Consider the following 60948-nt stretch of genomic DNA (forward strand, 5'->3'; position numbering starts at 1 on the left):
CCCTCACCAAATTTTGCCATGTCTCCTTGAGGGCGTGGGCCTTCTGCAAACTACATCAACAGTAGAAATCTGCCTGACACACAGCAGCTGAGGAAGGGTCTCCCTTGCCCAAGCCTTCCTGCTGACAACAGAGGGCCAAGATCACAAGCATTGACGTGACAAATTATGGCTACAGCAACTATTAGGGATTTGCCCTTCCATGCACACAGTGATGAAGGACCCTGATCTGTCCCAGAACACACTTTTCAGTATAAATGTCCGATTAGTAAAATATGACACCACCCAACAAGCCTGCTGACACTCAAGGGATCTTAAGAAGGTAGCCTGCTGGGTTCCCTGAGCTGCTTGAATACACAGCTCCAAGAAGACTGATTTAGCTCACAGGTTTTATGTTTTCTATTTCTGTGAAGAATGTCACTGGTATTTTGATGCGGATTGCATTGAATCTGTAGATCGCTTTGGGTAGTATGGACATTTTCACAATGTTAACTCTACCAATCCGTGAACACGGAATGTCTTTCCATCTTTTGATGTCCTCTTTAATTTCTTTCAGCAATGATTTACAGTTCTCACTGTAGAGCTCTTTCACCTCTTCGGTTAAATTTGTTCCTAGGTATTTTATTCTTTTGGTAGCTGTTGTAAATGGGCTTGCTTTCTTGATTGATTTCTTTTTCTGCTTGTTCCTTGTTGGTGTATAAGAATGCTACTGATTTTTATGTATTGATTTTGTATCCTGAAACTTTACTGAATTTTTTTAATAAGCTCTAGGAGTATTTTGGTAGAGGTTATGGGTTTTTCATGTCTTCTGCCAACAGTGACAATTTGACTTCATTTTTTCCAATTTGGATGCCTTTTATTTCTTTCTCTTGCCTGATTGTTCTGGCTAGCACTTCCAATAGTATGTTGAATAGGAGTGGTGAGAGTGGGCATCCTTGTCTTGTTCCTGTTCTTAGCAGATTTTCTTCTTCAAGTGTGTAGAGGCATGGTCCAGGTGCAAAAGACTCAACTTCATATTTTCCCTGTACACTTTGCCTTCTCTTCAAGGGTGAAATTAGAGGAAAGAATAAAAAATTTGTGCATATCAAAAAAGTGATTTCTAAGCACAAAACCTAAATATTGATCATAAAGGAGGAAAGTAGATAAAGAGGCACTTTATGTACCACTTTAGGCCATTGTGTATAAAATAATGAAACACTGAAGGTAAGATTCCATGGAAACAGCCACATCACCACCTCCCTCCGAGAGCATTCCACTGACCTACTTTAAACAGAAATCCCATTCAGATTAGCTATGAACTTGCATCTCCTTAGACACTTTGAAGCCTCTGTTTTTATGAAGCTCATCTCGCTCCTAACATTCTACTTCCAAGATTTTAAATCTCAGCCTTATTAAAATGCATAGTAAACTTCAGAAGTTACTGGAGTATGACTATAAGAGAAAACAAAGTCATCTGGATTTTTTTCCACTAAAAATACTCAAAAAAGAGTAAAGAAAGTCACGATGGAGTAATTCTGGCTGTTTCCCAAGAAAAGATACTGCAAATTCTCTCATTTCAAATGACCTGTTTTGAGGACATCTTTTCAATTAGGCATAGACATGCTGTCATATCTCTGCTATAGATAGGAAACCCAATCTGCATTAATCCACAGACCATCTTAAGAGAAGTGGCACCGAAGAAAGATGACCCCCAAACATTTCCTTGCCAATACATTCTGTAATAAGGCACATGCCACCTTCACTCTGGGGACTCCCTCTGTCCCTCCCCCAGTGAAAGAGCACAGTAATACAGAAAGGCTACTATCCACTATAAAATTCATTTAAATCTAAAAAGCTGTAATTTTTAATTCTAAAAATTGAATTAATCAATAGCTCAAAAAGAAGGGAATCGTCAGAAACAAAGAGGCGATTTAAAATAAGAACGGTGTATCTGAACTGCCACCATGCCTACGACAAGTGGACAGAGACATGGACATGGGCCTTAGGAGCCAAGGACTTGGGTTTTAATGGACTTGAAGGGCTTCCATGTTCACAAAGAATAAATTAGAAAAGCCCCATACACCAGTGCTGGGAAAAAGAGAAACAAATTGCCTGATTCCTACTGCAGGGTAGATAAAAATCTGTCATACACAATACACAGAAACCTCGAGCCACCATAATGCAGGGAAGTGCCATTTAAACTTAAACTATTCCTGTAGAGCAGAAATGCACAACCAAGAAGCTAATATAAAAAGTAGCAGAAGATGACAAAACTTCCTTGCCCAAGTAAATGCGAAAACAGACTTTGGGAACACTTCCACCTCAGAATATATTCATCTCCTACAGAAAAAAAATAGCCTCCCACTGAAGATCAGTCCAAAATAAACATTTAAAACTATACCGGGAAATGACCAAATGAAAAAACAGTAGATGCAACACCCAGGATAACTAGCATCCCGTGAATTCGAGGTAATACAAAAAATATGAAAGAGTCTAAATAAATGATTTAAAAGCTTACAGGAAAAAACAACAATAAAAGAGTAGCATAATGTGAAAAATGAACAAACAGAATTGATAACAAGTTGCCAATTTTGGAAGTGGGAAAAAAAGTCATTGAAATGAAACCCCTAGGGGATGGTTAAAAAGCAGATAAATTACAGCAAAACAGAAAATCAGAGAAATGGAAAATGTGAGTAAAATACCTAGAACACAGCACAGAACAGTAAAAATATTTTTAAAAATGAGAGGTTAAGAAAGATAGAATAAGGAGATGTACATCCAACTGGAGTTCCAGGAGGACAGTCTAGAGAGAAAGGGAAGAGGAAATGTTTAAAGAGTAATGGCTGAGAATTATCCAGAATTGAGGGAAGGAAAGTGTCCTTGGATTGAAAAAGCATATTAAGTCCTGTGCAGGATAAATAAAAAGAATCCACACATTACTGCACATGATAGTGAAAAGTATAACATTAAAGTTAAAGAGAAAAAAATCTTCCCTACAGACCACCTACAAAAGAATTGCTGACAAACGGCTGACTTCTTTTTAGCAAAAATACATGCTGGAAGAAATATATGTTTTTAAGAAATGTTTTAAGAAATAATGTTTTTAAGGTGTTAAGAAAAAAAATACCTATCAAGTTAGAGTTTTGTATACAACTGTAGTATTATTTAATTTTGAGATGGAAATAAAGACCTTTGTAGACAAAGACTGAAAAAATGTACTACTTATAGAACTTGGCAGAAAAAAAAGTTGAAGCTGTAGTTTACCTACAGCAAGAAGGAAATTTACCCCAAAGGAAGAAATGACATGCAAGAACAATGGTGAGAAAAGCAACTGCTAAAATGTTAGGATAGCAATATGAGGATTGTTGTAAAAATAATCATAAAGATAATGACTTGTTTGAAGGTGAGATCAAGTACTAGATATATCAAATATTTAAGATGTGAGGGTGGATTTGGAGTTAAAGTATAAATTCCTTGTATTGTTTGAGAGGAGGAAAAATATTTTAATTAATTTCATGTGCTGATCAAGTATGCTTCTTAATAATTTAAGAGTAACCACTAAACCACGGAAGTTGTCAAACTTTAATGTGCATCAGAATCACCTGGAGGGCCTGTAAAACAAAGAAGCTGCTTCCCACTTGCAGAGCTTCTGACTCAGGAGGTCTGGGATGAAGGTCCAAAATTTGCATTCCTGTGACTTTCCAGGTGATGCTGATGCTGCTGGTCTGGGGACCGCACCTTGGGAATCATTGCACCAAGTGACCAAAACTCAATATTCAATTCCCAAAGCACTAGAGAGGGGGGAGAAAAGGATCAAAAAGAGTCCATTTCATTCAATAAAAGGCAAAAAAGAAAGGATGGAGGAATAAAGAAAAATCATCATAAATATAAAGAGAAAAAAGATTTCATGGTAGTAAAAAGTCCAAACATATCAGTAATCACAGTAAATGTAAATGGATAAAATTTGTCTATCAAAACACAGAGATTTTCATCTACATTAAATAGAAAAATCTTGCTAGATGCTTTTATATGAAATATTAAAATAACCTAGAAAGTTTTAGGTAAAAAAATGGGGGGAAATATACCAGGTAACTTCTAACCAAAAGAAAGCCAGCTTACCTATATTAATATTGGAAAAATAAGCCTTTACTCTAAAAAAGAATAAATAACAGTACACAGTGATGAAAGGAAAGAGTCACCAGGGAGAAATATAATAATTGAAATATATATCCCTAACCATGTAGTCTCAAAATATCTGAAGTAAAAATGGATAGAATTATAAGGTAAGATTAACAAATTTACAATCGTAGGGGAAGATTTTAAGTCACCTATTTTAGAAAATAATGTTCAATTCAACAATAAATAAATAAGCATCTACAATATTAGACCAACAGAATTAACAAGCTTCATCTGAAAGATCTGTGTATTAGAACTCTGCAGGCAATCAAAAGTGAAATACTTTTCAGGCATGCGTACATCTACAAGAAGTGGAGACTTACTAAAGTACAGAAGAAATCTGAATCAGTGCAGATATTTTATATCATGCACAGTGCTTTGCAATTAAATTAGAAGTCAATAACCCAAAGGTGGCAAAATAACAAGAGTAAGAACAACCACAAACCTCTGCCTTTGAATATAATAGCAACAAAATAACAATAAATGTAATGCAAATTAGAGAATATTTTAGAATGGATGACAATGAAAGGAACAGACTGATCAGAACTTGTGGAACTCAGCTAACGCAGTCCATAGAGAAAAAGATATAGTCTTACCAAACAGATGTTAGGAAAACTTAGTTTACATTGAGTAGCTTTTTTTAATACAAAAATTGGACAAGAATATTATGAGAAAGTAAAATAACATGTTATCCATAAATGTAAATGCAAAAATCCTTAATAAAATATTTACCAAATGAACCTCTACATGTATAAAAACACATCGTGAGCAAATTGGGGTTCATCCTCATAGTGGTTTGATATTTTAAAAATGTCAATGTAATTCAAAAAGACGAGAAAGTCAGAAAGAAGAACCATATATTGCTCAACTGGTGCAGGAAGGATGTTGATGAATAAATTCAACACCCACTCCTAAAAATCCCTTGCAACCTAGCAATGAAAGAGTTCTTCTTAAACCTGGTAGGGGATATCAGTGCTGTATTGCAGCAAACACCACATTTAACAGTAAAATCCCAGGATTATTCAGGCAAGAGGAATCAAGCAGATGAATCTGATTAGCCTAAAACAGGAAAGCAAAAGGAAAACTACTGAGGGAGTCTAAAAGCGAAGGAAGGAGGAAAGAAGCTGGGTCACAGTGTACCACCTGCAAGGTGCAGTTTGGAAAACTACAAAAAGAAAGAGGGACGATGCAGGGTGAGCGGGCCCACGGGTGGGCCACTTGGGCCAGTGAGTACGGTGGTGACGGAAGGAAGGGGAACAAGCCCAAGGCTGATAAGCTGACTCCATACAGCCAGACAGATGCAGACCCCTGAGAGAATGCAGCAGACAGACAACATCAGTTAGGGTCCTATTTCATCACTGCTAATTAGTGTATCCATAAATGCAAATGAAGTCACACTGCACACTGAAATTTTATCATCTGCTGAGAGGTAGAGACGCACAAATCCGGAAAGGTCTTGTCTAGACCCCTGAGGATGAGGAATGAAATGCACTCCTGGGCCTGCGTGCGTGTTTCTGCTCGTGGTGCAGGTTCAGGGTGTCTGGGGAGGTGGGCCATTGAGGAAGGAGGCTGGGGGGACTTTGATAAGGAAGAAACGGGAGACAATGACCGTAACCCGTGAGGGAGAGAAAGCTTTGTTCTTTAAGCATCACGCCCAGTTGTACCTCGGAGTGGAGGGGTGGAAATAATATTGTTTATTTCCCATATTCTGCCTTCCCGTTCAGTTTACTCTTTAAATTCCACACGTTAGTCTTCATCCAGCTGTTTCCACGGGGCACAGTTTCTCCATCTTTGTTTTGGATTTTATTTAGCCTTTTCTTCCCTGTGGAGAAGAGGAAGGTTTCTGGATTCTGTTTTGGGGGGCTTGCTCCCTATGAAAGGTCTGTTATGATGCTGTAGGTGGCAAATGCTGCCCCTGGGAAGGTGTATGAGAGCCAAGGTTGTACTGCTTGTTTTACCCACGTAGGATTTTAGCAAGAGAAACAATCCATTCACGTAGGGGGCAGCTTTTCCTCCACCTCTTGTTAATGCCCTCCTGTCCCCTCGTCCCCCATGTACCTCCTGGAGATCTAACTTACACACTGTCCTGAGGTTTTTCTACTTGTAACAACATTTCATCAGTCAAGTACATTTGGGAGTGAGGTGATTCATACGGTGATTTTTCCATGTAACTGAAACATTCTTCTTTAAGCACCTAAACTTTCAACATTGACTTTTTTAAAAAATAAAATATAATAATATAGGCTTCTTTTAAAAATATCAAATAGTGCAGAATTGCATAAAGTGTAAAGTGAAAGTTTCTGTTTCTCACTTTATTCTAACCTAACTTCCAGTACTAGTCACAGTTAATGACTGGTTAAAGAGTTCTTGTACCTGGCATTCTTTTTATTTAAATCAGATTAACAATATACAGTGTTCTGAAACTTGATTTTTCTACAGGAATCTTTTAACGTTGGCACAAATTATTCTACCTCTCATAAAATTAGCTGCATGATACCCTACTGCTTAAACAATCTATTGAATCATTATAATACTGACAGACACTCAGGTTGCAAAAGTTAATTTAATGCCATAGTTGAAGAATGTTTTGCATGCTTATCTAAGAGATTATACAAAGCCAGTGCAGTGGCTGTTAATATGGTGTCTTCCCCCGCCTTGGCCAGTGGGGTGGGCACGTGGTCTATGCTGGGCTGATCAGTCTGACATCCTTTTCCGTACACTGTAACTCATACAAGGGTTGCCATGTGGCCCCCAAACAGGACCAGAGTCCGAGATACAGACAACAGGTACAGAATGTTATTTCCACCAGCTGCTGTATGAAGTTGGAGCTCCGGGTACCGTCTTGCTCCTTGTTTGGAGAAAAGGTGCATGAAGAATGAAGCCGAGCAGAAAGAAGCAAAGACAAGCAGGAAAGAGGAAGCATAAAAAGACACACTTCTGCAAGTGAAACCATATGAAACTAGTTGAAAACTGATTAAGCTAGCTTAAAATAGGTCTATTCCTCTATTTTAAGTTGCTTTACAAGTTATCTTGCAGAATGTAAGCTGAGCATGTGCAGAGATATGGGCCTTGCCCTCCAGATGACCTTGGGTACCATGGAACCTCAAAATCCTCCACCTACAGAACTGAAGGACTGGATTTGGCCCAACCAATCAGCCCTTTTCCGGGTCATATGACCTGTCTGAGGCCCAACCAATCATCTCTTGACTCAGCTGATTGGCCCCTGCCTGAGTCACAGGGCCTGACTCAGGTCCAGCCAATCACCGTTTTCCTTGTCATGTGGTCTATACAGGCCCAGCCAATCGCCAGTCCCTGATCCTTTAAAAACCCGTCCAGCCCTTGGTTCAAGGACAGCATTGCCTCCCGTCCCCCTGCTGGTTGAGCTCACTTTAAAGCCTTTTATTTTCTCGAAAACTGGTGCCACAGTATTGACTTCTGTGTGCATCTCGCAGTGAGTCCCTGCTCAGTTAACAGCAGCACTGGTCATCCTGGGGAAGGCTACACCGCAAGTGAGGTCCACACTTGGGCGTCCCAGTTAAGTCGAGCAATATTTTCCCAATTTTGAATTGGGTTTTTGTCACTTGCCCTCAAAAAGTTCTCACTTAATGTACCAAATTTATCCAAATTTCATGTAAAATCAAAAAGTAGTTCAAAGGGCTTCTGGTCTCTTCTCTGGGATACAGAAAGTTGGTAAGAGCATTCTTCCCACCCTTACAGTGAAAAAAGAAAAAGCCAGATCAACTTCAAATTCATGACTTGTTTTGTTTCTCATTGTAAACCGGGTTGGGGAGCAGACATGGGGTCCAAAATCTCAGGGGAGACAGCCACCTTCAGGGAGAGAGGAGATGGGTGCTCGCTGGCTGGGGGCAGGTGCCAGCAGAAGCTGGCAGGCAGAGTGTGGGCAGAAGAGGTGAAGAGTCAGAGCAGGCCACGTGCGGGCTGGTGGGACAGTGAGAAACCCTAAAAATCATGGTGTCTTCCTGCACGACCTCCACTGGGGCTCACAGAAGAGACTGCGGGGAACCTAAAAAAGAGTCTGCGTGGCCCAGACCTGCAGGAAGGAGATGCACACAGCTCTGCCGGGCCCTTTATCTCCACCTCTCCTATGGAACCAACGTTTCAATCTGGGGAGAAAATGTCAACAAGCGCTGTTGTCCTTGCACTGGGCTCCGGCGAAAACCCACTGCAGCTGGGGGAAGGAGACAATAAGAAAAACCAAAACCTACTCCTGAGACGGGGCAGGAGCACCTGCTGGGCGACCCCCACAATTGGGGCAGGGACAGGAGAACTGTGGGCAGCACATCCCTGAGACCAAGGACACCACGCAGGACTAAGCCTGAGGTTTAATTAGGAAATGAGTACTGTCCTTCCCGCCCCAGCCCCCACCACCAAGCGAACAAGTTTCAAGCAAGAGGTAAAGGCACACACCAACAGGAGAGGGACAGAAAAGGCACCAGAGCTTGCAGAGACACGAGGAGTGGGGCACACATGCTTGCAGCTGAGGACTGAGTGGACAGTGCTCTGGCAAACCAACCCCCACCTGAGCACAAGGCATCCCTCCAGGTGTCCCTGCTGTGCCCTGAGGGTAACCATAGCGACAGCAGAGCTCAAGCCTGGTCCACCCCCAACTAGATTAACTCAAACCCTCCATTGGGGCTCTAGCAAAGGGAGGGCATGCTCATTTCCAGGCATATGACTATTTATCTCCATGTCTGTGGTCCTGCAGAAGAGGTCCAGCCTTCAACAACAAAATTATGAGGCAAACACAAGGGCAAGGAAAAAAAAATCAGTCCTAGAGGGCAAAGATAACAGAGCAAGACTCAGATATGACACACGCATGCTGTTAGAACTATCTGACGGGGAGTTTACGAGAATTGTGACACACGAGTTAAGGACTCGCATGCAAAAGGTATGTGAGATGGGAGCACACGTCTCCCTGAGATGGAGACTATAAAATAAAGACACATGGAAATGACAGAAATAAAGAACATGGTAACAGGTAGAGAATGCTTTCAACAGGCTCACAGCCCTGGATGCTGTAGAGGAAGGAATCAGTGAACCTGCAGGCAGGTCAATAGAAATGACCTAAACTGAAACACAAAAATATAACTGGGTGAATTTTTTTTTTTTGTCTTTTTGTGACCGGTAAGGGGATCGCAACCCTTGGCGTGGTTTCACCCACACCGTGCTCAGCCAGTGAGCACACCGGCCATCCCTATATAGGATCCGAACCCGCGGCGGGAGTGCCGCTGCACTCCTAAGCGCTGCACTCTCCTGAGTGCGCCACGGGGCCGGCCCTAACTGGGTGAATTTTAAAAAGAAAACATTACCAAGTATCCAAGACCTGCAGGTCCATATCAAATTATCTAACATATGCGTGTTTGGGGCCTCAGGACGAGAAGGGAAGGGGAACAGGACAAAGAAGTATTTGGGGAAATAATACCTGAGAAATTTCCAAAATAATGACAGACACCAAACCACAGATTTAAGAAGACTGGCTAACACCACGGAGCATAAATACACAAACAAATGCACAAACAAACAACACAACAGAAACCACACACAACCACTGAAAACAAAAGACAAACTCTTGACGGCAGCCAGAAGGACACGGGCCACGTCTAAAGTGCTAAGAGCATGGGCAGGTGCAGTTGTCAACGCAGAATTCTACACTCAGGGAAAATCTCTCTCAAATGAAAGAGACACAGACTGTCTCATGCAGACAAAGCCGACAGACTTCCTTGCCAATAGACCCACATGCAAGAGCTGCTTAAGAAAGTTCTTCAGGCAGAAGAAATATGTCAGAAATTTAAATCTACACAAAGAAATAGAGCATCAGAAATGAAATAAATGACAGTAAAGTAAAGCATGTTTTTTTCTTATGTGTAATTTCTCTAAAGCAAAAATAGGAGCGATGTGTTATGCATTTATGGCACATGTAACAATAAAATGTGACAAAAATAGCACAAAGGATACGGGGCAGGAATACTGGTGAGGGTCCTCACACTACACATAAAGCAGCATAAGGCCACTTGAAGGCAGATTCTGGTGAATTAAATATTCTCAGTGTAAGAGCAGTGACTGAAAAAGGAGGCATACACAGTAAGTCATTAGAGGAAATAAAGTGGAATGAAAAAGTAGTTCCGAGTGACGTCCCCTCTGAAGTTCTTCCTGCTGTCCCCCCCCCACGTCCTTGTCAGCTGCTGCCTTCTGGGGACACTTTCAGTATTCGGCATACAACCCCATGCCACATGGAAGGTGGGACAGAACGTCAGTGGTGAGAATGGACGTTGGGTCAGACAGACGTGGGTTCTTACCCCAGCTCTGCCCTAAGTCTTTAGCTCAGGACCTGGAATATAATGAGTACCCAACACATATAGGTTATTTATTGCTCTTATGACATTGTGTCAAATTTATTTTTTGTCTGTCTGTCTCTCCCGCATCCCCTTAGAACGTTCACTCATTGGCAGCAGACTCTGGTAATATTTATAATTTTATCCTTCTCTTCTAAAAGATAAGTAATAGTGTATCTGGAAGATAAGTAATGCTGTTATCTAGAAGGTAAATAGTACTACATGTAGAAAATAAGTAACAGTGTATCTAGAAGATAAAACTGTACCTAGAAGGTAAGTAGTTCTGTAGTCAGCTCATAGCAGGTGCTCTCCCAGTTTGTCACATGCATGGGCTGTAGAGGGATGGGTCCAGTGGACTTTTTCCTGTGACTTCATGATTCTCATTTATATGCCAGAGCTTTGCAATTGCCACTGATTTTCCTAAAAGAGGCATTCATCCTCTTTTCCTCCCTGGATGTTTCAAACTTATATAGTAACCATCTCAGTGTCATGAATAGCCTCCCTTCAACTAAGGTAGAAGCCCCGTGGTTTGGACGATTGCAAGGACTTCCAGAGCTGGTAACTCAGGGAACGGAAGAACGGGAAAATCTGTGACCTCAAGTATCTTGTCCTAAATACGAGCGCCTGGTAAAGGCGCTATCTGAAATCTAAGGCTCACATGTGCACATTCTACAGAACCAGAAGCTGCCAGTCGGTAAAGGGTGGCAAGTACCAAGTGTCGGCCTGCAGGGACAGTGCCACCCTGGCTAACAGCCTGGTTCTCTGTGCACGAAGCATCTAAGTTGTGCATTAACAAGGGCACTCCTGGGGCCGAGTAAGGAAGGTTTTCAGCATCCTCTCAGTGAGGTGAGTCCAGAGTTGCCACCTCTCCCGAATTCCCTGTAGACACTCGAGTAGCTGTTGTGCCTTAAGCACGCCTCATGTCCCTGTTCCCATGCAGTTCCATCAGAGGTGGCCCTTCGGTTCTCTGTGTGAATGAAGGTTTATCCTGCTGTCCTGGTGGGAGGGACTGCAATCTGTAACCAGGGAGCAGCCTCCTGCAGGAGAGGACGCCGTGGATTTATAAAAAAGTGGGTGTTCATAATACTTCTTTGATATTAGCAGGGACGAATTTCACTATGTAGATCTTTGAACAACAGGACTGAATCCATATATTTATTATAGTACAATTTGGCATGAGAATAAAGGAAAAATAAAGAAAAACAGGTATAACACTTGCGTGCTAGGCTTGATGTCCCAAATGGGGAGGAAAACCTGACCCTTACTGGGAAGGCTGAGGTGCAGAGGAGGTGCTAGCATCCATTTCAGCCCTACCTCCCCACCTGGAGATGGATCGCCGTGATTTGCAAGGCTTGACTTAAGAGAAATCCATCTTCCTGGCGCATGGGTGCTGTACTGAGGAATGGAAGACAAAAACGTGGATATGTTAGGCTCCAGATCTTTGACTAAACGATGTGTGGGGGCTGCGCAGGCACTACCCAGCAATTACACAACACTGTTAGGGACGCAGACGTGGTTGTAACCTCAATGCCATGAGCTGGGTGACACCAGCTCATCACCACTGGGGTAGATTACAGCCAGGAGCAGATGGCAGTCTACCCCTCTTGGTCTTGCAAGAGGGCTCAGCTGACTACCAAGCACCGAGCAACACACACCCAGCGGAGCAGCAGCTCTGCTGGTCCTGTGCTAGCTTCTCTGCTTGGAACAGGACAGGTGGCAGCAGCAAGGCAGCTAAACAAGATTCATGAGAAGCCAGGAAAAGCCAGTGGAGGAACTCTACGTGACCCACATGCTCAATCTAAAACCTTCCCTCCTCCCAAGACTCCCCTTGCCCCTCCACTGTGAATTATCACCTCTCTAGAATAATAAAACATCACCCAACCACAACATCCAAGCTAAGACTATTTTCTCAAAGGTCAGCTCTCCACGTCTGAAAGCTCTCCACCGAATTCAACCAATAGGTACCGAGTAACTACTATGACCCTGCATTTTGCTTGATGTTATGGGAGACAGGAGATAAATAAAGACATCAGTGGTCTCACCATTGGAGGCATTTCCAATCTGCTTGGGACCACGAGTGCATTGGACTACGTTCTGTTTCTGGACACAGTGCAGAGCATGTGAAATTCTCCTGAACCATTCGGGGTGGCAACTGAGACAGCACACGTCTCCCTGAAAGCTTAGAAATTTGCTACGTTCATGCAGCAGCTTCATGAAACATCTGCAAGGTGTTCTTTGCTCTTTGCGTGGACTGGAAATAGGACCGAGCTCAAGTCTGGCTCTGTGAGTAAGTGACTTAGGGTAAGTTACCGAATATTCGGTGTAAGAGAACAACGTTCAACATTCCAGAAGTGTGTTACATACCCACTGTGTGTCTGTGTTCTGCAAATTGGGGTGTACCAGTAAACAAAAGAGATGAGATCTTTGCCCTCATGGAACTCACATTATAGTAGGAGAGAGAACGGCATCATAAGGTCAACCACAGAGTACATTAGAAGGTAATGAATGCGATGACGAAAAAGTAAGAAGAGTAAGCGCTCTGCTCAAAAAGGTAAAAGGAATCTGGGGTGGAGGGGGGACCAGGGTCGAATTACAATACGAAACTGGGTGATCAGGGTAGGTCCTCATCCAGTAGATTCCTACTCAAAGAGAGCCTACGCCTCCATCAAAAGACTGGCAATGGGAGTTAAGTTTTAAGTTATTATAAAACTATAATGTTAGGTATGTAGTTATCATTTATTATTATTTCTTGCTTGATTTTTAAAAATTAACCAACCACCCATCTGCCAAATTCAGTTGAATATAAAGTTTCTAGTGCTCTGGTCCGTCTTCCCCTCATGCCCGTTCTCTCTTTTCTTTCTATTTCTGTCCCATCTGTCCTTTCAGATGACAACCAAGCTGCCAGTATGTAATCCAGACAAATTTCCTACAGCAAGTTGCAGACAATTTAGGTTTTATCAGAGCAGATGTTATTCATTTCCTTAAGGATAGGACACCATAGGGTATAAAGAACACTCTAGTCCTTGTGAATTGATGTTATTATCGGGGTTAGTCTTATCCAGGAGAGAGCAAACTGTGGGATGACCTCACTGAAGATTCCAGAATTATGAAAAGATCAATAAATCTGACAAGCCCATTCTTCCATGCGGTGAGAGAAAGCAAGATAAAATGAAACCGAAAGTTGGAAAAAGCAGCATCAGTCAAAACTGTTTCATCAAAAAGGTAACACTATGACCATCACCTTATCTTAGAATAATGAGAACCAGTCAGCCACACAGTGACCTTATGCAGGAGGCAGGTGCACCTGTCACCATCCAGAACCTCAGGGGCACCCAAGGAAAGGACGTTTGCTGCTCACAATTCCCTGGCTGGGATGTCTGAGAACTCAATAATCGTATGAAAAATGTCAATGCCTGTATTTTAAATCTAGAGATGGTGTCACCAAGCAAACCCTGCAGACCAGCCCTCATATCATACGTGTTTAGCGTGTCTATTCCCAGCCGATCACTGGACTAAACCTTTCATATGTAACAAGAACATCATGTTTAAAGCCGTTCACCTCTTCTAAGCCAATAAAGAACCAACAGCCCTAAAATGGTGGTGACTGTGGAGTTTGCTCTTAAAAACGGTTTCACCAAATAGTGCACTACAACTGCCCCGAACACCCACATTTAAACACCCCGAGCTGTTTAAAACACACTCGGTCATTTACAAGCTCTCCACAGCGAGGGTGCTGCTGGAGGCACAGAGGATGCAAAGCCAGGACAGCCAGGGTCCCAACCCTGAGGACCCGACTTGAACAGTGTCAGCCCCACTGTGCCATCGATCTCGCCAAGGACTCCTCTGCTGCCAATGCAGTGGTGACATTTCAGCCTCGGCTTTGACCTCTGTGAAGCCACTGACATTGCTGACCACAGCTTCCTCCTTCTTCAGACTCTTGCCTTTTACCCAGTTGCTTGAGGACCCTGACAGCTCTCCCGGGTGCGGCACATCTGGCTTCCGGATGTGGCTTTCTCCCCTGGTCCACTCTCCCCAGCATGCACACGGTCACTGAGTGGTGTCAGCTCTCCCTCTCAAACACCTCCCGAATCTGTCCCCTTCTCCCCACTCTGCCCCCTCCTGAGCTGCCTAGATTGCTGCAATGATTTCCTGTCTAGTTCCAGGACTCCACTCTTTGTCACTTCCACAAAGACATATTCCTAAAATGCAACACTGACCCTGTCACTCCTCTGCGTAACAACCTCAGCCGGTGTAGAAGTAAAGTCCAAACTGTAGCAGGACATGCTCAGTCCTCCCTGACCTAGCCCGTAAGGACCCTCTGGGGCCACCTCTCACGATCCGACCACCCTCTCCTCCCACGTCTCCACACTTCCCAAATACTTTGCACACCCTGGAATACGCCAAATGCTCCTCGCTTCTGGGCCTTTACGCAGGCAGTACTCTCTGCGTGGCTCAATGTTCCTGCCTTCCCTGCCCAATTCGCTCCAGGTTCTTCCCGTCTCAAGGGAAGCATCATTGTTTCTGACCCTCCCAGGATGGACTGGCTGCCGTCTTCCTGAGTGCTCTTGGAACTCCCAGCCACGGTCACCTCCCTTATCACCATTTATTGCTATGATCTCGTCCCGTCTGCCTCCTTTCCCAGCCTCCCCAAGCAGGAGAGGCAGCGTCACAAAATACACACACAGAGCCAGACTGCCTGGCTTTGAATCCTGTCCTCCCATCTTACATCTGTGAGACCTTCCAGCCATTCACTTCAACTCTGTGCCTCTGTTTCCCTGTTCGCAAGACGAGGAGCACCCACCCACAAAGCTGCTGTGAAGTTGGTATGAACCAAGTGTTCTGAACTGTGCCGGCTCCAGAAAGTGCCAACAAGGGCCTGTGCCATCCCAACCGCTGGTCATCTGTGCACCTGGTGCAATACCCGGCACCTACTGGACGGACACCCAGTGAGGAAACAGTGGCTTTCCTGAGCAAAGTGTTTTGAACAAACGCTTCTGCAATGCAGGCATTCGAAAAAGTGGTTCCACATTCCTCCCCTGCACTCTCCACTGGAGCTCACAGAACAACTCCAGTTCCGAGTAACTTGAACACTACCTGCGTTCATTTGCAGCACGGCCCTCACCATGGCTCTGGCGCAATGACTTGTAGAGCTCAATCGTTAAAACCACCTCACCCTCTAGTTTTAATTTCCTGAGTGGCAAAAGTGCCAGCCCCGTGCTGAACTACTGGCCCACAGAATTGCGTGCCCAGTGTGTTCTGGAAATGCTGGCAGGGTTACCCGATGGCGGGACTTTTTCAAGTCCTGCCTCTGCATCCTTGTGCAATGAAGAGTCACTGAGGACAGAGTGATCTGTGAGAACCTTTCCAGGGCCAGTGCGAAAGAGGTATGTCGCCTTTGCTCCTGTGCAAGCAGATATCCTCACTTACACCTACCTTGCTGCCCGAAGACCCAGATGTGCCAGATGCATCACCAGTGAATATGTGAGTTCTTCAAAGAAAAGAGTGACTAAATGAGTAGGAGAGAGAAAGAGAGGAATGTGATCGAGGGACTGAGAGTGAAACAGGAGGATGGGCTGACTTCTCTAAGGTGATGACCCTCATGGGGTGTGTGGCTGGAGGGTCACACATCTCAGGATGGGACAGGCAGTTCCCACACACACACTCAGGCATGTGCACACACTCAGACATGCACACATGTGTGCACACACACCCATACATGCACACATGTGTGCACACACACATGCACACACCTGTGTGCACACACTCATACATGCACACATGTGTGCACACACACCCAAACACGCACACGTGTGCACACACACCCATACACGCACACATGTGTGTACACTCACACATGCACACACGTGTACACACATGTGCACACACATACATGCATACACATGTGCACACACACTCATACATGCATACACATGAGCCAGGGTGCCATGCACATGAGGTTCCATTCTCCATGTCAGGGCTTGGGCTACACTAAATCTGTACCAGGGGACTCTGGCCCTGCAGACTGGGCATCGTTCATCGTCCCACCCTTAGGGGAACTTGGGGACTTGGGAACTCAGGGAGGCAGGCCCAGGCTCTGGAAGCCCTCTCCTTACCTCCCTGGTCTCCCGGGGCTTCGATCTCACTCTGAAGATCCTCTATCACTTCTCCCCTTTCTACCCATAAAGCTGAAGGATTGAGACATGTACTATATTTGAGCAGCTCCTTTCTTGCAAGGAAACTGGATGCCCACCAGATGTCTGCTCACTAATCTCGTAGCCCTCTGAGGGGCAGGACACCAGGACAGCACAGCCTCCACTTAGCAGCACAGGAGCAGGGCCAGGCAGGGTGTAGAGATGACTGCAAGGTGGCATGACAGGACGGGTCTAGCAGGACCCGGATGCGTCCACTAGGCAAATAAGCTTTCACGTGTGCCATGAATAACTGTGGGGAGCAGTGTTGCCTGCGAACACAATACTGGAGATTTCTAGAAAGCCTCTAGGAAATACATTAAAAGAGACCATTACAAAAATATTCAATTAGGAGAATAAAAAGGAGGCATCACTTGGATTTGCCGCAGAGCCTTCACAGGGGACCCAGCTGGGGGCTTCCCGCTGCCACCAGTCTTCTGTCCCCGGTGTCCATTGGCTTCTTCTCCAGGAAGATCACAAACACTCTCTCTCTTTAACTACAGTTTTGGGTCAGGGAATAAGATCCTGTTTCTCATTCCAAAAAACCCACCGTCACCGACTCTCAGGACAAAGAATGAGCAGGCATCGGGGGCGGTTCGACACGGGCTGGGACTCAGAGTTCCCGCACAGGAGGCCTGGTTTTCTAGCTTTCGTCTCAGTTGTTTTCCTTTATTTTTTTTTTTCCTTTCTTTTAGACTCAGCCATTATCCTAGCTTAAGTGTATTATTTACGTTATATGTGCTGTAATGCTCCTGCTATTGAGAAAACAAGAAAGCGACTGCCGTGGTTCTGTCTGAGATGATTAGTATTTTAACTGGTCCTTCGAAAGACTCCAGGAAAGTGCAGGTGACCGCCGGCAGCCGCTGTCTGTGGGTTGAGCTTTAGACGGTGATCTGCGGGGCCCCACGCTCCTAGTTCTGCACGGGATGGCCCTGCTGTCCTCATGGACAAAAAGGACAAGTCATAGTCACGCATGAGTCCTTGCTTCTCCCCAGTGTGGCCTGCCCTCGCCGACCAGCAGCAGGAAGGGAGAAGGCTGCCTGTGCCCAGCACACGAAAGTCACTGCTCGTGTCAGGTATGGCAGCATGGAGAAGCCACAATCCTAGGCTTCCACACGACATGGCCCGCTCCTCTGCCACCCCATCCACTTGCCAGGGCCACCCTCTCACTCGGGCCGCTCTTAAACTGGCAGCTCCATGTGGGAACCTGGCCACCCTCCTTCACAGACACAGTGGGACGTCCCTTCTCCTACTCACATATGGCTATAAAAACTCCACCTTGTATGAGGGGTCTTCACATGTTCATAGGAAGATTCGTGTTCTCTTTTAATTCCATTTTTCTACAAACTTTTAAAAGTTCCCTCGCATTTGCAGGGGACGTTCTACTTAAAAAACCCTTTTACAGTTATATGAATGAATTATCTCAACAACCAGGTGGCACTGGCCTCATCACGTTCTATTTTATAGAAAAACTGAGGTTCAGACAGTATACAAATGTCACCATGTCAAAATGTAAATAATGCTCGCATCAGGAATTAAACTCATTCTGGTACATCTTATATCTGATAAGCTCTTGCCCCGCGAGCAGTAAAATTGTTTCTAATAACTTCATAAACACTTTAAAGATCATAGGATATAATTCTGCATTTATTACATGATATATAGTGCGGGAGAACAGAATATAAAAGCCTGTGATTGAAATTTTACCTTAAGAGGTATAATAAGCAAACACATAAATGAACAAATAAAGTCTGGTTGCTAACCTTTAACTCAGAGCATTTTAAAATCTAGGGAACTTCTATAATGAGGTTGTTCACAAAGATCATAAAATTTCAAGCCACATTAAATGTTTAATTCGTTTTAATTAGGGATTTTCAGCAAATAACATGGTATACTTATATTTCATGGGGTTTAAGTATAAGGATAGGAGTGTAATGTATGTTGCACTCCTACGTATTGCATGTAACACACATAGAATTCAATTTCACTTCCTTCTATGATTTTGTTACAAAGAAAAAGTTTTAAGCTCTTAAAACATTCGATGAGAAATGCCCCTCAAGTGCTGAAATGAAGAAAATAGCCCATGGACTTGCCTTGCTAAATAAAATGGACACCATGAAGAAATCCAGCAGGAAACTCTCGGAAATATCCTTGTAGTCAAAGTGGAAAAAGATGACGGTGAAGCTCAGGTTGACGAACTGGTGAAGCGGGTTGCAGAAGGAGGTCCGTAGCAGCTTCATGCCGGCGCTGATCATCAGGAAGATGTCCCAGCTGTCGGAAAGCAGAGAAAAGGAACCATCAAGCAGGGTGTGCGAGCTGCCCGGTGCGTTACAACAGCTAACGTTTCTTGAGCATTGACCGTCCGCTATGCACTTTACTGGAGCAAAAAGCCAATCTGGTGGGCCCTGTGATTGTCTGCATTTTACATAGGGGTAAACTGAGTCTGGGAGCATTTGAGGAACTCATCTAAGGCCTCACAGGGGCAGAACCAGGCTGGAAACTCGGTTCTCAGCCACTCTCCAGCAAGTACGTGGTCTCTGCCACTAAGGGCATCTCCTCTCCACCAGTGCTCAACACGGTCCCTGGGTTCTCAGCAAGGACACAGAGCTCCTTTGGAAATTGTCCGCAGTAACTCCTGCAGTGATGAGAAAAAGTTCCCCAGCAAGCTTGATGCCGAGCGAGGAAACAGACAACATGCTGCCCGCTGGGGTCTGTTCAGTGTCTGCCTTCGCATCGGGAAAGAATCTGATTGACACTGCAACAGACGACAGCTAATATGAACCTCTGCAGATGGGGAAAGCCCGGTGTGTTAATAAAGCCATTTTTATTTTTACATATTTACTTTCAATGTGTTTCAGCATATGTGTCATCCTGGTAAACATAAGCTTTCTGGCCTCCTATTATTATTTTTTTTTTTGCTTAAAATTATATGACCCCCATTTTTTCACATGGCACAGGCCTTTGCAGTTTAGGAGCTCAGCCAAGCAGAACCAGGCAAAGAAATGCTCTTCCAGGACTTTGCTTTGAGGACTGAACTCCGGAATGCTGGCGTCTAGGGAGTTGGATACTGGCCCGTGTAGAGAGGGTGTGCTCTGTGTGTGATTCCCCAGACCGCAAGGTGGACCACGCGCCATCTAGCTGTCCTGAGTTTGGAAGGCAGATGGTAACAGCTCAGTGCTCCCTAACAGAGTAAGCAGCAGCCTCTCAGAGGGGCCTGTCCTTCTGACCAGAGTCCCCTCCGATTCTAACGGGCTATTTGGGAACTCAAAGACAGAGGTGGCGATATCTCTAGAGAACGGCTGCACTTGGAAGAGAAGGGTTTTCTTTCTCTGGCTAAGTACAGAAAACTGGGGCTGGAACTCGATTTCCCTAAGTCTGGAAGAACCCTGGACCTTAGACTCTCATCGGTGTTATCATCTTGTCCCAGGAAGAGGACATTTAGGAAGTGCCTTCACAGTCTCTGCACTTGTCAGGTACAAAATTGGCAATTTTGTCATCAAGATCTAATGTTTCCAGTTCCATATGCTTCAATCTGCATTTTACATGCTCTCAGGCCTAGGACTGCGAGGGTTTCCACTCTGTCCCGGGACACGGGAGGTGGGGTTTGCCCAAGGCCCTGCGTGGCAGGTCCAGATTTGGATTCTGAGGAAAACCAGCACTTGACCACATGCAGATTTGGGGAGAGTGGGGAAGTCTTCTGTAACCTCAACACAGAGCCCTCAGTGTCCCTGCAGCAAGGCTGAACCCTGCTCCATGTTCAGCCTTCCCTTTCCAGGGGACGACCAACGCCCACGAGGAAAATACAGTGTTAAAACATGACCTAGGGGACAGTGACCTTTGACAACAGCCCAGGGTATATGAAAATCCCTGAGGGACAGCCAAAGCCCTCTGGAGGGACCCCAATGACCAGGCATCTCAAGACTAGGGATATTTTGGTTTTCAGGGGAGACTGATGATTTTCTGGGTTATTCAGGCAAAATTTAGATGTGGGCCATATCTAACTTTCTGTTTTCTGTGACCATGATTCAATGGACTATATACATTTTATGTTTATTAATGGTGGCTGGTTAAAACTACAGGAGATCTTAAGGACTGATGTCCATGGCTTTTATAGCACTGCGATGGTAATGGCTACCATTAGTGGCCATAGACTGTTGTACACTTAGCTGATGGCTTCGGGAAGGCTTAGCCTGGGACAGATACAGAGCACCCATTAAGATCAGGGTGGGAAATATAAATACCTAACAAGACACCACTATTCACCCTCTGACCTATTTACCATCCCCCTACCCGACCACCCACCCACCCACCCTTCTAACATTTACGAGGGGTTTGGTATTGAAAGGTGGATAAGAAACAGGGCCTGCTGTTGAAAAGTTCCTTGTCTGACTGTCTAGTACAGAGGGGCTCAAAAAAGACAGGGTGGGCTAGGCTTGCACAGTTTGGGAAAGGTCTTGAGGCGATACTGACGTACGGCCTCCTGCTGTCCTGTTTGAGAACAGCTGGTCTAGCGGGTGCCTGAAGTCTTGAGATATTTACAGAAAAAATTCTGCAGGTGGATGCCTCAGGAACAGAAAGGAATTGTCATCATTGGGTTCTGGGCAAAGTAATTCCGATGGTATCACCTGGCCGTTGAGACTATTCGGAGGTCTATAGGTAAGACGCTCCTTTTTGACTTGAGTATCTGAAAAAAAAATTGCAGGGGACAGAGAGTAATATGATGTGCAACTGGACTGTCGGCTCTGCTGGAGTCTCCACCCCTGCATCTGTCTTCTCCAACAGCCTGGCCTCAGCCTGCAGGCTCAGCTCAAGGTCCTTGTCCTAAAATGGGATAGGGAGGACTTTATGTCCTTGAGTCCTACACCCCAGGGTGGCTCTGGTGCCTTCTTTGCTACTCTGGCTTTGATGTCCTTGAGTGCTACACCCCAGGGTGGCTCTGGTGCCTTCTTTGCTACTCTGGCTACCTACCCTGTCGGGGGGTAGTCCTGGGATGGCCAGGATTGTGCCATACTGGGAATCCCTGCCACGGGTAGAAGTACACGATGTTCCAGGTGGAGAACCACCTGCTGGGTTGGGCCCCATCTAAACTATCTAACGGGTCTGTAGTTCCACTGTCTGCTTTCTTTCTTTCTTTCTTTTTTTTTAATCCAGTGAGACTAATTTTTATCCCTGGATCTGAAGTCTAGGATTTTAAGAACCAAAGGGCATAGAATTCTTGCCCTGGCCTAACTGAAACAGGTCTGGACTGGAAGGAAGACAGAGTCCAATAAAGACAGAAAGGTTACAGGATCATGTTATCTAGCGCCTGCTTTGTGTGACTATGCATCTACTCGAGGTCCAATAGAGTATTAAAATGACTTTTCTCTCAGCTTGCTCAATCTTCAATCTTCGGCAAGCAGTAATTAATTTGTCCTCACCACATCCTGAAAGGAAGAGCGGGTTTGAATTAGCATGCTTGGGATTATGCATCCGGTGGACTTGGACACATAGCGTTTAAGCACTGTGACTCATAAGCAAGTCTGACCACGGATTTCTTTTGCATCCTCTTTCTCTAACAATGCATTTAACCGTCAACGTTTACCTTTTGTCACAATGACAAATCCACAAATTATCAAGTAGATTTCCATTTGTAAATTCAGAATCAATTTTAATATATGAAACCCATGACTCAACCGTACATTGTCACGTTTTGCAAAAGCATGAGCATCCTGACGGTATGAAGTCTCTGTGCTCCAGTTTTTAAATGATGAGGCTTCTCTGGATGAATGCAGACAGAGCAGGGACAGTGATTAACCTCCCCCTCCCCCCGCACAAAATGACAGAGTATTTGCTAAATGAAATGACACAGGGCAGTGGATGAAGCTCTAACGTGGCGATAAGAGCTCCTGCAATCCCGGATTCACACTGAGCTTCTGGCATCTTATTGAGGCTCACTGACCAAGCCTTTGCAGGATGACCTTCAGATCTACTGACACTTATCACAGCATCACTTCAAGCAGATTTAACTCCATTTGTGCCCAGTCACTTACAGCCACTGCCCAGCTTTAATGGGCTTCAGTAAAAGACCGCCACGGCTTTCTTTTACATGGCCAATAACTAGTAGGTATAAGTTGGCTCCTTCTGCAGCCTGTGCAGAGAAAACACACTAGATTTTGAAAACACTGTGATCCACATCGTTATGAGAATAAACCATTGCCCACTTACTGGGTACCGAGTCTCCGGTAATTGCTTATCAGAAAGGCATCAATCGTGAGGGCGTTCAGAATTATTGCTGGGTACAAGATATATTTTTCAAAACACTGAAGCCAAACATAGAGTCTTTCAAACCACATTAAATGGGCGACATCTGAAAGAAAAACAAAAATCACTTAGAACAGCCACGATCAAAGTATTTCTCTTTAAGCACAAGTAATTGTAAGTAATATTCCCCCTCCTTTGATCCAAAAGCTGTTGATTAAAAACTCAGATACTAAACATGATATACCAGTTTCCTACATAGTTTATAAATAATAATATATAGCAATATAAGTCAGCACCCAATTTTTCAAGTCAATTGATTTCTTCATATACTATTTACTGGGACCAATGAAATGATCTGTCACATGACATCAAGTCATCTCAGAGCAAGTAAGCGTGGAGAATGGAAGAGAAAGAGTTGGAAAAAACCCCATGGGCTCATCTCCTTCTAAGCTTGTCGTCACTTCTAAGCCTGGCGCTAGTTTCTGGGATTTCCTCTCTGTCTTTTTAATCTTTAAATCCACAATCAGATCCTAGGGCGACATATACGAATAAAAGAAAGCTGATCCCCAAACCCGATCACTATGAGTCTCTTACATTTTTCTAAGCCTTCACGACAAAAGACGTAACACAGAGAGTGAGGTCTCGTCCTATCAGGGGCTAAGGCTCAAAGTCAGACCTCCCTGGGTATGCATTCGGTCTCCACCAACCACTAGTACGTGCCCTTGAACTACTAACTTCGTCTTTCTGAGCCTGTTTTCCCCGTCCCGTCCGTCCACTGAGTCTGCTACTGGGCACGCCCTGTCTGCAAGGGACCAGGAGGCTTCGGTGGCCCAGTCCTCCAGCAGAGAGCCGGGCAAGTGAACCCAGGCTGCCGTGGGTTCCAGTCTCTCCAGGCAAGTCTCAAAGTCTAAATCTGCAAAGGGGGAGGCGACTTCACTGCACTTCTGGAATAACATTCTCCAACAATTGATAGTAAAAAAAACGATACTGCAATAATCGATAGTATAATAATAATAATAGGGCTACGCAGTTTTTACACTGTTTGGGTGGGGCAAGGACATTTCACAAAGGGGAACCGGTTCACACTCATCAGTGGGCTGTCCCCTGCGGGTCTCTTATACAGGATTGGAAGATAAATGAACTGTTTCCAAGCGATGTCACTGGGACGTCACCTAAAGGATCTCAGGAAGCACACAAACAGACACGCACACACACACAATTGGAAACTGATATTTTACGGTCTTCTTTATATGGCTATAATTCCACATAAAGATGTATTATTACTTTTGTAACTCAAAAAACACAAAAACTACCCTCATTTGATTAAAACTATGAAGAGAGTTTTGGCATGCGGAAATTTTAAAAAGAATTCATTTGAATGGAATAAAAATGGTGACTTTGGATAGAGTGAAAGTTCCTCATGACATGGGAAATAAGGTATCATAAGAACAAACACCCTGACAACGAACTTAATAAACAGAAGAGGGAGACAATGAGAAATTATTAAGATAAAAATAAAAGGAAATTTTAGTGATGGATGAAACAGGAAGGAAGAGTCGAGAGAAAATTAAGTCCAAGGAGGAAGGACGTTGATAGGAATTTGACTTTGGATATTTTCAGCAGACAATGTGTAAGGTTTTCTGGAGTAGATTTGGAAATGTGTTATTTCATAATGACTGAATTCTTATACATAATTAATAAACTCTAGGTATATTATGCAGCTTTATATAAAGTGTTTTAATATTTTGTGGAAGTATGCAAAAACTAAAAATACAAGTCTTCAAGACCCCTCACCCATTCCTCAAAGCAAATGACTTTGACTCCTGCTTCCTAGAGAAAATTGGGTCTGCGAGGCACAGACTCCCCCACCTTCCCGTCCCCTCAACTGCAAACTCATCTGCGTCCACATCCACCTTCCTGCTCCTCAGAGGCCGAGCTCCCTCCAGTGGTCACCCCTTGTCCCACCTCTAGCTGTTCCCCAGGGCAAGCAGCAAGACTCCCGTCTTTCCACGTGGAAAACTCACCTTCCACCTTGCCTCTCTGTCTTGCTCACACTGTCCTTTTTGGCACAGCCAAGCTTCTTGAAAAGCTTGTCAACATCTAATGATCCCACTTCTGAGTCTCCTACTTACCGCAGAACCTTCTCTAGGGGTGTGTGCAACCACCCCAACCTGAACCGCATAGGACAAGTCCCCTCAGGACCTCCTCACTGTCACATACCTGGTACTTCTCAGCCTATCTCACTGGACCGTTCCATCTTCAATGCTCAGACCCTTCATCGAAGGTCCTATGTGCCTCTCTCTGTGCTGGCTACTTTCCTGGAACGTCCTTCGGTCTTTCCTGTTTAAGAAACTCATCTTTTTACAGGACCTGGCATCTTGCCTTCTGGAGATTTTGGGACCCCTCGGGCCTCCTGTCCCCATTGCAGTCATTGCCAGTGGCTGCCAGGGTTGGGGCATCTGAAGCATCCATTCTGAAGTGGGATGAGGATTTGCCACTGACACTGTTTAGAATTGTCAGCACATGGTGATAGTAAAAAGGAGTAACTTTTAATGGGCTTTATTATTGTTTATAAATTCTTTATAAACAGTACACCCCCTTTCTGCCTGTTCCCAAGCAGACCCCCCACACTGTCACCTTTGGTGCCCCTGGCACTGCCATGTATCGAGTACCTACGAGGCATCTGCAGGACACAGACCCCTGCATTCTGTATGTGTCACTGCTAGCTTCAAGGCAAGGTATGTTATTCTTTCACGCCATCACTGTGTACTGTGAATTCTACAATTTTAGTATCTGACACAGCAGAGAGTAATTACTTATTTAAATATTAATCTTCCCATTAGATTTTGAGTCTGTCAAGGGTAGGTACTATGTCTTATTCGGTTTAGTGTTTCACGTACCTAGCAGAATGCTTGGGATTGAGTTGGGGTTCAGTAAATGTTTATTTATTATCTTATTTTTAGTGGTTGGGGGAATTGCAAATAATTAAATTGAACAAAGAGGGACTAAAAAAATGTAACCCATTTTTGGAATTAGTTTTTTGATTATAAAACAAGAAGCCTTCTAACTATAGCATATTGAACAACATTTCCTATTTTAATCTCTCATAGAGTGCAGTCAGTTACAGCTAAGTATCTTTCTATACAAAATGTTTTTTTCTGATTTCTCAATTTATAAGAGATCAACAGTGTCAGATTGAGGACATCACATCAAATGCAATTCAGACTGCTTATAAAAATACATTTACAGAGTTCTACCAACATTTGTCACCAATTCAGAGAAACATGTCAACCTTAGCTAGATTTCTGCAAAAAAAGTAAATAAATCAAGAGAAATATAAGCCAACCTTATCTGCAGTGCTGTTAGAAAATATATGAGTTAGAAGAAACATTTGCGGGCTCATCACTGTAGAATAACTTGGGCACCATTTGGATGGGGACTGCAGGTCAGAGTTTCAAAAGCTTGTTACAATACTTTTAGGAAACGATATTTTCCAGTGTGTTGAGATGAGACTAACTTGAGTAGAGGGGCATAATCTGCAGTCTTCAAGAATTTACTGCAGATCATGATAAGAAAAATAGGTTTTTCATAAGAATTTCAGTTTACCAATCCCAGAAACACATAAGGATGGTTCCACATATGCAAGTCAATAAATGTGATACATCACATCAACAAAATAAAGGAGAAAATCCTATGATTATCTCAATAGCTGCAGAGAAAGCATCTGACAAAATTCAACATTGCATCATGGTAAAGATGCTCAACAAATTAGGTACAGAAGGAAAGAATCTCAACACAATAAGAGCCATATACAAAAAACCCACTTCCAATATCATCCTGAATGGGAAAAAGCTTTCAGCTTTTCCCTTAAGAACAGGAATAAGACAAGGACACCCATTAACATCACTCCTATTTAACATAGTATAGGAAGTACTAGCTAGAGAAATCAGACAAGAGAAAGAAATAAAGGGCATCCAGATTGGAAAAGATGAAGTCGAATTGTCCCTGTTTGCAAATGGCATGATCCTATATATAGAAAAGCCTAAAGACTCTACAAAAAACTCTTAGAGTTGATAAATGATTTCAGTAGAGTTGCAGGATACAAAATCAACATACAAAAATCAGTAGTGTTTTTACACTCCAACAATGAACTAGCAGAAAGAGAAATCAAGAAAGCTAGCCCATTTACAATAGTCACCAAAAAACAAACAAATAAATAAATAAATAAAATACCTAGGAATCAATTTAACCAAGGAGGTGAAAGATTACTACAACAACAACTACAAATCACTGCTGAAAGAAATTAAGGAGGACACAAAAAGATGGAGAGACATTCCATGCTCTTGGATTGGAAGAATTAACACTGAAAATGTTCATACTACCCAAAGAATCTACAGATTCCACACAATTCCCATCAAAATACCAGTGACATTCTTTACAGAGATAGAAAAAGCAATTCTAACATTCATATGGAGCAACAAAAAACCTTGAGTAGCCAAAGGAATCCTGAGTTAAATAAATAAATAAATAAAGCCAAAGGCATTACACTACCTGACTTCGAATTATACTACAAAGCTATAGTAACCAAAACAGCATGGTTCTGGCCTAAAAACAGGCACACAGACTGATGGAACAGAACAGAGAACCAAGAAATCAACTCACATACTTACAGCCAACTGATCTTCCTCAAAGGCACCAAGAGCATACACTGGGGAGAAGACTGCCTCTTCAATAAATGGTGCTGGAAAAACTGGACATCCATATGTAGATGAATAAAACTAGACCTGTACCTCTCGCTATACACTAAAATCAACTCAAAATGGATTAAAAACTTAAATATAAGACCTGATACTATAAAATTATAAAAGAAAACATAGAGGAAACACTTCAGGCAGTAGGACTGGGCAATGACTTTATGAATAAGACCCCAAAGCATAGGCAACAAAAGAAAAAATAAACAAATGGGATTATATAAAAGTAAAAAGTTTCAGCACAGCAAAAGAAACAGCAGAGCAAAAAGAAAACTGACAGAGTGGGAGAAAATGTTTGCAAACTATGCATCTGACAAAAGATTAACATCCAGAATATACAAGGAGTTCAGAATATACAAGGAGTTAAAAAACAAATAACCCAATTTAAAAATGGGCAAAGGAGCTGCATAAGCATTTCTCAAAGGAAGATATACAAATGGCCAACAGACACATGAAAAAAAATGCTCAACATCATTCAGCATCAGGGAAATGCAAATCAAAACCACACTGAGGTATCTCACCCCAGTTAGACTGGCCACCATCAAAAAGACAGAATAACAAACACTGGTGAGTGTGCAGAGAAAAGGGAACCCTCCTACACTGTTGGTGGGTCTGTAAATTAGTGCAGCCATTATGGAAATGGTATGGAGGTTCTTCAAACAACTACAGATTGAACTACCATATGATCCAGCAATCCCACTGCTGGGACATACCCAAAGGAATGGAAATCATCGTGTCAAGGGGACACCTGCACTCCCATGTTTATCACAGCTCTATTTACAACAGCCAAGAGTTGGAACCAACCTAAATGTCCATCATCAGATGACTAGATAAGGAAACTGTGGTATATCTACACAATGGAATATTACTCTGCCATAAAAAAGAATGAAATACAACAATCACAATAATACGTTGAACTTTCAAAAGGACAAAACAGAACTGAGGACACCAGAGGTGATGAAGGGAGAGGAAAAGAGAGGGGCAAGGGAGGAATTCGTAGAGGCCTGTGAAAAACAATTACATGGTATGATGTTGAATATACTAATTATCCTGATGTGAGCATCACATATTGCACACAGGTATCCAAATTCAATGCTGTACCCCACAGATATGTACACTCAACTATGTTTCAATAAAAAGAAAGGGGGAAAAAAAGTTAAAAAAGAAGAAAAAAATTCAAATAAAATAGAAACCACTAACACACTCTGAGTTCACCATCTGTGCCTTTGTAAGTATTTGAAAGTGAAATCACTGACTCAGTGATTTTAACTGTGCGAGCTACCCTGGGGGCGGGGATGGGGGTGTACAGGTGTGTGAAGCTATGTCACAGCACAACTTCAAGGCATGTGATTAAGACGTTTAGGCTTTAGGAAGTCTTGGCTTGTGAGCTCTGTTCTACTCTCAAGCAGTGTATCTGCTGGAGCTGCATCCACTACGGCCACAACAGCACACTCGTTTGTGGAGAATGCCGGGGCCTGGGATCTTTAACAGATGGTGACCGAATTCTAGGGGAAGCAAAGCAAGCTGACAGCTACAAAGGAGCTCCGTGTCAGACTCTGAAGGAAAAAAGAACTTCAGAGAACTAGAAGCCAGCTCATTCAAAGCTCACAAAAACCTTTACTATTTTTAAAAATAGAACCATGAGAGTCACCGAAAAAGTTGAGCTAGAAAACAGGTTGGCCTGCATAATTCAGCTCTAGTTTACTACCTGAGGTGCCACAAGGGAGATGAAACTGACAGCCACTTGACATCACGTCTAATAGAAGCCCGCTTGTGCCCTCTGCTGATGGACTCTGAGTCTTTAGGTACAGAGACAGCACAGCCGGCATGTGGCACTGGGCACATACACCTGCAGGCACAGGCAGACATGCCACCTGCTAAGGGACAAAACTAGGTGAAGGTTTATCCCAGGCACAGTTTCCCTGGTGGGCATTCAGTAGCACATCTAGCCAAAGCAGGGGTGGAGAAGGGTTTGGAAAAGGAGGTAAAATGGATATCTAGGACAACAGAGCAGAGAGCAGATCCCAGAGATCACCAGCTCGAAACCTCTGACTTCAGGTCCTGTTAACCCTGCATAGAGACAGAAAATCGTTTTCACTTACATCACACGCAGTAACTTACTGCAATGAAATTCTTTGATCTCTAGATAAGGAAAACATTTAACAGATAAACGGAACTCATACTGAATAGTTATAGTTACAGGCAGAGGAGGACAGATCGAAAGCTGAATAATAATGTAGGAGAAAACCAAAACAAAAAAGTCCAGAATTCTGTATTCTCAAAGATTAAACTTAATCCTTTATTATGGGCCAACGATGAAAAGCTAATTAAAAAGAAAGCTTATAAATGCAATAAATACGTTTCCTAAGTCCCTAAATCGTCTACACATTCTTACAAAGTAAAGATAACAAAAAATCTTTCCAATGATATTTTGTAACTGCCTTTATTATTTCTCTTTCTTTTTCTCAAGGGCCTGGAATATTAGGCCCTTGAGAAAAAGAATGCAAATAAACTGTGCCATTTGTAAGTTTATATATGACTCATTATCATTGAAAGCTTTACATTTTCTCAAAGGGTTTTCAGGTTGCATTTTATTTAGATGTATATTTGCTACTAAAATAAGTCCTCAGTAGCTGAAAGTTCATTAGAAATTCTCAGGATGTTTAGCTTTAGGAAGACGATCTTCTCCAATTCAAACCCTGAATTACAATTTAAGCTGCAGGGATACAGGGCTCCCTGCTTGTTAGGGACCAGATGCATTTGAATGTATGTGCAGCCCAGCTCTGGTCACACCAGAGGCATCTAAGGCAAAGAGACCCCACGAAGGGAAATGAACACATCCGGGCTGTTGGCGTCCCCTTACTACAGACAGCTGATTTTTTTCCCATGAGCATTTCTCACTCTCTTTGCTGCTGGGCCAAATCTCAGATTGTGAAGTCCTTAGCACTAACATGTCGTTTTTTATTCTCCATCAATAGGCTTCACTTCTTAAACCAGTAGCATGAACTGAGGGCAGTGATTCTCACATGTGAAGGAAACCACATCCCCTGATACTCAAAGCCCTGAACTCTCCCCACGGCCTTTCCCTTGCCCAATAAGCTAATTTAGGGCTGCCCGTGGCTTCCTCCAACGCCTGGAATCCTTTTCCTCCACTGAGGGGAGGGTTACCCTTTCTTTCCCTACTCACCCTTCAGGCCTCAATTTAAATGTCACTTCCTTAAGAAAGCCTTTCCTTTTCCCTTAAGTCTAAATTAGGACTTTCTCTCCATCATACTTTAAACACTTTGCACATGTGTAGTCATCTGTGTGATGAACATCCGTCTCTCCCAGAGGGTGGCAGCTGCAGCCAGCAGGGCCAGGGCCGTTCTTCTCTGTCATATCCAGCATTTAGCACTGTACCTTGTCTATAGTGGCCACTCAGTAAATGGCAGGCAACACACCTGATTAATTGACTAATAACTTGACCAAAGAAGACACCTAACAGAGCCAAGTCTGAGGAGAAGCTGGGGCTTGCCCACGCTGGGTACTGCCTGTGTTTTAGGAATAAGGGATTTACTCCTGTATTCTCAGAAGGTGCACCTGCCCCCAGCATCCTGCACAGTCCCTGGCACATGATACTAGTCTATAAATATTTTTCAATGAATTAATAAACATTATCAGGTTCAACATCATGGCAAACTTCTCAAAGAAATACAAGATAGTTAACAGCAATTTTGGGAAATCGGAATATTAAAGTTTATATTTTCCATGGAATAAAAATTTTTCCCGTTTCTTTAGTGGTTCTTCAACTTGGACTTATGCTTGGAAAATTATTTTCCTCTTCTATGGCCAAGACTATATAATCCGACCTATATTGTCTTGCTGTGCTATTCTGGTTTCCTCCTTTCTTCCTTTTTAAAAAACATTTTAAATCTTTAAACCATCTGAAATTTCATTTGCTACAAAGTCTAACTCAATTTTTCAAAATGTTTAGCTCATTTCCCCAAAACCATCCTACTGATTTTTCATTAGTTCAGCGGGAACAAAATCCATCCTTCACATTTCCTCAAAGGGACAGAGAAACTCTCCGTGGAATCAACGTAATAATGTGCCTCCTCTTCTGGACAGAAAGGCCCGCAATTAACACCAAACCATAATACTTAAAACCGAAAATAACTAATGAATCCATTTATAAGTTTTTCACTTGAAGGAGGTAGGGTCAACATTTTCACATGCAGAGCGTTAGGAGAAAGTTCAAATGTTCTCACGATGGCTGCACGGTGGAAAATACTCCTCATAGGAACGACCGTCCTGTTGAGAGCAATGACTGTGCGCTTTCTTACTGTCACATTCTCAACACCCAGCACAGTGCCTGGTTCACAGCAGGTGTGCAATAATGTCCAGTCTAGAACAATCAGAAAGCCTCCTCCGAGGGAAATGTGATTGGACTGCTATTTACATTACGCGATTGCTTTCAAACACCATTTCTAATTTTCCCGGCACCTCCACGTATTATCCCATCATAAAGTGCTGTAAGGGTTTTAAGCTGCTTCAGATCTACACTAGGGAGACTGAGTCGGGACTCAGGACAGGGCCTCACTGATGGCAGGTGGGACCTGACCTCACTCTTCACAATGGCCTCCTGCAGGCCTTCTGGGGCGCGTGGTGTCACACGGCCCAAAGCCTGCTGCACACTGGCACTTTTTGATTATTAGGGCTGTTCTTTAATGCTCCTCCGGTTACTGACTGCTCATGTTATTTCCACATTGTTTTAGGTGGATAAGCAGTCTAGGAAAATTGCAATGGGCCCTAGAGTCCACACCCTGCGCTGGCTGAAAAGCAGGAATCTAGGCTGGCAGCTGACCATCAAGCTCCATCCAGGGGCTCCTCCAGGACCCCCTCTGATGCCTCACTTCAATGAGCTCTGGGTCATCGATTCCACTTCTTTTTCCTGCTGCAGTGTGAACCTGCTTCACCGCCGATGCCCTGCCCCAACTCCAGCCCTGTGGAGACAGACACAGGACAGTAAGCTTCCCTGTGGACTAGGGGAGACCAGCCAGAGGGGGAGTGCGGGAGGTGCAGTGCCTGGCAAGGAGCGGAGAAAATGAGGTGACGAGAAATAACAGCAGCAAGGGAATTATTAATGAAGAGGGCTTCCGATGGACCAGATATTTCCTTTTATCTTTTAAAAATATTTTAACATTTACTTGTACTTGTGGGTACAGTGAGTTGTTTCAATATATGGATGATGTATGTGCTGCATGCACAGTGACTGAATTAGAACGGACAGCATTGGGCCGAGCCCGTGGCGCACTCGGGAGAGTGCGGCGCTGGGAGCACGGCGACGCTCCCGCCGCGGGTTCGGATCCTATATGGGAATGGCCGGTGCACTCACTGGCTGAGTGCAGGTCACGAAAAAGACAAAAAAAAAAAGAACGGACAGCATGGCTTTGTACCCCATCGTCCACCGCTCATCCTCCCCTGCACACCCCCTCCTCTCCCGGCCTCTGGTAACCGTTATTCTACTCTCTACTTCCACGAGAATCACTTTTTTAAAAAATTCCACATATGAGTGACATCATGCATCATTTGTCTTTTGGTGCCTAGTTTACTTTACTTAACATGATGGTTTCCAGTTACACCCATGTTGCTGCAAAAGGCAAGATTTCACTTTTTTAATAGCTGAATAGTATTCCAATGCGTAGATATACCACAGTTTTTTTTTTCACCCATTCATCCACTGACAGGCATTTAGGTTAATTCCAATTCTTGCTATTGTGAATAGTGCTGCAGTGAACATGGGAGTGCAGGTGTCTCTTTGATATATTGATTTCATTGCCCTTGGATATATACCCAGTAGTGGGATTCCACAATGGCTGTACCAACTTACATTCCCACCAGCAATGTAGGAGATTTCCCTTTTTTTCCACATTCTCACCAGCATGTGTTATTTTCTGTCTTTTTGATAATACCCATTCTAACTAGAGTAAGAAGATATCTCATTGTGGTTTTAATTTGTATTTCCCTGACAATTAGTGATATTGAGCATTTTTTCACATGCCCATTGGCCATTTGTAAGACACTTCTTTTCAGAAATGTCTGTTCGGGTCCTTTGCCCATTTTTTAATTGGGTTATTTGGGTTTTTGCTGTTGAGTTGTTTGAGTTCCTTACCTATTCTGGATCTTAGCCCTTTGTTTGATGTGTAGTTTGCAAACACTTTCTCCCATTCTGTAGGTTGTCTCTTCACTTCATTGATAGTGTCCTTTGCTGTGTAGAAGCTTTTCAGTTTGATGTAGTCCCATTCATGTATTTTTGCTTTAGGTGCCTGTGCCTTTGCAGTCTTGCACAAAAAAAGTGCTGCCCACTCCCATTTCATGCATTAGTGTTTCCTCTATGTTTTCTTCTAGTAGTTTCATAGTTCAGGGTCTTACATTTAGGTCTTTGATCCATTTTGAGTTGATTTTTGTGTAAAGTGAGAAATCGGGGTATAGCTTCAATCTTCTGCATGTGGACATCCAGTTTTCCCAGAACCATTTATTGAAGAGGCTGTCCTTTCTCTGGTGTATATTTTCAGCACCTCTGTTGAAAATCAGTTGGCTGTAAATGCACGGGTTTGTTTCTGGGCTCTCTATTCTGTTCCAATGGTCTACTTGCCTGTTTTTATGACAGTACCATGTTGTTTTGGTTACTATAGCTTTATAGTATATTTTGAAATCAGGAGGTGTGATGCCTCCAACTTTGTTCTTTTTCTTCAAGGTTGCTTTAGCTATATGAGGTCTTTTGTGGTTGCATGCATATTTTAAAATTGTTTTCTCTATTTCTGTGAAAAATGTCATTGTTATTTTGATAGGAATTATGCTGAATCTGTAGACTGCTTTGGGTAATATGGACATTTTGATGATAATAATTCTTCCAAGCCATGAACATGGGATATCTTTCCATTTATTTGTGTCTTCAATTTTTTTTCACCAATGTTTTATAGTTTTCATTATGGAGGTCTTTCACTTCCTTTGTTAAATTTACTCCTAGGTATTTCATTTTTTTTGGTGACTATTGTTAATGGAATTACTTTCTTGATTTCTTCTTCAGTTATTTCATTGCCGGTGTATAGGAAGGTTATTAATTTTTGCATGTTGATTTTGTATGCTGCCACTATACTGAATCTATTTATTGGTTCTAGTAATTTTTTAGTGGAGTCTTTAGGGTTTTCAATGTATATGATCATGTCATCTGCCAATAGGGATAGTTTGACTTCCTCCTTTCCGATTTGAATTTCCTTTATTGATTTCCCTTGCCTTATTGTGCTGGGTAGAACTTCCAGTACTATGTTGAATAAGAGTTGGGAGAGTGGGCATCCTTGCCCTGTTCCAGATCTTAGAAAGAAGAGCCTCCAATTTTTGTCTGTTCAATATGATATTAGCTGTGTGTATGTCATATATGGCCTTTATTGTGTTGAGGTATATTCCTTCTACACCTAATTTGTTGAGTGTTTGTATCACGAAGCAGTGTTGGATTTCATCAAATGCTTTTTCTACATCTACTGAAATCGTATGTGGTTTTTTTCCCTTCATTCTGTTGATTTGATGTATTATGTTTATTTATTTGCATATGTTGAACCATCTTGCATCTCTGGGATGAATCCCACTTGATCATGGTGAATGATCTTTTTAATGTGTTGTTGGATGCTGTTTGCTAGCGTTTTGTTGAGAATCTTCACATCTGTGTTCATTAGAGATATTGGTCTGTAGTTTTTGTTGTTGTTGTTGTGTTTTTTTCTAGTTTTAGTATGAGGATAATGCTGGCCTCATAGGATGAGTTTGGAAGTATTCAATCCTCTTCAATTTCCTGGAAGAGTTTGAGAAAAATTGGCATTCTTCTTTAAATGTTTGGTAGAAGTTAGCAGTTGAAGCCATCTGATTCTGGGGTTTACTTTGTTGGGAGACTTTTTATTACTACTCCAATCTCATTACTCATTATTGGTCTGCTTAGGTTTTCTAATTATTCATGATTTAACTGTGGTAAGTTGTATGTGTCCAGGAATTTATCCATTTCTTCTAGGTTTTCCAGTCTGTTCACATATAATTGTTCATAATAGTCTCATGATCCTTTGTATTTCAGTGGTATCTGTTGTAATGTCTCCTTCTTCAGCTCTGATTTTTATTTATTTGCATCTTCTCTCTTTTATTCTTCATTAGTCTAGCTAAAGGCTTATCGGTTTTATCTTTTTGAAAAACCAACTCTTTGTTTTATCTTTGTATTGTACTTTAAATCTCTAATTTATTTAATTCTGCTCTGATATTTGGTGTTTCTTTCCTTATACTAATTTGGGGTTTGGTTTGTTCTTGTTTTTCTAGTTCCTTGAGGTGTAATATTAAGTTGTTTATCTGAAGTCTTTCTTTGTCTTTGATGTAGGCATTTGTTACTATAAGTGTCCGTCTTAAAACTGCTTTTGCTGTGTCCCATAGGTTCTGGTATGCTGTGTTTTCATGTTCATTCATCTCCAGGAATTTTTAATTTAATTTCCTCTCTGACCCATTGTTTTTTCCCTTTTTTTTTTTTTAGGATCATGTTGTTCAATTTCCATGTGTTTGTACGGCTTCCAGTGTCCCTTCTGTTATTGATTTCTACTTTCATCCCGTTGTAGTTTCCCGTTGTAGTTGGGCAAGATAGTTGGTGTGATTTCAATTTTTAAAAAATTGTTGAAACTTGTTTTATGACCTAACATGTGGTCTATTCTAGAGAATGTTCCACATGCTGGTGAGAAAAATGTGTGTCTTGCAGCTGTTGGATGAAATGCTCTATAAATCGCTGTTAGGTCTAATCTGACCAGCTACTTTCCAAAATATCAGCTCTAGGTTACCTATTTGGCATTCAACGTGCACTTACCCATGCAAGCATCATAAACCATGAACACTATGTTACTCACTAGTACCAGCTCAGTAAATGCTTCAAACTATTTTAATCACTTTGAATTAAAGAGGCTTGGAGAGTTTTCCAAGTCTCTACCTACCTCCCAAAGCTAGCATCTCTTCTACATGGGGAAAAAAAGAGGATGAGGAAGACATTTTTCCTGTTGCAGCCATGTGGCATCTCCTCACCACACACACAAAGATGAGGTCTTTGCAAAGACCCCAGCACAGCCTCTATGTTCCGAAATAAGACAGCACCTCTCGTGCCATCTTCCTTTAGCACTATATATATTTCAAAGGATTTTCACGTATATTATCAAGTTTGGAAATTCAAGTTGCCATTTCACCACGGAAATTCCATGAAAGAGATCATTCAGACAGCACTATCACCCACTGACAAAAATTTCAAAACTGTAGAACCCATACGTCCAGATGGCAAAGGGCCACCAACTGCTTGGCACAATGGGTGACATCGGGCACAAAGCAAGATGCACCATGGTGAGATCCAGAGCCCAGGGCAAGAGCAGGGTGGCCTGACGGAGTGATCTCCTCACAGTTCTTATGTTGATCCATTTATTCCCCCACAGTTCTTTGCTGTAGGAACCCCCAGTTATAGATGGCAAAGCTGGATCACAATGGGGAGGCCCAGCTGCTGTGTGGCAGAGCGAGATGAGACTGCTCTCTGGGCCATGACAATGTTGTACCCCCTTAAACTTCACAGACGCTTCCTGCAGGGAAAAATCTAGTTGTGCACGAGGGACTGGGAATCAGAAACACATCCAGCTTCTCAAGAGCAGCATTGCCTTAAAATTCTGAACGTGTTTACAGCCTGGCAGGTTACACACTGCAAACTATCCATTAAGTGCAAAGCAGAATAAAACGCTTTGAGACAAAGGAGGTCTCAGAAAGCTCCTCCTCATGAGCACCTTGTCTGGAGTGACTGAAGAATGCGCTTCATTCCCAAAGGGGGAGCGAACAAAGAAAGGTCACACCAGGTTTCAAGAGGGAGTCAGGGAGGGGGGACGGTGCCAATAGATTATCCGACAGGTTTGCCTGGGTGAGAAATTGGAATGGGGGATATCTTGCATAGCTTTTGGAAAGGCTAGCAAATACAAAAGAGAACGTCCGAATAACAAAAGAAATATAACCAAAGTCGAGGACGATAACTAAAAAAAAATCTGCTCTGACCAGGTCAGCTAAATTGTAGTATCTTGGGAAATCTGGGATGAACCAGTAGTCATGTTCAGTGTCCTGAAAAACGTTATCATAAGACCATTTTAACTGAGAAGCAGACACACGGACACCAGAAGTAATAAAATAACCTCCAAGGCCTCTTATAACCTTTAGCTGGGATCCCTCTACGTAGGATGCAACCCAGTAACAACCCCAAATCTGTATGTCATGTATAACCAATGGAGAAACCCAATGTAATGACGGGGGGTGGGGTCCCCACTGATACGCCCCCTTTGTGTGGTTATAAAGTGCTGAATTCTGCTGACCTCCTTCGAAGCACATGCCAAGGCAACGTGGCTGTGTGTCTTCTTGGGCTGCCGTTCTGTATGTACACTCAAATAAACTCCCTGTTATATATATTTGGCCTCAGTTTCTCTTTCAGGTCAACAACTACTAGACTCAAAAGTGAACAACATTTAGACTTAAGAGTAAAAAAAAACTGAGCATGTGTACAACAAAAACACTAAAACTACGTTAAGAGAAAAGGGGAAAGGGAAAAATGTTTGTGTACAGGGAGGGTAAGAGAGAGGAATCTTTATCTTTCATAACGGGAAGTGAGTCGATAAGCAAATCCAAAATATCAAGTTGCAGAACATGCACAGCATCATTGTTTAGTAGAATTGTGGTACATGCCAGAAGAGATGCCCAAGAGTAGAAAGTAATGTTTTCTGGAGAGGGGGAATCAGAGATGGAAGGGGATGGGAGGAGGGTACAGTCGGCAGGAGTCGGCTGCTTTTCATTACGATTTGTTCGTTTGATTTTTAACATTATGTATTACTTTGATATCAACGAAAAATGCATTTAAAAAGCGATATCTCTCAGAACCACGTCTGTTGCATGCAGAAATCAGTCTATCCAATGGATAAACCAGATATGCTAAAATGTGCAATGGTAAATCTCATTTAAGAATTACAAATTCATGACTCAATGAATTCGTTTTACTACAGTGAATTTTTAAAAATTACAATTTAAATGAGATTTTCAATTGATGTGTTTTATAATTTATAGAATGCATTCATTCTAATGCATCCAAACATGATAGTTTAAGCTTTTCAGCAACCAGCAAGCTTTTCAGTACCAGACACAGGCACCCGTGAGTCCTTCAACCCACCCTTTACCTCAAGAGACTTTCTGCCCACATCAGCCTGTAGGAAACTCTTCCTTCAGTGAATTTACAAAGCACTAATCTTCATTCGTTCATTCGACCAATATTTACTGAATACTACTATGCACCAGATATTAATACAACATGTAATTGTATAATTCCATGTGTTTTCCATTTTATATGCACATCCAGCCCAACATATGCAATGCTGCATATCCGAATGTCAGCTGCTCACGTGGGTCACAGGTCTCTAATTCTTTGTATTTCTTGTGCGGCGGAACACGGTGCCTCATCCCACATCACCAGGTGTCTGCAGCGATCACGACTCTTCTATTGTGGCACAGCTCAGGGTTTATTTAGTAGACCATAAGCTCTTTGACAATAGAAACCACGTCTTAGTCAATCCAATGTCACTGGTTCACAGGGCTTGGCCATATGTAGGAACTCGATAATTACTTTTTGAATGAATGAACGTATACTCATAAGCATTTTTTGAGTAAACAAGAAGTGAATTCCAGTAATGTACTTATCCTTTGTCTCTATCTCTTTCAACTCCATAGAAACCCATTTTTATGGCAAAAGGACAGTCATCAAATCAGATCACTTCAATTTTCCTTGAATCCTAATTCCTTTGGAAAGTTCTTAGATAAAACAAATTTCCAAATAGATCCAACATTTTACTCCTTTACACCAGGAGTCAGTTGATGAAGTGATTTTTCTGGAATCATCATCATAATTCACTGAATCAGATTTGTGTTATCTTCCAAAAATACAGTGCTCCTTTAACATTTGCTCAAAAGTTCTATATCTGACTAATACGGTACTTTCCGTAGTGCTATCTCCTCTGTCATGTTCAGCATGATTCAATTAGACTGGTGGAAAATATGGCAATTTAAAAAATTTTTTTATTTTATTTTCAGGCGGTAAGATGATGGTTGGTTGGTACAGGGTCTGAACCCTTGACCTTGCAAATAGTTTTTTTTTTAAAAAAGCAACTTCACGTGTGTACGTTAATGTGACTCAGTTATGTCTATGTGACCACGATGATACATTGGGCTGCTGAACTGTGCTATAAGTGATAGAATTTTATTCTCTGAGCTGAAATATTGGTGAAAGGACACACTGCGGTTAGGATGGGATAAGGTTTATTTTAGATAAATTAGTCTCAAAGGTAAAGGATTGAATTGACTAACAAAAGTTGCAATTTATAGTCTTCAACTTCAGTGAACTACTTAGACCCAGGTTATCATAGTCTGAATTTTATATCGAAATTAATTTGGTATCTCTGTGTTCTACCACGTAGAAGTATACAGCCGAAGGGTGTGGAAAGGACAGCAGGCTGAAGGGAAGAATGTGCATCCTGTTTAGAGTTTGCTCCATGGATACACAGGGGCAATATTTAAATTAAATGCTGTTCAGCGCACAAGCCTGTGGGCCTATGTCTACAGCACAATGAGCTCAGAGGACCAGGAGGTGCAGGGGGACGTGGACCTCAGCCTCCGTCAGACACTAGCAGTTGCAGGCGGTGACTGCTATGGTTGGGGGCTCGGGGAACAGGGGGGAGGCCAGGGGAGGCCTTCTGGAGGGACTGATTTTAAGCAGAGACCTGGTGTTCACCTGGTGACACTGGACAAACAGCATCCCAAGTAAAGGAAATGGCAGGAGAGGAGAGAGAGAGAGAGAGTGTGGTGTGTTTGAGAAACCCCGAAAATGCCCAGAATTTACCGTGGCGAGTCTGTTTCAAACCAGGGCTGGAGCCTTGTGGTGTTGGCATTAGAGCATGGCACGTTAGACTTTACAGGACCCACCGTAGCCAGAGACACGTGGCTCTTCTGGGTAAGAGTGAGTCAAAACCAGCCCGCGAGCCCCATTTGGAGCATGCACCCTCTGCCCACCTGCACTGGGGGCAGCAGGGGCAGCAGGAGGAGCCGGGCTGGACGTGAGTGAGATGACCAGAGTTCCAGTCACTCGCTGGCCACAAAATCAGTGCGACCCAAGTCACACCCTTGGACATCTCTAGGCTTCAGTTTCTGCCTAGATGAAACAGTGGGGCAGGGTTCTACAAACTCCAAGACAGGCACAGCTCATACGCCTCATCTCCTCGCCAGTTCCAGTCGATTAGCACTGTCTGCCACAGGCCCAGTTCTGGGACTCTGCTCTCGGTTAGTGATGTCTGCCAGGGACCCTGGTGTCCTGGGGGGGTGTGTGCTACACACACACTGCACACCTGCTGGCCTTGCCCTGCCATCTCTGCACTCCCAGTGACAGCTGCCGGGGGAAAGAAGATGTGAGCGGAGCTTTCACACGAGAAGTCGTGCAACCGTGTGTGTTTTGTTGCTAGTGGAAGAAATAAAGAGTGAAATCCCAAAGAGGCAGAGAGTCAGGACACGGCTGGTACCAGATGGGTGGTTCTGTTTACATCACGTCACACCATCATAGGTTACATTTCATGTATCGGGATTTTCCTTCCAACACACACAGTTTTGAAATGGAATCAGTTTTTCATTTCATGCCTAGTTTGTCAAGCATGTGACCCCTGGTGAGACTTCAGGCTGCAAATAAACAGCAAACACAGGCAAGCGATAACGTCACTCAGCCTCTGCTTGAGCCTGGGCGAGCGCACACGTCCCGACCCCTCCCCAGGGACCGCAGAGCCAGGCCTCAGCCCTCCGGGGGAGTCAGACCCACACACCCACAGTACGTGTTCCTGAATCTCATACTAAGAAGGACACGCAAGCTTAAAATAGCTGAATGATTCTAATTTAAACTGGGCTCTATTAGATTTACGGGAGAAAAGAACCACACTTAAAAACAAAATCCTGAGTTGTTCACTGCCCACACGTATCCTTCAGCGTTGAATTCCAGTCTGAATCTGTCCCGTTTTCCTTTCCTTCAATTTGACAGGTTCTTTCCTCACCTCAAGGCTTTTAAATATTTGGTTATAAATAAAGGTACAGGCACAGGTATAGGTCAGGGTCTAGGTCAAGGTACAGACATGGGCGTAAGTACAGGTGAAGGTACAGATATAGGTGTTGTGATGGTGCAGGTGAAGACTAGGTCTAGTTCTAGGTACAGTTTAGATGATATAGATACACAGTTCCCCAAGTTAAAGCTTCTTACCTCAAATCTCCACCAAATACCTACCAATGATATAAAAATAATGACCCCAAAATACTCCACTCACTTCATCAAAACTTAGTCTTTCTAAAGGTTTAAAAAAGAACAGGAAATGTGACCTTAATGCTGCAGAAGTTCTGTAGAAACCAGCCTTTTTCATCAGGCCCCTCTGTGTATCCACAGGCAGGCAAACTGTTGGGGTAGGGACCTTTCTCTACAAGGGGACCACAAAATACATGAAGCGTGATAAATGGAGTCCACCTTCTTTCAGATTTGTAATACAGACACTCACTTGCATTTAAGTAGCATGCAAATTGTACGGAACGTTAAAAACTGTATCACGCAGCTTGATCCTGAGGCTAGCCCCTCATTTGTAGGTGTGAAGAGGCCGTCTCCGTGGGAAGAGAAGATGAGCTACAAGCCCTGTGCTGGGGCAAGCCCAGGAGGCCACATCCTTCCACGTAACAAGCCACCGTCTTCCACCCTTGGCTGTTTCTAATTAAGTCAGCTCTTGAACAAACCTGGAGATGTTTCTTGAAGAAACACTCTCTGTGTTTCGGACAGCATCTCCAGTGACTTTTGCACCTTCTTTAAAGATATTCCCCTTTTCCTTATACCACACAAACCTGCTGAAGTTTCTGATGATAAACCTGGCTGAGTCCAGAACGTTCTTTGAAGCCAGCAAACCTTGGTGCCCCTCACATACCTTTGTGCCTGGGCATGACACAGCTGGGTAACTCACTTCACCACTGGGAAGTCACACAGGGCTACACGTCTGTGCAGAATGAGCAGCATTAGACAGCTGGTCACCATCTGTGCCCTATAACTCAGATGTGTCTGAAAATGGGGTAACTTGGTCCTTCTGCTGTATATTCCAGCACAGAGCACGACATTGCAGAGCAAGGGGAGTCCTTGCAGAGAAATCCTTAAGAGATCTCTCGTCTAGAAGAAATCTATTTCTGTCTAAAACTGTGAAACTGTCATGAGTGCCAGGCTATTACACGACGGTGGCCAGAGACAACCTCGGAACTGCTAAATCAGTCAGGTATACACAGGTGTCGACCTAGGCGAGCAAAGCCACAGGTTAGAGGGAGTTCAAGGGCTCAGGGGTCCTGCAGCTGACTGTCCTGTCTCTGCTCTATCCTGCTGTTTTGTAAAGGATGGTAGGGTGGCCAAGGGATGTATTTCTTAGTCCATGGTCACTTATAAGCACGTAAGCTGAAACAGTATAATCTGCACGTCCGATTGATATGAATTAATTTTTCTACAATACCAATAACCTATTAATAGGTTAACAAAACATACTTCCAACTCATCCCACTTCAACTTTCTTGTTCCAGTGGACTAGAAAATCTGGGGATTTTCTACGGTACATGCTACCTTTTTTTTTTCTTATTGTGGCAAAGTATACACCAGGTGCCCTCTGCACGGGCACACTCCGGCACCAAGGACGGCCACGCTGCTCTGGCTCAACACGTGCCCACCGTGCCTTCTGGAGCGAGGCGTCTGTCACTAACCTCTCAGTTCGCGCTGCCCATGCTCTCTGTTTCTGAGGACGGGGTGTGACATCCACAGCCAGGGGTGGTGCTTGCGCAGCTGAGGGAGCAGGTAGTGAGCCACCATGCCCATGGTGCCCGCCAGGGCAAACAGCACGGCGCTGAGCACGGGCTGCGGGACAAGCGAGACCCGTTACTCCAGCGCGGGCAGGGGCCCCGGCCAACACCTGCCACCAGCGTCCCTACCCCGTCTCCTCCAAGAGGACACACAGCCCCACCAAACCGTGCATTCCCCACACCAGGAGCCTGATCGATCGGGAGGGTCCTGCCCCTGGAACGCGCCGTTTCAGCTTCCCCTTTAGGAGAGGAGGGGGGGGAGCACATTTAGCTGATGAGGGGCTTTTCCTCCTTGAAAGTGGAGCTCATCCATGCACAGTATTTCTGCACAGACACAGCAACTGTCTGTACGAGCCGTGAGCCAGGACAGCCACCTGGGCCTCTCCACTTGACAGTCACATGGCAGTGATCTTTTAGGTTCCGTGACCTCCGTCGCACTCTTGTGCCTAACACCACCCTTCTCTGCTCATGGTAGTGTGCCACTGGCCATCCCGTCACCACTGGCTGTCCTTACAGGGGACCCACAAGATGTGCCCTCGCTCTTGCCAACCCCACAGCTCCCCAGATGTGGAAAACAATGGAACCAGATTTATGGTGGGGACAGACCCCACCCTGAGTATAGCTCTCTGTGGCACGTGAACATGTCCCTTGTACCTCCCAACTGGCCTTTTGTTTTTTCCCTCTGGCTCAGCTACCTTGTCATGCCCTGTGGCTCCACAGCAGCTCTGTCACCAAGGGGGGAAGGAGGTGGGAAGGGTACAGGTTGAGCGGATACCTACTCGAAGTGACAGGAAGACCGTGCTGGCACTGACTGCAAAAGACAGGACAGCAACCACCGAGCAGACGAGGAGATCCGATTTTAAGATGTCCTTCTGGAAAGAGAAAAGCAACTTTGAAGCATGCTCTGTTGCTCTCGACAGTTCTGTGAAACCAGGTAAATCAGACCACAGGACGTGGATCCTGGACACACTGCCCTGCCGGCCCATCACGTGCCTGACTATCCCCACGGGCAACTGCTGGATGGGCCGTTCACCAGCTCCTGGTTGGAGAATTTCAGGAAGACTGAGGCAGAGGGGGCGGAGGGAAAGGAAACGCACCCAGTGAGGCTCTTTTCCACAGACACAGGTGGAATACAGGATGCCCAGAGAGCTCCCCCAGAAGACCTTGACTTCTTAAGGTCTGATGTAGGAGGGCAAAGTGCTGGTCATCTCCATGTGGCCTTAGGGTGGCTTGGATTCTAACATGCCAACAGCCTGGGTACACCGAACAGAAGCCTTTCCCACGCTCTTTACTGCCTTGGACCCGACCAGATTTTATATTTTAATTCACCAGTGAGATAGAGTAAAGGGTACATCCAAATTATTTAATGATATGTGCTGTAGGTACACGCATCACATGCAGATAGTGAAATGTCCAGGAACTTGCTAATAATTTTTCACTACACAAAACCACGGTGTGAGCAGGGGCTTGGGAAAAAAGCAACATCAGACCCAAGAATGCTCATAATGCAAATGTGGGGAACGGCCTGTGACTCACGTGGGGCACAACGTCGCTGACGGGTAGGTCTGAAAGGGACACGGGGACCTCTTTTTTTCTTTCTACAGGGCGGATTCAGTGCAGTACACAACCACGGATCATTTTAAGGTGTCGCACAGTTACCTGAAAATCCTGAAACCATCAATACATTTATATCTCTCTTTCCCATACTGCATAGGAATTATGCCTCTTAAATAATTGTTTTGAACATAATCTGCCAGAAAATCATACAGAAGATATACTTCTGTCTCCCTCCACCTACACCCCCCCCCCAATTTTTTTCTTTTCCTGTTTTTCACATTCAAATGTGGAGTTTCTTGCAAGTCATGCCACTGGCTTGCTGACAGTATTAACATCTAAAGTGAGATGGGAAATCAGTCCCATTGTTGAAACACTGGACAGGGCTTGGTTAGAGAAATTAAAAACACGGTGAGCAGAGACACTCTCCACTCGGACTTACCAATCGCCTGCTAAAGTTGTTCTGAATTTTCTCCCAAAAGTTTACAAGTCACACACAAGTACCGGAGAGGTGAGGGATCAAATAGTGACAAAGTCGGGATCCTAGAGTTAGTCTTAGGGGAAGTCACCGGTCTCAACCTATAAAATCTTGTCATCAGAGGTTTCCAGCAAAAATTTACTAGTAGCAGTGGCCAAAATTCAGGTGTTGCCTTTCATTCCAAACACGTACAAAGATCAGGCCCTCCCAGAGGAACATTGTGTCAACGCTGTCTTTAGGCTGCAGAGATACGTTCATTTTCTTCCATATTTTTCACGGATGTGGTTTTATGTCATATAAAAATTACTGAGTTTATCCAAAAGGAAGAAAAACATTTTCAGAAATATTCTAATTTAAAATTGTCACCTTTAATGGACCAGTTATCTCTGTCTAAAGTGAAAGCAGTGGGTCACCAGTGTGGCTGCCAGGGTGGGGTGGGGGTGGGGAGAGTGGCATTTCTAAGTTTCTTAAAGCAGGACGAAAATGACCTCAAATTATTGTTAATTTTTTTCACAGTTGGATGATAGATAGAAATTCCACTGTGATTTCTGTCCGTGTCATGAGTGTCTCCTATTAAACCATTACACAGCCTTTCTCCATTTACTAAAATGTTTTTTCCACCCATTTCTTTTCTGTGTAATAGTTATTAAGCAGTTTTATTGAGATGTAATTGACATACAAAAAACCCTCCACATATATTTAAAGTGTACAACTTGAAGAGTTCTGACATATCTATCCCCATGAAATCGTCACCATAATTAAGATAATTAGCATATCCATAATGCCTCAGTTTCCTCTCCTGCCTAATCGATCCCTCCCTAAAATCTCTCCTCATGGAACCACTGATCTGCTCTATCACCATAGCTCTTCATTTTCTACAGTGTTATATACATTGAATCATAGGATATGTACTCTTTTTTTTGGGGGGGGGTCTGGCTTCTTTTGCTCAGTGTGATTATTCTGAGATCCATCCATGTTGTTGTCTGTATCAATAGTTCATTCTTTTTCCTTGCTGAGTAGTATTCCTTTGTATGGACATACCACCGTGTGTTTATCTGTTCACCTGTGCATAGACATTTGAGTTTGCTCTCAGCTCTTGGTTATTACAGATCAAGCTGCTACACATAGTCATGGACGTGTCTCTGGACATGTGCTTTCTTTTCTCTTATGTAAATACCTAGGAGTAGAACGGCTGGGTTATGTGGTAGGTTTTTAGGCTTAACTTTTAAAGAAACTGCCAAGCTGTTTTCCAAGGCACGTGTGACCATTTTACGTTCTCAACAGCAGTGTGTGTGAGCTCCGGCTGCTTCACAGTCCTGTCAACAGTCTTTTTAATTTAATCATATGAGTGGTTGTGTAATCCAGTGGTCCTCAACCGAGGGCAATTTTGCCTCCCAGGACACTTGGCAATGTCTAGAGATGTTTGTGGTTGTTACAATTTGTGGAGGAGGAGAAGTGATATTGCATCTGGTGGGTGGAGCTCAGGGATGCAGCTGAATATCCAACAATGCACAGAACAGTCCCCCCAACGAAATACTGTCAGGCTCATCTACAGTGGTGAGGGTGAGAAACCTGGGTGAGGTGGTATCCAACTGTGGTTTTAACTACCTTTTCCAATGGCTAATGATGCTATCTTTTCATGCACTTATTTTAAAAATACCCTTTACCATAGCATCAAAATATGAAACACTTAGGGATAAATTTGAAAAAAAAAAAAGTGCAAGACCTGTACATTGAAAACTACAAATCATTGCTGAGAGAAGAAACTAAAGGAATAAATGGAGAGGTACACTGTGTTCCTGGATTTGAAGATTCAATATTGTTAAGAAGTCAATTCTCACAAAACTGACTGACAGATTGAATACGATCCTAATCAAAATCCTAGCAGGATTTTTTATTCTTTTAGAAATTGACAAGCTAATTCAAAAATACATATGAAAATTTAATGGACCTAGAATAGCTAAAACAACTTTGGAAAAGGAAAACAAAGGAGCATACAATAACGGGTTTCAGAGTTTATTACAAAGCAACAGTAACCACGATATTAATGGTGTTGGTTCAAAACACACATCTATACTGACGGAAAAGACTAGAGTCCAGAAATACGCCAACAAAGATCCTGTCAATTGCTTTTCAACAAAAGTGCAAAAGTCAAATGACAAATCCCATGAATGAGGGAAAGGATGATCTTTCCAACAAATGGTGCCAGAACAATTGGATAGCCATCTGCAAAAAATGAAACAACAAAGAACACCTTGGCACTTACGTCACATCACATACAGAAACTAACTCGACGTGCGTCATAAACCTAACAGTCTATCAAACTGCTCAGAGAAAACAGAAAAGGACGTCTTAGTGACCTTGGATTTGGCAAATGTTTCTTAAACAGGACACTAAAAGCTTGAATTGTAAAAGAAAAAAATAACAATAAGTTGGACATCATAAAAATGCAAAACTTTTGCTCTTCAAAAGACACAAGAAAAAAAAGACAAGCCAAAGACTAGGAAAAAATATGTGCAAAACACGTATCCAACAGAGGACTTTTACCTATAATATGCACAGAAAAGTTACAACTCAATATTAAAAAGTCAAACGACTCCCTCTTAACCCCATCTGCAGCTGCATGTGGGCAAAAGTTTTGAACAGACACTTCACCAAGGGACAAACACAGATGACAGATAGTAATTACCAAGCTCTCTGCTCCTGACACGCATTAACAAAACTAGACCTCTCTCCTAATGCTGGTGAAAGCACCATCAGCAAAATAAAAGGAAAGTGGCTTCCTCTTCCTTACAGCCAACAAAAAACAGATATTATTCTGCTCCAAAAATTTTATTCTTGGAAAAAAACTTTTTTTGGTGGGGACGTAGATTGGTACATCTATTATGGAAAACATCATGGAGGTTCCTAAAGAAATTAAAAATACGATTACCATATGACCCAGCAATCTCTCTTCTGGGCATATACCCAAAGGAAATGAAATCCCACCTCGTAAAAATATATGCACTGCCAAGTTCAGTACAGCATTATTCACAATAGCCAAGACATGGAAACAACCCAATTGTCAACAGAATGGACAAAGAAGTTTTGATGTATATAAATGGAATCATTCAGCCTTAACAAAGAACGTCATCCTGCCACCACATGGGTGATCTGGACATGATGCTAACTCAAATGAGCCAGACACAGAAGGACAAATACTGCACAATCTCACTTATATGTGGGATCTAAAAAAAAAAAAAAAAAAAAAGTGAAGTGTGCAGAGATAGAGAATAAAACCGTGTTTACCAGGGGGGTGCAGGTGGAGCAGGGGAGTGGGGAGACGTAGGTTAGAGGTTACAAAGCAGCAGATTCGCACGATGAGCAAGTGTGGAGATTTAATGTAAAGCATGAAGACCACAGTTAATAAAACCGCACTGTGTTTGAGATTTCTGCTAAATGAGTAGATTTTAGGGGCTCTCATCACAAAACAAACTCACCAAAATGAGTAACTACATGAGATGACAGATATGTTCATTTGCTTCAACAAAGTAACCATTTTTCTCTCTATACCAATCCCATAACACTCTGCTGTACACTTTAAATGTACACAATAGAATATATTTTAAAAAGTAAACATAATATTTTAAGACACCTGGACCTGAGATTGTTGCACTGTCCTGTGAAAGCAGCCTCGAACACTCTAAAAAGTTTGTAATTTTGATTGGATTTCTTGCTAAATACCTTTTTGTCCATTTAAATGTATATCAGCATACATCTCTGCTTTGAGAAGGTATAAATATGTGTGAGCTCTTGAAAGTGTGTTTTGTTTTACTCTTAGTCTTAGTTTTGTTGTGCAGAAAGAGAATTCCTGGTACTGCCCTCTTCCTTCACATGCTAGAAGGTTAAAAAAATCTGCGACTCAATATTAAGTTCCTATTTAAACAAGAGTTAGAATTTGTCTCCTTTTGATACGAAAATGAGTACTAAACGGGATGTGCTATAAGATTGAAGAAAAATGCAAATTTAGGTCTCTGCAATTCTTATTATTAGTTAATATTATCATTATGGAATAACATAATAATATTGCAGCACTCTAAAACAGAGGAGAAAGAAAATAATCCATAACCATTATATCCTGACACTAAAAATATTAGCATTTCTGTGTTTTCTGTGTATATTTTATACATGTCTAATCTTAGTGTGCATATAATTTTCTACCTTTTCAAAAGTACTTTCTTTTGTAAGCATTATACATATATATATGCATACACACACAAGTGTGTGTGTATCTATGTATGAGTACATTATTACATAGACTTACTAATATAATTAATGGCTAAATAATGTTCCATCTTGTGACACCATATACATATGTGTGTACATGCACACACACACACACAGTGCCATGGTGGTCACCCAAAACATTAATTTAGTGATGAAATTTAATGAGCCGTAATTAGTGAAAACATTCCCTGACCATTAGCATTAGGTTGCCTTCCATTTTTTACCATGATAAATTGTGCAGAAATCACTATCTTTGTGCACCTAAATCTTTTTTATATTTTGAAATAATTCCCTAGAAAAACTCTAACAAATAGATTTACTCCACACAGGTTATACACATTTTATGATCCCTGATAAATTATGCTTTTTCAGATGATTGTAATAATTTACACAAATGCAAACGATGCCTAAGAGATCCCATGTTGCCACAATTGTCACTATCATTAATTTTTCCTGTACTAATTGAGTGGATAAAAAACTGCTATCATCTTAATTTGCATTTCTTTATGTACAAGAAGGGTAAATACATTTCATACATTTACTTACTAGATATTTTGGTCCTAAATGAAACATATATAATTTCCAATGACTTCAGTTTGGGGTTCAGATATATGTATTTTTTATATATATTCGTGTGTGTGTGTGGGTGTGTGTGTGTGTGTGTGTGTGTGTATACACAATTTGCTTACAGAGTTTTAAAAATCAAATTGTAAAAGTTGTTGGTATAAGGAACACATTTAACTTTGTCAAATTTGCAACAAATATTTAACCAAATTATTTAAATTTAATTGACCTTTTTTACATATAGAAATTTAACATTTCTATATACTTAAATCTAACTCTGCATGTGTATATATTATTTATTTTATGAATTCTGAGCCTGTAAAATTATCGCCTCTCTAGAATTTGAATAAATATTTGATTGTATTTCCTACCCTTTTTGAAAATTCATTTTACATTTTTTTAAAATGTATACAGAAAAGTGCAAGGAATCTAACATTTCTGGCCCCCTAGAAGCTCCTCATTAAAACCCTTCTCTCCCGCCTTGGAGGTGGCATTCAGCTATCCTGACACGGGTGGAAATCATCTTGCTGATCTAAAAAACTATTTCATTATGCAGGAATGTAATTGTAAGCTGTTTAGTTTAGTTTCGCCTGTTTTTACCCAATAGATGGCCCCATCCTGTATGCATGCTTTTGGGTCACGCCTCCTTTGCTCAACATGATGTGGTAAAGATCCCACGCTGCTGCACGTGGCTGCAGTAAGCTCTTTCCCGTGCTACACACTACTCATTCTGCTGTTGGCAGAACCTCCCGAGGCTTCTTATCCAGCAGTGCTATTATGAGCAATCTCCTATGAGCATGGCTGCAGTGCACTCATCTAATACCAAACTGTTTTCCAGAGTGCACGCATGAATTTACACTCCCAGCGGCGGTGCACAAGAGTTCCCTTGCTCTGCACTTTGCCCATACTTACTATTGTGAGAACTTCTCAATTTTTGTCAGTCTGGTAGGTTCACAATGGTAAGCCAGTGTGGTTTCAAATTGAAATTTCCTGATTATTAATGAGGCTGCCCATAAATTTTTGGCCAATTACATTTCCTCCTTTGCTAAGAGTATGTACAAGTCTTCAGCCCATTTTCAATATCTGGTTGTTTTTTTAAAAAATCAATTTATTTCATCTAGACACTAGAGCTTTATCAGCTATACTGATTTTAAAAATTCTCTCCCATTCTGTGGCTTTTTTTTTTTTTTTTTTTTTTAGGTCTCTTTTGTGTAAAATTTAAGATGATAAGTCAAAGGTCATAATTTTAATGAATTTAAACTTTTTGTTGCTGTTTAAAAAAATTCTTTTCTATCTTGATATCATGAAGGTGGTTTCCTTTCTTATGACTCTTAGTGCTTTCAGGTTTTGTTTTCTCATCTTCAGGGTTATAATTCACTTGGAGTTGACTTTTAAGTATAGTGTAACATAAGAGTTCAATTTTATTTTGCTACTTATAAGTAACTTCTATTTTGTATCCTTCCGTATGAGGTTGGAAGCTACATGCTCTGTTTCTAATCTTTTAGTAGTTGAGCTGAACATTCTAACACATGAACTTAACTTATTGCCAACAGTGTGAAGTTAATCAGTATTTTTTTTCTTCTCCTGGACATCACTAGGAACTTTGAAGACTTGGAGTCTATTTCTCCTCCCTTCCAAACTCGTATGTTATCGTAACCACGTATTTTAATTCTACCTTACATTTTTTAAGTCAACTTTACACTCTTATTATGATTTGACGCAGTTAATATTTGTTTAGATTTACCAATGTACCTGCCACTTTCTTTGATCTTTGTTTATTCTTGCATATCAGATCTTCTATCCAAGATCACATTCTGTTGAAAAATATCCTCCAGAATTACAAATAGTATTTTTTTGTACAATTAGTATTTTTATTTTGTACAGTTAATATTTTTATTTTGCCCTCATCCTTGAAAGATATTTTCAGTGGGTACAGAATTCTAGCTTGACATTTACTTTCTTTACAAAATATTAAACGTGTCAGTCAACTGTCTTCTGGCTTCCGTGACTGCTTTGATGAGGGAGCTTTCAGTCTGTCGTCTGTTTGAATGTAATCTGTTCATTTTATTTAACTGCTTTAGGATGGTCTGTGTCCTTATGCACTGCAGTTTCAGTATGGTGTTGTCTGGTGTGGATTCCTTCTTTAATTTACCATGGAATTCTTGAATCTCTAGATCAGCATCTTTCATTGATTCCAGTAAATTCTCAGATGTTATCTCCTAAAATATTGATTATGCAGCAGTCTCTCTTTCCAAGAATTCTGATTAGACACATTAGATCTTCTATATCCACCAAGTCTCTTCATCTCTCTCTCATACGTCCTCATTTTTTGTCCATCAGTGTTGCGTTCTGCATATTTTCTTCTTTCTTTACCTTCCAGTTCACTAATTCTCTCTTCAGAGGTGTCTAATCTCCCATGTATGTGTGTTCTTGACTTCAATTACTTCCTTTGTTTTTTTGTTGTTTGTTTGGGAAGGTCTATCTGACTCTCTTTCAAACATGCTGAAATCATTTTAAATATTTCTTAGCATCTATAAATTTTAGAGCTTTCCTTTTACTTCTTTAAACATAGTTGTTTTAAAACCTGTCTGATACTTTCAGTTTCTGAAGTATTTGCAGACCTGTTTCTGTTGGTTCCTTGCTTCCTTGTGTGCTTTTAAAATGTTTATGGTAAGCTGCTCATTTTCTTTATAAAATTAGTTTTGAGAACAACACTTGGAGGCCCAGCATGAGGGAATCCTCTAGAGAGAATGCACATTGGCTTCTGTCGTGAGATATTTCCAGTTGAGAGCCCACTTAAAACTACATTCACAAATCGAGGGGTTTGGTGCCATCCAGTTGTTTGACCTTGTGCTATGAATCCATGAAGGTCACAGCCCCTCAAGATGCTCTTGCTGTCATTTCGCTCAACACTGGGGCAGGTCTGCCTGCATGCCCCTGGCACTGAGGACCATGGTGCTGACTTCTGTGGCTCGTCCTCACCCTGAGGGTGTGGCCCTCTAGGGTCCCAGTCTGATGGTCGATGCTCTGGCGTCAGACACCCAACCCTGACCAGCCTGGGCTTTAATTCTGCTCTCCACCGTTTGGGGGTTGAAGACCAGGGTGCAAGGTCACAGGTTGGGCACACACCCTTGGGGCAAAAAAAGCTTCCTGTCCTGCTTCCTCCAGGCTCCCCTGTGCAATCAGATTTTTGCCTGGTAATTCCCTATTATTTGTCAGTTTGGGGTTACATTTAAGGAGGATTTTTTTTTTTTTTTTTTTGTATTTCATTCAGGCTTTTTAGCTTTTATCGACAGAGACTGTGGTTGTGATCACTGAGCCTACCATAATACCAGAAATGGAAATGTCCAATTTGATTTCTCCTTCTTCCCCACCCTCCTTTTCTTTCTGAAACTCTTTAATCCCTCTCTGATTTACATTGGTATGTGGTGAGAAATTAGCACATAAAATTCTTTGTTCTCTCCCACTGCTAAACAATTACTTCTACACCCGTGCATCAAGGAATCAGTTCTTGGTTATGATGTTTAGTTTTCATATGGCATTTTATAAATCTCATCCTTCCTATCCAAAATCAGGTTATGTCTGTTTATCACCACTTATTCAGAACTTCATTTGCATTTTAATAGACTGCCATAGTTTTCTTTATTTGTGACACTACGTGTTAAAATCATTCCCATTATCAATTCATATATTTTTATTCCATTGTAAGTTGGATCATGTTTTCATTATTTTTTTAAGGTTATTTCTGGTATGTTAGAATGTGCTTTCTTTTCTAAACTTTCTTTTCTCTAGTGGTATTTATGAATCCTCTTATTAATTGTAGCTGATTTTATTTTTTTTCTACCTATGGTATATGTATGCAATAACATAATCTACATTTTCTTTCTTTCAGGCCTTGCACTGGCCAAAACTTCTAAAACAATGTTCAATAGTATTAATGTTATGCTTTCTATTTTAATGGTAAGTCCATGCATGTTTAACCAATAAATACGATTAGCTCTCAGTGTAATGAATGTGTTAAAATCACTGTGACATTTTATGTACCACTTCATGCTCCAACCCCCGAAAAAAGCAGAAGAAGCCTTGGTCCAACACTTCGTACCAAGCAGCACTGGACCCGAAAATTCTAGATGTTAAACGACTAATGTTTTAGAAGAAGCAGTTTCAATTCTATACATAAAAATTATGTAGTTAAAAAAAATTTTTTTGGTCTCTAATAACTGAAGAAAATAGGTACAATGAAGGTATCAAATCTAAACTTGATGCAGAGTGCCAAAAATGATGAACAGGAGTGAGGGTAAAAACTGAAACGCTGTACTAATAAGGCATGTGAAAAAATATTCACTGCGCAACTACGAGGGGAAGGTTCACATCTCTATTAACTACTGAATTTTGGTAATAAACTGTGTGTGCCCAGCTTATCTTGCTCATATGGAAATGGAAGAATCCGTTGGTATACCTCTGTCTAGACTGATCTTGCCTGAAGTGCAGTCTGTGGATCTCCCGGGTGGACATTCCTGGTTAAATTCTTGTTAAAATGCAGATTCTCAGGCCCCTTCACAGGCAAAGTGAATCAGAATGGGGGAGTGTGGGCTGGAAGCCTGAGATTTAGTGGGGCTCCCTAAGGGCTCCTCATACAAACTAAAATTCAGGAAAAGAAAGAGAAAATAAGAGGGGCAGAGAGGGTGGGGGTGGGGGAAATAAAATCCGAGATGAGGAGGGGGATTTTATACCACACACACTATGGCACAAAAGGTATCATCCATCAAGCTGTAAAAGCTGAATCTGATATTCCCATTAAAATATTATAATTGGACCAGAGATTTTCAGAGAAATGAACCACACGTCGTATTAAACCACCTAACAAGCATTTCAAAGGTATGAAAACCAAGTAAGGCAACACCTAACCCATCACACCTAATTATACTAATGAAATGCTCTCAGCATCTACTGGGCAAATTTCTTATTGAATGTCTTTGTAATTCATACGTTATTTTTAACTGCAATAAATCAGAGAGTGGAAAATGACATTCATTAGTCACGACATCAGGGACTATTTGGAGGGCATGCTTTTTCCTCACATCCACAGGGGGACTTGGGGTAGGCTTCGGTCCACCCTCTGGCCTTTACAGAAACTGATCTGGAAAGCTCAGTTCGATCTCCCCGTAAGTTCTCCTGGTACAGACATTAGGGGTCAGGTTGTAGATGTTATGTTTGAATGTCAAATGACTTTTCCTTTTTTAGCTGCAATCTCATCAGCCCCGGCAGCTTTACCTGGAATCCTGCTTTCAAAATCCTGCTTTACCTGGTATCTCTGCTTTTTAAATTTCCGAATCTTATTCATATTAAGTCATTTGTCCTTTGATTCCCCTCTGGTGACAAAAAAGCCTCAATGCTTTGGCTTGAATTGTGACCACACTCAAAGGCACACAGAACTGAGTACGAATCTTGTAACTGTGACCATGTTGGCCAGACTGCGATTCAACTCCTCTGAATTCACCAGAACGCTCTGAGCCCCTCCATGCGCCAAGCATCAGCGCCGTGGCTACAGTCCTGGCGGGAGGAACTTGCCACCAACAGACACTGACTGCTTTTCCTTCTATCTCTCATTCCTAAAAAAACACAGGAAAGCATGAGTCAAGGACATCAGGCTGCTCCACGCTCAATACTCAAATGCACGAGAGCTGACATAGTCAGCGAGCGTTGCTTTTCAAAGCGTTATTGAATGATGATGCCAAACAGGCCACATCTGCTCAGAGGATGTTTGAAACTGCATCATTGTTTTACAGCCTGAGGAGGCTCTTGCTCCTTCCTCCTTATCTTGCTTTCTTTTCCCCTCACGGGCTCCAACCAGCTTGGTTCCTCCCTTCTCTGCCACCCCAGCTACAAGTCTAAAGCCCAACGCTCGAGCGAGGGCTGTGCATACGTCAACCTTGCACCAAAGACTCAGGACAGACGGCCCTGAGCTCAGCGCAAGGCTGAAGCCGCAAATGTGCGGAAAGCCGTGTGTGGAGTGCGTCAGGAGTGCAGTTGGCTGATGCTGATTTGATTTGATGCTGAAGCTTTCGTGTGTGCAGAGCCCACGCGCTGTTGGGTGCCAGCAATGGGCAGAATTGACTGCATGAGGTTCATGGGAATATCCCGGCAAATGCCCACATACAGGGGACCAGCCGTGCACCTTTGCATGTGGCACGGCACCCTCCTTCTAGAAAGGTTCGCACTTGCCAGGCAGCTGGCCACCCAGCGTGCCAGGCACCTCTCCCTGCACTCGTCTCTCTCACGTCCCACTGAGAGCCGAGGCTCTCCCACGTCACGTTGAGCAGGGCCCTCCCACACATTACACGGTGCAGGTGTCTCACCACTGAATCTTTCATCTTCTCGGAGAGAGGGTCTGCAGCCGACTCTTCCAGATCCTCACGTAAAAATTTAGGAAACCATTTACATTGAATCAAGGACCTGAAAGTGAGAGAAGACACAGGTTTAACTTTTTAAAAAACTGCATGTGCCTTTGACAGTGTATGAGGTCAACGACTGCACCTTAGACCTCACGCTCAAGCATGATAGAAGCAAGCACTGTCGCCTTTAGAAAGCTCATAATGAAAAGAGGTGCACGTTCAAGTCATCACGAAGATAACGTTCTAATTTTTAAATCTCACCCCAAGGAAGGCAGTCAAGCACCTCTGGGGTATCAGCAACCGACTGCCGGCAGCAGGGAACCGTCTTTCTCTGCCAGCCACCAGGGCTTCGTCCTCACCAAAAACGACAGCAGAAGTCCAAATTCCAGTAAAACACTTGACACTAGAAACTGTTCAGACCGTGTTTAACCTTTTCCTCCATTTTTCCATGCCTTCACCTTTGTGCACATAATAGCCCAAAATTATGGTGTCTCTGGTCCCCGAACAGTTATAGTTTTAGTCCTAAGTCAAAATGCTCTGTAAGTTCAGACAAATGATAGGAGATGCTACTATCAATATCTCAAACTCACTTTGGCAACCCATGAAGGATTTCCAGTCCAAAATCACATATTTACCAAAGATTTAAGAGACACGATTAAACGAAGATTGAAATGTGCACTTTCAAGTGGCTGAGGATTATATCAAATATCTTTTAAAACTTTGACACAAACCTCATTTTACACCTGGAGGGCACTAGCCGTTCAGAGAACAAAAAACAGCTAAGTGAAAGGAAAGTCTTTTGGAGGAACCGGTCTAGTCTCCACATGGTGACAACCTGAATAGAGGCAGAGAGGCTCCAGAATGGATCTGGAGAGGGCACCTGCTGAGGCAGTTGCTTCCTACACAGTGTCCCCAAGGGAAAGTCACACCAGGTTTTGGTGACATATGCCTGGTGCACCTGCCACTGTGTGTTTTACTCTACGAACACAGGACTGAAGGTGAAATGCTGCTGGAATTTGACCCCTAATTTTCCTTACTTTCTGGTCCTCTGTCCAGATTTCTGCCACCGTTGTCCAGCGGGTGACCAGCTAGTCTAACGTCCAGAGTCAACCACAATGAGTTGGGAACAGTTGTCTCCCTGCTTCAGCGCGGGGCAAGGCTGTGGGGACAGCGCCCACAGCGTGGCGTGGCTTACTCACAGCAGCACAGAGGGGTCACTGGTCTGCCGGCTCAGGTGGTAGGACAGCACGACCAAGAGGCCACAGAAGGCTGAGAACAGTGCCGGGATGTGCTGCATACTCCACGGTTCCTAAGGAAAAGACACCAGACAGCCAAGTCACACTCCAGCGGGCCCGAGAATCTCAGGATCTCCCTCTATCAAACACGCAGGTGCATCCCCAGAGTCGAGCCAAAAGGACACTGTGTCCTGTGACCAGTCCTGCCAGTGGACATACAAGCTTCGGGTGGGCACACCCAACACTTGCCTGTCCACGTGTAAACACTGATCTTGACAAGGGAGGGGATTTCAAACTAATTATACCAATTTATGAAAATATATTTTACTTAATCTTTCCTGAAATCAAGCTTACGATTTTCATAAAATGTAACATGAAATACGTGTCACTTCTTCTGAATTCAATACTTAACGATAGTGAGAACTGTATTTCTTAGTGTTTATTGATCGATGGTTTAAAACGTATGAGTGGTGTAAAAACAACATAAGACATCAAACAGACTAGCGGGCTGAAATGAAACTTGGTAAAGATCAAAGACGGTCCTCCTGAAAAATAATTCAAAATGAAAAGAGCAAGATATTTTAGGTTTAATATGATAAAGGCACAGATGCCAGTAATCAACACGGTGTACCCGGCGTGGCAGAGCAGAACTTGGGAAATACGTGTCACCACCTTCGGCAGCGTGGTGGCCTGGGATTCTACATTTATTCCACATGCACCTGCCGCTCCCACAGCACAAACGTGGCTTTTGCATACGATGAAGAAACGTCTATATATTTAGCCTTTTCAATCACCGTCAGCAGAATCGCTGATGCCTCCTGAAAGCTGAATTTAGTCAAGGGCTTAAATACTTTTCTCTCCAGATTTGTTTTATTTGAGAAGGATGAGTGGTTTGTTGTGCTTGAGATCAAAACGACAAATGAATGAGGCGAGCGTGCCATGACAGTCACAACTGCTAGGACACTTGGGAAGCCAGACGTTACCCAGCATGGGGCGAGTGACATTATTTTCGCATGCTTTGTTCTCCTAGAAACAAGAACGATTTTCCCTCATCTCCCACACCATGCAGGCCTAGGAGCCGAGAGGGCAGCCTCTGCTAGGCGAGGTCAAGGTGGCAGAGCCATGGAGCCACGTGGCCACTGTCAGGAAGCAAGACCGCCTGGCTCCATGACACCCCCACACAGCTGGCCTCCGCCCAGTGATTCCAAGTGAGCCTCTCAGATCAGCTCCCCAAGCGTCTGGCACAGTGACCTTTCCAGTGTCCTCAGGACCCACGGCTGCATTCATTACTGCTCTGATTCTGTGCAGATGTCTGCCTCACCGATTTTGCTGAAAAGTTCCAGTCCAGTGACAAAAGGGTTCTCTGATGGCCTCGTCTACCTCCGGAGTTTCCTTCAGCACCGTCCTCCCTTCTTGCGCCCAAAAAAGAGGTGACATTCTTCCCTCCCAAGACTGACCCTCCCCTCGCACCTCCCCTGATTCCACAGACACCCCTATTTGGAGGAAAGTCACCCTCTCTGGTCATCGCTTCTCTCTGCCCTGCCTATAGAAATGCTTAAGTGGCCGATATCTTTAAAAGACAATAAGCCAACCCCCACCAGACTCAGTTACCCTCCCAGGCTATGCATTGTCTCAGTCCCTTCAGGATGTTGTAACAGAATGTCATGGACTGGGTGTCTCAGAACAACAGAAATTTGTTTCTCACAGTTCTGGAGGCTGCAAGTCCAAGATCAAGGTGCAGAAAGATTCGGCGTCTGGTGAGGACCAGCTTCCTGGTTCTCAGGTGAAACCTTCTCACTGCGACCTCACATGGTAGAAGAGGTGAGAGGGCTCTCCTGGGACCCTTTCATACTGGCACTATCCCACTCATGTGGTCCCCTCCCTCGTGACCTACCCACCCCCTCATACCATCACAGTGGGGCTAGGTCTCAATAAAGGGATTCTGGGAGGACAATTCAGTCCACAGCATGCACTGTCCTCTTGTCCGCGTGTCACTCCGTCATCAGCCAGTGACTTGTTAGCCGCCGTCAGGTGGGGCATCTCCTGTGCTGGAGCCCGTCTTCACAGCATGAGCTTACAGCTGGGCCGACTTGGATTTGAATCTGGAGCTGGCCACGAGCTGTGTGACCTCGGCTGAGTCACTCACCATCTCTGAACATTGGATTAGTTTCCTCTTCCTCAAGAAAGAAAGATAATAGCTACTTAAGAGCTGCTACCAGGGTGCTTTTCTGTACCCAGGGTCATTTTTTGAAGCTTTTTGACATGGGAGCAATCAACGCAGGCCCCACTTGCTGACTGGCACCCAGTGCTCTGAGCTGGAAGCCTGGCGGTCCTGAGAGCCGTCTTGTCCCCTCCATCCCCACAGTCAGCTGGCCGTTGCATGTCACCAATGCACCTGCTTGTCACCCCTCCGATCTGTCCCTTCCTTCCACTGACTCCAACCCAGGTACGGCCTCCCTGTCCTGTTCCAGCACCACTGTGAATGCTTCACAGCAGAGAACCGCACTCCAGCCTGCGCACTCCCCAGACCCCGCAATCTGTCCTCCACATAGCGACAGCATGGTCCTCCCCTCCTCAAAAGCCAGTCCGATTGCGTCACTGCCTTTCACTCCATACTTTTCAATGACTCCTCATTGCCTTCCGAGAAAATCCACTACATAAATCCAACTTTTCAGCCTCGTTCCTCGCATTTGGGATATGCACAGTGACAAAACCATACGACAAGATGCTTCCTGCCCCGCTGCCTCTGCACACATGGTTCCATCTGCACAGAGGGCTTGTCCACCCTGGCTCATCCACTCCCCTCTGCCGGTGA

The 60948-nt window shown here is 43.0% G+C and overlaps 1 protein-coding gene across 1 annotated transcript; it reads right to left on the reverse strand.

The window, feature by feature from the left end:
• Nucleotides 1-14213: 14213 nt before the first annotated feature.
• LOC134376185 (pecanex-like protein 2) lies at nucleotides 14214-60173 on the reverse strand. Its single transcript, XM_063094826.1, has 9 exons — nucleotides 60042-60173; nucleotides 58098-58207; nucleotides 56863-56959; nucleotides 44421-44513; nucleotides 43546-43696; nucleotides 22898-23039; nucleotides 18787-18964; nucleotides 17068-17190; nucleotides 14214-14531 (listed from the first exon to the last, which is right to left on the reverse strand). The coding sequence occupies exons 1-9, from the start codon at nucleotides 60171-60173 to the stop codon at nucleotides 14214-14216; spliced, it is 1344 nt and encodes a 447-aa protein (XP_062950896.1).
• Nucleotides 60174-60948: the final 775 nt, after the last annotated feature.

This window comes from Cynocephalus volans, chromosome 4 (genome assembly GCF_027409185.1).
Source record: "Cynocephalus volans isolate mCynVol1 chromosome 4, mCynVol1.pri, whole genome shotgun sequence".
Lineage (NCBI taxonomy): Eukaryota > Metazoa > Chordata > Mammalia > Dermoptera > Cynocephalidae > Cynocephalus > Cynocephalus volans.

Bases quoted from the DNA above. Each gene is read 5' to 3' on its own strand.
- LOC134376185 (XM_063094826.1), bottom strand. From the start codon at position 60,173: ATGCCCCACCTGACGGCGGCTAACAAGTCACTGGCTGATGACGGAGTG. The intron at 23,040-43,545 runs GTTAGTGACAGA...TTTTTCTTTCAG, and splicing joins TGGGCAGCGCGAACTGAGAG to ATGTCGCCCATTTAATGTGG. The intron at 18,965-22,897 runs GTAAGTGGGCAA...GCTTTCCGACAG, and splicing joins TACCGGAGACTCGGTACCCA to CTGGGACATCTTCCTGATGA.